Raw genomic sequence first — 72089 nt, forward strand, 5'->3', positions numbered from 1 at the left:
ACACTCGTGCACGCAGAGTCCGCAGCACCAGCAGCTGAAAAGATTCGCCAGCGCCACACGGCCGTTCCCAGTGGCGGTAGAGTAACCCCCACCCCCCCAACCGCGGCATAATCCGGTCTCTGGCCCGCGTTAACCCAACCTAGTACCCGCTGCAGCGCCGGATCCTTCTCCTGCTCGGCAATGAGCTGATCACGGTCCATGTGTGGCACAGGCGGAACGACTACAGGCGATGATTTAGGCGACGCAGTAACTCGGCTGCACGCCGGCTCGGGCGGCTGTTTACCGACGGAGGCTCCGGAGGACTGCGCAGGGAGAATGTTCTGATTCACGGGGGTCGGAGAGTGTTCGATGTCGCAACCACCCTCTCGCTCTTCGACCCGCTCGCAGTGCCGACAACGCTCTTTGCTACACGGCTGGTGGGATAAAGCATCGGCGTTAGCATGCAGTTTTCCCGCTCGGTGCTGAACGGTAAAATCGTAGTCCTGCAACCGCTCGAGCCAGCGCGCTAACTGCCCCTCGGGCTCTTTAAAACTAAGCAGCCACACCAGCGAAGCGTGATCGGTCCGCAGCGAGAAGGATTGCCCGTATAAATACGGCCTAAAATGTTTAAGGGCCGCGACGACCGCTAACAGCTTGCGCCGCGTGACGCAGTAATTTTTTTCTCCGGTCCAGACAACGCGCGGCTGAAGTAGGCTCTTTACCCTCGGAAACCTGAAACAGGACAGCCCCCAGCCCTACATCGCTTGCGTCCGTGTCGAGGATAAACATACGAGACGCGTCAGGATATCCGAGAACGGGCGACGTGACCAGAGCTTCCTGTAACCTAGTGGAAGCACGCACGTGCACCCTGTCCCAGCGAAACGGCTGATTCTTTCTCGTGGCAAAATCCTTCACGAACCGGTGATAGTAAGAGGCTAACCCGAGGAAGGTGCGTAGCTGGGACACATTTAGCGGTTCAGGCCAATTCTGTACTGCCGCAATTTTGGCTGGATCGGTGGCAATCCCTCTAGCACTATTTACATGTCCTAGGAAACTGGTCTCTCGCCGCAACAGCTGACACTTTTTGGGGTTGAGCCGCAAATTCGCCCGCTAGATAGCCAAAAATACTTCCCTGCCGTGCACCAGTAAATCGTCCAGGTAGACGACACAACGGTCGCGAGGAATATCGGCTAACACTTTCTCCATCAACCGTTCGAACGTAGCTGGAGCGTTACACAGGCCGAACGGCATGCGCCGGAATTGCTAAGCCTACCACGCAACGTTCCGTCATCGAGATTCAGTACCGCACCCCACCTTTCCAAAATATCCAACCCCAAGATACAATCATCCTCAATGTCGGCCACAAAGAATGGATGAAAAAGAATGATTGCACCTACTTGTATTCGCACTGTGCAACAGGCCCGTATCTCCAAATAGCTCCCCGACACGGTGCGAATGTTTACGGCTGGGGCCGGCAGCATACAACTGCGCTCGCCTTGTCCTAGTACTCCCCAGCGCAGCAGCGAAACTGTAGAGCCGGTGTCCACGAGCGCCCGTAGCGAAACGTTGTCCAGGCCACAGTTAACGTAGACCCCCGCGCGATTTCCTACACGTCCTGACCGGAGATTGAAACCGGCAGAAAGCGCCGGCGTTAGCGTGTAGGTTTCCCGCTTGGTCTGCTACCGGAAGTTTAGCCCCCTGGGTGTGTGCTACTAACCTGTCCGGCTGTGGTTTGGGTCCTAGCAACCTGGCTACACCGAAGTTACCACGCAGAGTTCCGTTAGCCGAATTCAGCACCGCACCCCATCTCTCCAAAATGTCCAACCCTAAAATGCAGTCATTCTCAATGTCCCCCACAAAGAAGTCATAAGAATAAGTTCGCTTACCCACTTGCGCGTAGTAAGATGCCGTCCAGCACACAGTCGATGTAAATCCCAGCGCGGCTTCCCAAACGTCCCCCCGGCGCTAGTTTAGCAGTTGCTGGAGTACGCTGTCCCTCAGACCTGAGGACGTTGCAGCAGTAGACCTGAGGTCCCGTGCCTCGGCATCGCCGCGAAACCTCGGAGACTTGCTCGTTGCTTAGCCGCAACGGGTAGCCCTGTCACCGGCTAGGTTCACCTACCAAGCGCCACTGAGCTGCGGGCTGTCGCTCGGCTCGGCTACCGTCATTATGGGCTCAGCGCGCTAGGCCTCCGCTAACCTGATGTGCTCGCAGAGCCGCGGCGGGCGAAGTCCTCGGACAAATGCGCGACGACCTAGCTCTTCCCGCTTGTCATGGTCGAATTCCGAATATTCAATTCAATTTCAATTCAATTTCAATTCAATTTTATTTGTATAGCGCTTTTAACGATTTACATCATCACAAAGCAGCTTTACACAATCAAAAGAATTAAGTTTGTATGAAATGTGAATGTGTATGAATCAAAATTATATGATTGTCCCTGATGAGCAAGCCTAGGACGACGGCGACAGTGGCAAGGAAAAACTCCCTAAGATGGTAATAGGAAGAAACCTTGAGAGGAACCAGACTCAACAGGAAACCCATCCTCATCTGGGTGAAAACAGATAGCAGGGATTGATGTGCATAATAATATGCGAGTCTGGAAGTTCAGTATAAGAGGAGATGTGTAAGATTAAAGTCCAGTTTGTTCCTGGAGGCTCAGGTAGACTGTGAAAAATTCCAGTCCTGAACTATTGAGCGACTGAAGTCACAGGTCCTCAGAGAACAGCTGTCTGCATCAGTCGAGGACAGGACCACCTTCATGAAAAAGTGGAACTAACCCCAGTCACCACACGCATTCCAGGCAGACCACACGGGGGCATCCATGTGATGAGATCTCCAACCAAAAGCAGGACTCCAGGATGAGTTAGAGAGGTCCAGTGGGCAGAGGGGGTCTGGATCGCTGGCAGCTCAGGAGCGACATGTATAGCTCGACAGAGAGATAGGTAGAGGAAAAAGGAGAGAGTGGGAGAGAGAGAGGGAGGAGAGAGCAGAAAAGGAGAGAGCAAAGAGATGGAGAAATAAAAGTTAGGTATGGTCACAGTCGAACAATGTAAAAAGTGAATGTATATTTAGTGCAGAGTGCAAGCAGAGACTCCAGCAGGACTAACTATGACAGCATAACTAAATAGGGAGAGCCAGAAGGAAACACAAACATGAGGGCTTCCAGAGATGTAAGGCAACCAATCACCTCACCGTCAACAAACCTGAGTGATCAATGAGAGTGGGGAAGACAGCATCCAAACATACCAGTTCACCTAATACTCTACGTCCATGAGTCCCCCAGATCTGCTCCTTTATTATAGGCTAATCTATTTATAAAAATGCTTGGCTAAATAAATAGGTTTTTAGCTTGGACTTAAACACTGAGACTGTGTCTGAGTCCTGAACACTATTTGGAAGACTAATCCATAACTTTGGGGCTTTGTAAGAAAAAGCTCTGCCCCCTGCTGTAGTTTTAATAATACGCGGTACTGACAAGCAGCCTGCATCCTTTGATCGAAGTAGGCCTGGCGGATTGTAAGACACTAGCTGAACTGCTGCGGCGCGAGACCATTTAATGCTTTATACGTCAAGAGTAGTATTTTAAAATCGATGCGAAATTTCACAGGAAGCCAATGCAATATGGATAAGATAGGGGTGATGTGCTCATATCTTCTGGTTCAAGTGAGGACTCTCGCTGCTGCATTCTGGACTAATTGAAGCTTGTTTAAGCACCTAGTTGAACAACCAGACAGTAAGGCGTTACAATAATCCAACCTAGACATAATAAAAGCATGAACTAGTTTTTCTGCATCGTTTAGTGACAATATATTTCTTATCTTGGCAATATTTCTGAGGTGAAAGAATGCTATCCTGGTAATATTATCTAAATGTGCTTCAAATGAAAGGCTTGAATCTGTAATCACACCGAGGTCTTTTACTGTTGCACTTGATGGAACAGAAAGGCCATTTAAAATCACAGTGTGATCAGAAAGCTTACTTCTAGCTGCTTGTGGTCCTATGACTAGAACTTCTGTCTTATCAGGATTAAGCAGAAGGAAATTAATTACCATCCAATCTCTTATGTCCTGCACACATTGCTCAACTTTAGTAAGCTGGTTTTTCTCATCTGGTTTTGCTGAAACGTATACTTGTGTGTCATCAGATTAACAATGAAAACTAATACTATGTTTACGAATTATGTTGCCTAGAGGAAGCATGTAAAGGGAAAAAAGCAGTGGGCCTAAAACAGAACCCTGTGGAACACCAAACTCAACTTGAGAACATGAGGAATGGTCACCATCTAAATCTACAAACTGATAACGATCAGTCAAATAGGATCTGAGCCATAAGAGGGCCGTTCCCTTAATTCCTACTACATTTTCTAATCTGTGAAGGAGAATAACATGATCAATAGTGTCAAAAGCTGCACTGAGGTCGAGTAACACAAGTATAGTGACCCACCCCTGATCAGAGGCCACTAGGAGGTCATTTACTACTTTAACAAGTGCTGTCTCTGTACTGTGATGAGGCCTAAATCCTGACTGATACAGTTCATGTATGCTATTCCTATGTAGATATGAACATAGCTGTTGTGATACTACCTTTTGGGAATATACTGCCAGCTCCTTGCACGCCGCCTCCTTACGGTCACCCGCGCCGAACTGGAAGTGGAGTGACTCCCGTAGCTTTACCCAGTCCTTCCACTCATCGGTCTGGAGGTCTTCCAGCACCCATAGCGCGTCGCCCTCCAGCGACAGAGCTACCCGGACTGCTGTTTCCACCGGGGACCAGCCCGCGAAGTCGGCGGCTAGCTCTACTTGGGGTTCAATGGCGCCGTTGTAGGAGGGAAGACGCAGCTGCAGGTCGCTTCGCCGACTGACGGCGCACGGAGCTGTAGCTTGCTCCGGCGCTTGCACAGCGTCGGCCTCCGCCCCAAAATCCAGTGCCGGGATTTTCATCCCACCGCTCCGCTTTGGTCACCGTGGTGTGTTCGCGCTAGCGAACACGTTCAACTGTCACACACCCACACACACAACATGGCCGAAGCCACTACCCCAAACACCCTTCCCCCATATATATATATATATATATATATATTTTATTTTTTTTTTTTCCCAATAAAAGAGGGAACACAAAAGACACAGTAAAATGCACTGGGTAAAGCAGCTTTGCAGAGGCTGTCAGTGACAGCAAAGAGTTCTGTTTTCACCCCCAAATGTTCCAATCAACACAACCTCCCAGATCCATCAGTCCCTTTTAAGATTATCAACCCCTGCACTGTCAGACGTCTCCTGTCTTCCACCATGTTGCCCATCAACCCTTCTTTCCATGATTTCCACATTAAACCCCTGGATTCATGTCCACTGATTTCTTTTTGTTCCTCAGATTTGGTCTCTCACCTTTCTCTTGTGGATTAATACCTTTGTCTCTATCTATCCCTGTGCTCAAACTCTGTTGAATCATCTACTTTAAACTATTGGATTTCAGATTTGAACTTTCTAGCTGCTGGATAAACCAGTTATGGCTCTGATTGATAGATTTTGACTTTTTGTATTGGAACAGATATTTCCATTTGTGAATAATGTGGCTATGACCCTGCCTGATTCTTAAACTCTTTTGCTGATGTAATGGAACTACAGTGGAACCTTGGATTGCAAGCATATTTTGTTCCGGAATTACAGTTACTGGGGGTCTGGGTGTCACCTCGGAGCGTGCTGTCGCGTTGTATTTGGAGAATAGACTATATATTCGTTTGTTGCATTTCAGGGGGAGTATGTCTGCAGTTTTATTGAAAAATCTGCTCATATCTCCGCGTGCGTTTATCAGCCTTTTGATCAACGGCACTCACTTTCAGTTTGCAAAAGGCAGGCAATATTGTTTACTGTATATTTAAAGTGTATACACACACTCATTATGAAAGATCTTTTTTTACCTGAAATTTACCTTAAACTCCGTCTCCCCCTGGCATGGTCATTAGGAAGGGGTTGTGATCACAACTAGGCTTGCGGTTTGCTTGTTCTATGCACAGTATACTAGGCTGTTTATAAAGTAGACACAATTTTTTTATTTTGTAATCTTTTTTTGTTTTCCTTGTACTGTACAATGTATATTCATTTTTTTAATGAATTACTGTAAATGAACAACGTATGCAGTTAAATGACCAGAAAGGACTTTTCTGTTTTTTTGTGTGTGCTAAACTAAACTTCAGGGTCAAGTAATAGCAATGATTTATATAGCATGCATATTTATAAATTTCTATCTGCATCTACATTTTCATGTATAGAATTAGTTTCAGCTGGAACTCATGATCAATGGTTTAGGTTAGTGTTAATTAGTTTCAGCCAAATCATTTAAACTAACAATAGACTATGGCACTCTTTTGAGAGGGGATGGGAAGGTGTTATTCATTTACTTATTCTCTACAAGGGCACTAACTGCACACACCAAACTGCTATCTTCTTGTACTGTTATAAAAATTCTAAATATAAACAAACAAAATGCAGCTTTTTTTCTCAGAGGTAAACGGAAAAATTAAGTTGTTCAGGGGTCCGTTCCTCGTACGTCGCGTGACACATCAGAGATGAACTGACACATCTAAGATGAGATCATCGTGCTAATTACGATCTGGCTAAGTTGGTTCTTCGAGCACACCTGTTCTTGATGATAAGTATAGCTGGATTAAGTTGTCTAGGATTATTGCGCGCACGTGTGTTGGTTTAAAAGGCAATATGCATCGACAGTAGAAACACTGATCACAAGCACTTTGATTGGTTGACGAAATGGAAAAAGAGCGGCTCAACTTTTTTTTGTAACACGTGTTATGCGCTGAAATGCCCCCCTGCCATGGATTGCCCCCCCCCACATAATCGTTATCAAATATTATATTAGAAAATAAATTCATATGTTAATGGTTTACAAATTACATGAGACAATAAAATAAAATAATCAATATGAAAATAAATATGTTGTATATGAAAAAATAGAAATATTAATATTTTTTTCAAATACAACATGTATACTTTTATATTGTTTATTTTATAATAAAATTAGTTTCGTCCAATTTATCATTATACAATATTTATTTTTAATAAAGTCGTTTTTTAATCAGTCGTGCTCTTTAAACAATCAGATGTGACCTCGCCATTTCAACCAATCATAACCTGCCAGGAGCGCAGGCTAAATTCTGTTTACATGAAATAAACCTGCTCCCGAGCAGGTTTAAGCTTACGAATATGTTGCTATGACAACAAATGCAAGATGCGCATCGAAGAACAAACCAATCCAAGATCAGGACAAATCCACAACAATTAAATCTAGGTAACTGAGTTAGCAACGTACAAAGAACGGACCCCAGCTGTTCAGTGTCACAATACTGATGTTACACCCAGTGTAGTTACCAAAATCTTTAGTTTAGTTCTCATTGAACTCACCTGCCCTCTTCCCTCTTGGCTCTTGACGAAGGCGGTCGCATCTGCTCTCCCTCCCTTATCTCTCCCCGCTTGCTTCTCTTGTCTGTCTTGTGAATACTATTCAGAGACTCTCCTCGCCTTGCTCTTGAAAATAAAAAGGAATATGGATTTGATCAAGTGGTCTCTGAATGCAATTGACACGATCTTCTCGACGAGAAGTGTGGGTTCTGGGGAACCTACTTGTCCTGCTGGGACGTTTGCTGCTGGATACACGATGGACGGTTGGGAGAAGTGGCGCATTGTGTGCCTGGCCGCACTGTCTCTGGAGGACGTTGAAGATATCTACCTATTCGGAACTCTGATAACTGGGATTCTGCTGATTGGATTAGGTGGGATACTTGGATATCGAAAAATATTAAAAGCAGTCAGTCTCAACCCCAAGAGACTGGCTGGCTGGGAAATAGTGGTGACGAGAGCTGTCAGTAATCAGACTGTGGTTTTGGACCGCAAATTGGATAACATCTTGGTGAGACTAGCAGCTATGCAACGTGATTTGGACAGACCTGAAGACCAGTGATGGACATTAAATATCTGTGAAATTGGCAGATATTGACCGAAACCTGGAAATATGATTTTCTTTTCGGCTGCCCCTTTTCTTTCCAGCTACTGCATTTCAAGGCCGTGGCTGGAGACATAACTAACTCCCCGAAGACCAAGATAACGAGACGCTCTGGAATCTTACTCCCCCCCCTTCAAGGACACCTGGCGCAGACTATTACGGGATGTTACAGGCCTACAAACTGATACGCACGCACTCACGCACACACATAACAGCTACAGATAGACACTCTACCTTCCCCATATCCAACGCCTTCGTGTGCTTATTCCCTTCAGTGTGGGCAGGCGGAATCGGGACCAGCGCTCTCTAGCTGCAGGGACTGGAGCTGTTTGCCTACATTGGACATTTCCTATCCCCTGTACCCTAATCGTTGCAATGTTTATGTCTTGTGTTTACATGTTTTTATGTGCTTGTTGCTGAGGTATTTTTGTACCCCTGATCGCACACTGCCCTTTTCGAAGGACAGTCTGGGAGGGGATTTTTTACCCTCGTATCCTAATGTATCTATTTCTTATCTTCTATGATGGCGCTGTTTAGGCGGCTGCCGTCGCGACTCTGTGGTTGCACAAAATCATTTCACTGCATATTGTACTCTGTATGATTGTGTATGTGAGAAATAAAATTTGAATTTGAATTTGAATTTGAGTGGCCACACATCACTTCCACATTTCCATATTCCTGAATAGGTGCGTGGTCCGTTGCCTAGCAACACTGAATGAAATGAGGCATAATCGTTTGCTTCGTTTATGACATAGCATCGTTGATTATCTGCTGGGGTAGATCTGATTTATTCAAACCTAATAATAAAGCTTTACACCCTCAGGAGAGGTCATTACATTGTTTTAGAATAGATTTGCTCCATCTAAAGCACTGTCACACCAAAAAAAAAACATCTGACAGTACAGAAGCTTTAAATAAAATGAATGAACTAATGAATTTTCTCAAAACGTTATAAAATTATTTATCTTAGAAAAGAGACTTAGTGACTTCCCTTAGAAACTCTGTAGTAGGTTTTCTCAGTTGAGTATAAAAAAAATACATCTAATTTTGAACGTGGGAATAAATGGCGCATTGCCCAAGTGCAAGTTTATTTTGGAGCTAAACTATTTGCTTTGGGTGAAAGCGCCATCTAGCAATCATTGTGTGTCAGCGACAGCTTCCCATTCAAAACAATAGGTGGTCAAATGACCGGTGAACCGCGTTAAAAGTAGGTGACACTGGCGCAGCGTGTTCTAGTGTTCAGAAAGGATTCAACACGCTGGAGACAGCTGTGCCCGCATTGCGATTGAATCCCATGTGACGCCCAAATATGATGTCTTCTGAGCAGAAAAGAGAACTTTTCGTGGCGTTGAGTCTCAATCCTAAAAAATCGAGATAAGCTAGGACGAAGCGCTAGCTCCTGAGACTGAGCCAGAATCAGCCAGTCATGTATGGAATTTAAAATACGGATGCCCTGGAGTCGCAAAGGAGCCAGGACTGCATCCATGTATTTTGTATATGTGCAGGGTGACCAAATGAATTGACCTGATACTGGTAAGCTTCGCCCCCGAAAGCGAACCTCAGGAACTTCCTGTGTTGTGGCAAAATTTTTATATGAAAAAATGCGTCCTTTATGTCAATTGTAACAAACCAATTCTCTAGTTGGATTTAAGAAACAATCATTTTGAAAGTCAACATTTTAAACCTGTATTTTCTGAGATAGTGGTTCAACCCCGGAAGATCTAAAATTGGACGCACCTCCCGGTCTTTTTTGGGAACCAAGAAATACCGACTGTAGTAGCCTGGCTTTCTGTCTGGCAGGAAAACATGTTCTATGGCCCCTTTTTCCAGCAAAGTCTGCAATTTCTGAGTGAAACGATGCGCCTTTTCCGGTTTTACAAAAGTGGAGACCACCCCGTTAAAACACGGAGGACAATGTCCAAACTGAATACTGTAACCTCTCTCTACAGTCCTTCGTATCCAAGAAGATATGCCTGGCAGTAGCTTCCATGCTGCCAGTTTCTTCGAAAGGGGCAGAAGTTTTGACACTTCTGCTAGATAGGGGATATTAAATGTTCGGCATCTTGAAACGTGGCAGTAGGTGAGCGAACACCTAACATTCTGTGGAAACTGGTTTTCCCCGAAAAAAACCCCGAGCCTAAACAGGAAGCAGACATCATCCTTCCTAAAAAGCTAACACTTCCTTTTAAGCTGGGTAGACTTTCATCTTCTCTGGAGGGAATAGATTTTTAGGCAGCAGGTCAGGTTGGTGCTTCATTGCACACCATGACGGTTTTGCAGGCCTACCAGGCTGACCTGCTGAGAGACTTGAGCACTGGCAGGACTCCTGAAGATAGGGCGTTGTGGAATTACGCCGGGCCACAGACTTGTCTCTTCGTGCAACAAAGCAGATGGCTCGTGCTATCGGCCGTTTTATGGCTGCGATGGGCTCCGTGGAGAGGCACTTGTGGCTGAATCTCATGGGCATCAAGGATAAGGATCGTGCATTCCTCCTTGATGCACCTATCTCACCTTCCGGCCTGTTTGGTGACATCGTTAACTCGGTCGCCACTAGGTTTGTGAGGCAAAGTTATGTGAACAAACCTTCGGGAAATTCCTTCCCCGCCGTGCTCAAGAGTCGGGACTGTCAGCCACCGAGTCTCAACCAGGTCTGCCTCTTGCGAGGTGAGAAACACACAAGGAGAGTGTTTTTGAGCATGGCCCCCCCTCGTAAAGATTGGGGTGTGGCACGCCGCGCTTCGTAATCCACCACAAAAAGGTCAGACCGGCATAATGTCTTTTTCACAAAGAAGTCCTGAGGCTCATGCGCCCAGGACCATAGGGGTGGCCCCCCAACGGGTAGACGCATGTAGAATTCCTTTCGAGAATGAAGTGTTCTCCCTGGCACCCCTAGGAGGTCGGTGTTTATGCTCCGCCACCACTGGTGTTTCCCCTGCTTACTAAATAAAATTATTATTTACAGTAAAAACTGCATTATGTATTGAATTGGTATAATAATTTATGTGATACTAAAATTTATTTAATGATCTCAATCATTTAAGTGTGAGAGATATGCAAAAAACATGTTATTTTGGTTACTTAGAACTCTGGATGCCCTTTCAATTACACACATACATACTGAACAGACATACCATTAAAACCACCTGTCTAATATTGTGTTATAAACAAATTGCTTAATATCATGTTGAATTCTCTAAACAGTACCTACTATGCCTAGTAAACAATGCATGACATCATATTTATTAGGCAGTCACTCAAACTCAGAAGACATGATCAATGCATAAACTATAAAAGCACTAGAGCTGTTTAAAACTTAAGTCATTAAATTGTGGTTTTCTTATACAGTAGTTTACAGCTGTACCAGCCAATATACTGTTTAAGGTACTACTTTGAACCCTTTAAATTAAAGAAATGCTTAATTCATGACCTTGATGGAGTTTAACCAGTCTGATCTCTGTGAGCAGTTCTCCTGTCCAGAGAGATCTGTATCTCCTGCAGGTTATATCTTACTGTACATGTGTTCAGCTGCTGTGGTTCTGCTAACAGTTTGTGGAAATCTGCTCGTCATCATTTCAGTTCTCCACTTTAAGCAGCTCCACACACCAAGCAACACACTTGTGCTCTCTCTGGCTGTGTCGGATTTCCTCGTTGGTGCTTTAGTGATGCTACCAGAGTTAATCTGGGCAATTGAGTCATGCTGGATTTTTGGAAGAAATTTCTGCATCAGTTTTTCATTGATTAGTGGTTTTCTCATGGACCAATCCTTCTATAACATCGCTCTGATCGCCATAGATCGGTATTTGGCTCTCTCAAACCCATTTCTCTACACAAACAAAATCACTAGAAGAGCTACATGCACTGTAATTTACTCTAACTGCTGTTTGTGTCTGACTTATATCACAGCAATCTATTATTTTAATGGAGGTTTCATGAGTTTTGCAATGTGCCCTGGAGAGTGTGTTTACTTTCTGAATGAGGCTTGTTCTATAATTGATCTTGTTGTATCATTTATATTTCCACTTTCTGTGATAATCATATTGTATACCCGAGTTTTTGTGATTGCTAAGAAACATGCCACTGCTATCAGAGAGGTTAATAATCACACACGACCTAAAACACAGAAAATCACCTCACACTCGATGAAATCTGAGAGAAAAGCTGCTAAAGTCCTTGGAATTTTAGTGTCTGTGTTTCTGTTGTGTTTACTTCCATATTTTATATATAGTTTATTATTAGGCAATGTTATTGAAGTAAAGGTAGAAACATTTCAAAAAGTTTTGATCATGCTTTATCTTAATTCCACAATTAATCCAATTATTTATGCTCTATTTTACCCGTGGTTTAGGAGGTGCATTAAATTAATTTTAACTCTAAAAATATTCCAAACAGATTCTGCCTTAATTAATGTTCTTTCATGAAAATGCTTTTTCACACTTCTGTGAAAAATGTGATATGCCATCTATCTATCCATCTATCCATCTATACACAAGGTGGTCCAAAAGTTGAAAGGCTTTTGGACATTTAAAAAAATTTTTTTTTTTTTTTTAAACTGGAAGGAAACATTTTTTTTATATTACACACTAAACAAAAGGTAATAATTTAGGTTTAAGCACATTTGTTACATTGGCCATGTTAACTGCTTTGTACGGTGTAAAACATGTTTTCAGACAATATGCAGACAAATTAGATTTAAAATAGATCTTTTCAGCAGCACACTTCTGGAGCAGTCAAAATCTTTATTTTGATTTTTTTGTTGTTGGTGCATTCATTACAAGCAAAAATGCACATTGACTTATATAATTTAATATGGGCTTGGCTCTGTCTCTCAAGCACACTCGCACACTCTAATGCCTCTTATTAGTTTTCCAGCTTTGACCAACTACCTGTCTCATGTTCAGTTCACAGACCAGTGCATATTCAGGCCCTCACTGCCACATACACACCTTCAAACCCTTGCCATTTGCCCCTCTAAGTCACAGGGCTTAAAGGTCAGAAAAGTAATGACAGTACAGAAAGCCCTTAAAGCGCATTCCTACAGGTGATGGCCAGGTATACCCACTTAATGGCTATGAATTTCTTATTGAAAATGCTGTATTACACTTCGGTATGACAAGCTTTTGTCTGGTGTATAGTACCACACCCTTCTTACCCTGGACAAAATCACTTTCAGCCCCATGCACAAAGGCTTGTTATCATAGTCATGTTTAATTGACCAGATCTCTCTTTTTTTTTTTTTTTTTTGCACACTATGTTGAAATATATGTGATGTTTGTGGCCTTTACCCTGAGAGCTGCTTTTGTTATTTAAAATGATGTTTACTTAACCTCCACCAAAAAAAAGAAAGGAAAAAAAAACATATTTACCATTTTATAGCTCTTACTAAGGTCTAGGCTGGAAAATAAGCTTAATTAGTGGCCTTATAAGACTAAACAGAGCAAATTGTGGATGGCTAACCTTCTCATATCCACACAAAAAAGGGAGGTTATCTGTTTTTGGTTAGCTGCTAAAAGCTAGACAAGCCTTCAACTTTTTGAAACATATATACAAGAGATTTTGCTCAAATATAGCCATATTTTAAATTTTATATTACTATAAAGACAAGATGGCAGATGTTTAGGGACATTTTTAATATTCCCCAAACTTGCTCAAGGCCACAAACATCATCCCCATAACAAAGAAACCATCACTGTCCTGTCTCAAGGATCATCTTCCCATTGCATCCACCATAATGAAGTTATGCCCTCCCATACACACTGGAACTCATGCAATTTGCATATCGTTCCAGCTGGGATTCACAAACCTGATTTGGATAAATGTAACAGAGTACTCTCTCTAAAGTATAATAAAACAAACAATAAAAGATTCTTCATCTACTACACTAATGACAAAAACTTCCACAGTCTTATTGAAATATTTTAATATCTTGCTGAGATACTGAATATTTTTTATTATTAATGTCCACTGTGGACATTTGTGGTGCATGTGCAGGGACGTGCTCATCAAGTGCTGATCAACTATAACTAACAATAAACCAAAATGGCTAATAAGAGATTTCAGTTGTGTTTTTATCCAGTTATATTGCACAGGCCTTCTGTCCAAGTTTAGCAGGCCCCATGGAAAGCCTCTGAGAAAGCTTGTAGTGTTTAGTAACTCATAGCAACAGCAGAGAAAAATATCTAAATAACTTTATTTATTACACATTACTATTTTGGGTGAGTTATTTTTGTGATTGTGAATTTCGGTGCTCAGGCTTTATACTTTAACATCCCATGTCCTAAAGGAAGATTCCTGTTAAATCTTTACTGAATAAACTACTTTCTTTTGATAAAGTGTATTTTTCACAGTTCATGACCTAAACTGTTTCCACATAACTATTCCAGCACCCACAACACCCACTTTTGTGTGTCAACACATGCTTAAGCAATGCCTTCATAGTGATGCTAACATGATGTTCCTTTTTCACTAATTAATAATACTTTTAATGCAGACAAATGGGATTAGGCCTTCACCCACTATTCCCATATGGCATTTAAAATGTCTTATTAAACCTGGGTGTGTGTACACTTATATTGACCTCTATATAATGATTATATATATATATATATATATATATATATATATATATATATATATATATATATATATATATTAGAAAACATGCATTTCCATTCCCTCCTAAATTATGCCATAACATGTAAAGAGCAGGGATTACATGTAAAAAAAAAAAAAAAAAAAGTTTTTAAACTGAAAAAATGTTAATTTTTGATGTATTGATTGAACATTATATAAAAAAACCCACACACAAACCTGTTTAAACAAGGCAATGTACATTATTTTTTAGCTGTATTTTGTTTATGTTAAAGTTAAGAATATCCTTAAAGTCAAATTGGGACTTGTAGTTTATGAAGATGTAAAACATTTGAAATTTACAGCAGGCCTCAAGCACAGTAGGGTGAATTGTGGGAACATTTTAAATAAAGTCATGCTTCCGTGGATACAGATCCCTGCTGAGATTTAAGCACATAAATCTATTCTTCACAATGAACCTTAAAATATTGCTACATGGCCATAATTGAGCAAACCATTAAGGGAGTGTCAAAGGCCTTTTCATGAAAGAACACTGATTAATGAAGAATCTGCTTGGAATATTTGCAGAGTTATAATTAATTTAATGCACCTTCTAAACCATGGGTAAAAAAGAGCATAAATAAATGGATTAATGGCAGAGTTAAGATAAACCAAAATCATAAGTTTATGAGCAGTTTCTGCCTGTAGTTCAATAAGATTGCCTGATAAACTATAAATAAAATATGGAAGCACACAGGCCAGAAACACAGAGACTAAAATGCCGAGGACTTTAGCTGCTTTTCTCTCAGATTTCATTGACTGTGAGGTGATTTTCCGTGTTTTAGTCTGTGTGTGATTATTCAGCTCTCTGATAGCAGTGGCATGTTTCTTAGCAATCACAAAAACTAGAGTATAAAATATGATTATGACAGAAAATGGAAAAAGAAATAGATATACAAGGTCTATTAGAGACCAAACCTTGCTTAGAAAGAGCATACACTCTCCAGGACACAGTAAAAAATTCGAGAAGCTCTTAGTGAAATAACAGAAGGTTATGCTATACCCCAGAGTCACACACCAGGTAGAACAAACCACAGTGCACATTACCCATATAGATATTTTGTTTGTGTAAAAAAATGGGCTTGAGAGAGCCAAATACCGATCTACAGAAATCAGAGCAACATTATAGACAGATACGCCTACAATAAAACCACCAATTAACCAAAAGATGGTGCAGAAACTTCTTCCAAAAATCCAACATGACTCAATTGCCCAGAATAACTCTGGTAGCATAACTAAAGCACCAATGAGGAAATCTGATACAGCCAGGGAGAGTACAAGTGTGTTTGTAGATGTGTGAAGTTGCTTAAAGTGAAGAACAGAAATAATGATAAGCATATTTCCACACACTGTTGTCAGAACCGCAGCAGCTGAACAAACATACAGTAAGATATAAACTACAGGAGATACAGATCTCTCTGGACAGGAGAAATGCTCACACCGATCAGACTGGTTATATTCTATAAGATTCATGAATACAGCATATTAAAAAGTCAAGATCTTGCATATTTAAAAAACACACATTTTACTTATTGCCCCCTTTAAAAACAGTAACAGCATAAATTCATAATACTATATATAATAGTAGAGGTCAGCTCTGATATTTTTATAGCTTAATTTTTGACCACACCTCCAAGGCTTAATTGACAGTTGAAGAGAAAAAGAAAATCAAATACTTATTAAATAGATATAACAAAATTTTGCATATGCGTAGAAAGATTTCTAATATGAATTATTGGTTAAAAAATGTCTGTATACCAAACTGGCAAATTATTGTATTGTATAAGTGCAAACCATCCTTTTAAGACATATGATGCCTCTGGTGTTCTCTTAAACAGCAATCTCCTTCCAAAAACCATGCAACTAGTGTAGAACAAATTCTAGTGTAGAATTAGCTGATTTACCATTCAAGGTAACTAAGTGGTCTGTAAAAAAGTAATATTAATTCATGTGTACAGTATATGAACTTTTTTTTGTCACATATACCTTACAGCCCAGTTAATCTTTCTTTACAATATCCCAGTTAAGAAGCTGGGGTCAGAGCACATGGTCAGTCATGATACAGTGGAGTAGTACACTTCTGGAGCAGTGTATTTTTTTTAATTAAATTAAACTTTTTTTGCATTCATTGACAGCACAAATGCACATAGAATTATATACTTCACTCTGGGCTTGGCTCTTTCTTTCAAGCACACTCTGACATCTCTTATCAGTTTTGCAGCTTTGACCATCTACCCTTCTTAGGATCACTTCAAAAATCAGTGCTTGATCAGGCTTCCATTGCCAAATACACCCCCCATTTGCACTGCCAAGTCACAGGGCCGAAAGGTCAGAAGAGTAATGACAGAACACCACACAACACCACAACACCACCCTGGAAAAAAAAAACTACCAGCCCCATGTACAAAAGCTAGTTATTATAATATCATGGACTGGATCTGTTTCTTTATGTAATACACACTACAACCTTGTGCCAAAATATATGTGATGTTTGTGGCACTTTACCCCAGGGTTGCTTTTTTTGTTTAAAATTACATTTACTCCAGCAACCCCAACAAAAACATTCATATTCAGCATCTTTTTTCTTACACAAACCTGTAGCCTGAAGATTACGCTTATTTATTCGCCTATTAACCATACAATGACTTAACAGACCAAATTAAGGATAGCTAGCTGCTTCTGGTTATCTGCTAACCGCTAAATGACTCTACTTAAATTCCTAAAAACATACAGTATGTATAAGAGATTTTGCTCAATATCAGTCATATTTTTGTACTGGGCACACTTTTTTAAAGGATTGTCATGGCATGTTGTTCAGCAGGGCCACAGAAAAAGCCTGTAGTGTTTAACCCTTATAACTCATAGCAACAGCAAAGAAAACAATCTGCCTGGCTTCCCAGCATCCTAAAAAACTATATTCTTCACACATTACTATTTTGGTTGAGTTATTGTTGTGATGGTGAATTTCCTTTAGATTTTATCCTTTTCTGGTACATGAAAGGTTTTGTCCAACAGGTCTAGGTTATGTTGTAGTCCCTGAGTGATGCATAGACATTAATCAATGGTAATGTGCAGTAAATGTTTCTTTGACAAAATGTTGGCAATGTTTCTTGGTTTAGAATGCTCAAATCAAAGTGTGAATAAGTATCATTCTGTGATGACTAAGAAATTTACTGGTTTACTGTAACCAATAAATTTTTTAGCAAACAATGGTTGCAGTGAAACCAGAGTGGAACCATAGATCCCAACTTCTCTTCCAACTGTTCCCAAGCTTCTCTTCAATATTTTTACTATTGCTTATGCCAGACTTGCTAAATGCTCAGCGATTATACTTTCCGATAGTATGATTCATGCTTAATATTTGCCAAATAAACTTAGGTTCATTTGATTGGGTAATTTTTACAGTTCATGACCTGAAATATCACCACAACACTATTCTATTTTTGATGTGTTAATGTATACTTAAGCATTGCCTCCATACTGATGCTGATACAATGTTTTTTCTACCTTTTTACTAATTGATCAAATCTATACTTTTAATGCAGACAAATGTAATGTGTCACTCCTTTACTACCTGCATTTGCCTTTAAAATGCCCCATCAAACATCAGACTGTTTGTTTGTGTACAGCATTGTAGATTTATGAATGTGCAAAGACGACATATTACTTAGCATCCCAACCCTTTTCATATTTCAGAATGAAAATATTAGAAACTAGGCATTTACTCTTCCTTTTTTAATTATGTACTGTAATATAGTAAAACCTCAGATTGCGAATAACACAATTTGCGAGTGTTTCACAAGACAAGCAAGGATTTTTAATAAAATTATGACTTGAAAAAACGAACAACGTCTTGGTTTATGAGTACCGAGTATGATGCAATTTTTTGTTTTGACATGATCACAACTTAGCCAACAGTTTTTCTGTCTATTTCTTATGGGAAAATTCTATTTGTTTTATAAGTGTTTTGGAATACAAGCCCGCTTCAGGAATGAATTATGCTCGTAATACAAGGTTCCACTATAACATGTCAAGAGCAGTAATTACAAAACTGTGGTATGTACAGTATATATACTTACCTAAAAGATTATAAGGAACACCATACTAATACGGTGTTTGACCCCCTTTCGCCTTCAAAACTGCCTTAATTTTACGTGCATTGATTCAACAAAGTGCTGAAAGCATTCTTTAGAAATTTTGGCCCATATTGATAGGATAGCATCTTGCAGTTGATGGAGATTTGTGGGATGCACATCCAGGGCACGAAGGTTGAGATCTGGTGACTGTGGGGGCCATTTTAGTACAGTGAACTCATTGTCATGTTCAAGAAACTAATTTGAAATTATTTGAGCTTTGTGACATGGTGCATTATCCTGCTGGAATTAGCCATCAGAGGATGGGTACATGGTGGTCATAAAGGGATGGACATGGTCAGAAACAATGCTCAGGTAGCCTGTGGCATTTAAACAATGCCCAATTGGCACTAAGGGGCCTAAAGTGTGCCAAGAAAACATCCCCCACCTGAAATAATTCACATTCCCCACCAAATATTTATTATTATTATTTTTTTAAAGAAATGGCTCATTTTAATCCCAACAGTTTTTGTAATAATGTAACAACTAGACCTCAGACAAGATGCCTAAGATTCACTCTTGGACTACTGTGTTGATTATCAAGAGGCTGAAGACCAGATCCACTGATGACGTGGCAGACACCCTTAGTGTGTCTCAGCATCAAGTACAGAGGATAAGAAAAAAGATATAAAGAGACTGGTGATGTTGCTGCAGACCCCTCAAAACAATATATATATATATATATATATATATATATATATTATTTAAACATCTCTGTAAAGTTACTCTTACTAACCTCAGATTGACGAAGGCGTATATGGTCAGCTCCAACATGTACCACTATCTTAGAGAACCTATGCTGCTCTAGAGCCCTAAAATTATCTTATATGTCCAGTGCTCTGGCTCCCAGGATACACTGTCATCAACCACTCACCTTGCTGTGAGGGCGCTAGTGCCGGAGTCGGGGACTGGCTTTCTCCGCCTGCGGCACCCAGACTTTCCGCTGCAGAAATACCACTGCTCTTGTGATCTCTAAAGTCTGGATGCGCTCCTCTAATCCTAATATCTTCTCCATCAGAGTGCTCACTAACACCAACTCACAAAATTGTACACTGTGAACGAGCTTAATGGTAGACCTAATAATGAACCTCTGTGTTGGAGTTTGAATTGTTTGGTGATGGATTTTGCCTGTTCTTCTCAGATGATATGTGCGTTCTCTTAAAAATCCAGTAGTATTAAAATGTAAAACTAGTTAATATTGTTATTTAGCAGTGGATGTGCTTATATTTATGTTTGATTCAAACTACATTATCTATAGTTTGTTTTTCATTAATTTATGTAAAAGTCATATGCTTTTTATACAAATATATTTTTGATGTCTGTGAGGCAAGTAAACAGGATAGATTTTCAGTTCAATTTCAAAAAAGATTTTATTTAATTTGCTGCTCTTAAATTTAGCAAAGCCAATACAGAATAGCATACCGTTTCCTATCATTATTTTACAAAATTATAACATTTCTCCAATTGTAAGTGCACTTAATTAAAAGTTGAGACTTAAAAAGATTATGTAGCTTATATAGTTTTATTATATAATTTTTGTACATTATTCTGACAATAAATGTAGAACCTACTTTTTCCATACCAAAGTCTGTTTTCGGGCTATGCTAGTGTTACACATGATTAAATCTAAAGGCTCACTTAACATTTACTTTGCTTACATTTGATGCAAATAAGAAACACCTACATTAAATTAAAATACTGAATTTGTACTGTAACTTTTTTTTCAATTACGATGATTTATGATGAATTGATGAATATGATTAATTATGATGAATTTGTTTGATTACAATGTTTCACATGAATTTATCTCCTACTACACCCACCTCTAAATGAGCTATGGCTCATTAATTCTTGTGTGAATGAACCAAGTCTATAGTTATTTCACTACTTAACGTAAGGCAAATAAAACACCTCTAATGCTGTTGTCATGAGAGACACGGTGGTAAAACTGTTATTCTGGTTGAGTACCATCTGTATCAGTGCTAAATCTAGACCTGACCAACAAAAGCAACCATAGATCAAAACACTGTGCCCACACTGTGTATCTCAAAGGGGTGGGACAGTCCTACCAAAGTAGCTAACCTGCCAATGCCAGTTTAATCCTCAGCAGCTCCCTGATGCCAATTTATCTCCATTTGGAACATTTAAAAAAGAATGCCTTTGGATGAAAGTTGGGATTTTTTTCCAAGCCTCTATGAGATGACTACATCCACCCTTGTCTTAAAGACATCCATGGCAAATGATTTTAAGGGATCTAGGAATTTCAAAAGAGTTGTAGCAAAGACCACTGGTGCTGAAAACCTCAAAACCATTTGTCATGGACGTCTTTAAGACAGTGTTCACTGGGGCCATCGTGGCATGAAAGCAGTTTTCCCTCTTAAAAATACATGATGCTTAACAAGTAGTAAACACTAAACAGATTTTCAACAAAAGAGTTTATTTTATGATGACTTGGTTAAGCCCTAATAATCAATATAGGAAGGCCTAAGACCCCATCCTTTTTTTCTGAAAAATAAAACCTTGTGAGGCAATGTAATATGAATGAGCACATATAGAGTATCCCCACTTCAATGCTTCAGCAATGGATATGTACAAGCGTTTCTTTTAAAGGGGGGCGGGTAGGCGGTGTTGTAGTTGATTAGGGTTCCAGCCATATGTTTGATTCAACTTGCCTTCAGTGCACTTTCTCTCTCAAAAACTCTCTGGGAAATGTTCTCTTGAGTGCGGGTTTCTATATTGTCAATATGCTAACTACTGCATGATTTTTTTTTCACTAGACATAGGGGTCATGGATGTATAGTCAGGGACAAGTAATTCTGATGGGGTTCCTGGTAACCATGATCTACTTAACTTTAAGAGTTTCAAATATTTATTTTTAATTGAAATGTAACTATGTTTTTTAAGTTTTCATATTACTTGGAGTGGGGCCTACTTTGTTTTATTAAATGTCCTAGTCTCATTTTAAAGTTACATATACTCACATTATCTAGTTAGCAACTAGGCATTTCTTATATATTATAGGTAAAATGATAGTTATGCAATTTTTTACTTTGAAATGCAACCTCATCCAGCACAAAACATGAAATAACACTTTTTATTATGTTCATACACTCCTGAACATCCACAGTTCCTTCAAATTGCACTTGGTCCTGAATCCACAGGTCATCTTCTGCTTGTTAAAACTTTTTGCACACGAGGTGAACAGAATGCGAAGAGTTGTTTCCTATTGCAATGAGGCTTGGGTAAACTTTTAATTTGATATGGGGTTTCCCATGCTTTTTCCATGGGGAGGTTTTATTTAAACAGAGTAAAATGAACAAGATTATTGCTTGTTGTGTGTGTTCACTTAAACATATCGTCAGGGATTACATAAAAAAAATATGTTAAGGAAAAAAATGCACATTGTCTTGTGTGCTTAACAAATGCAGATTAATTTCTAACTTAGATACATTTATGTAAACATACAAACTTGATTATTAATTATTGATTACACAGATTTAATAATGCTACATTTACAACATTTCAGATTTATTTTTTTCAGTGCAGGTAAAAGCCTTGAGAGTTAAATGATTGAGAAACTGAACTAAAATAATTTTTCTTCAGGCAAACCCTCTAACTGTTATGCAGCACTCTAAATATAGGTGATGTTATTGGGCCAATAGTCAATCATATTCATAACTGACCTATCAAGGATTAGGAATTTAATTCAAATGAGACACCACAGCCAATGAGCCTATGCCATTTGCTGTAGGTTTAGTTTTATTTTAGTGTTATGTTTAGTGGTTTAGTGTTATGTTAACTAAAGGAGCATAGAAAAAGCTGGTTTACCTCCAAAGCAAAAGCAGATACAAAAATTATAATTGTTTTAAAGGTATATTTAATATGATTGAGTTGCCCAACATATTTGACAGATGTTAGGCCAGTATTAGGAATAAGAAAAGGTAAAATCAGTGATATATACATTTTGACATAAAACATTGTTCATTGTTGTTAAATCTTTGTTGGTGTAATAACATCTTTAATTTTTCTTACCCCCTTTTTCCCTCATTTTATGTTAAATATGTTGTTATGCAGTCACCCTCGAGGGGTGTGACCAATTTCTAAACTATAAAACCTGAGCTGTTTGACACTCATTTTATTATAACCTGTTACACTATAAGTTCTGTTACACTTAACTGTAGTAACAAATGCAAGATATATAATTTTTTAACAGTTTAGACATTCTAGAAATGCTTTATTTATGAATCTTACAGAGTTCAACCAGTCCGATCACTGTGTCCAATTATTTTGTCCAGAGAGATCTGTATCTTCTGCACTTTATTTCTTATTGTATGTGTGTGCAGCTGCCATGGTTTTTCTTACAGTGTGTGGAAATCTGCTCGTCATCATCTCAGTTTTTCACTTCAAGCAGCTTCACACACCAACGAACACACTTGTGCTCTCTCTGGCTCTGTCAGATTTCCTTGTTGGTGTGTTAGTGATGCCATCAATGTTAATATGGATAATCGAATCATGCTGGATTTTTGGAACAGATTTTTGCATATTTTTTTCATTTATCAGTGGTTTACTCATGAACCTATCAATCTATAATATTTCTATGATCTCTGTTGACAGATATTTGGCTCTTTCAAACCCATTTCTCTACACAAACACAATCTCAAGAAGGACCATGTGCACTGTGGTTTATTCTAACTGGTGTGCATGCCTGACATATATGACAGCGATCTATTATTTTAATGGAGGCTTAATGACTTCTGTGCTCTGTCCCGGAGAGTGTTTTTACTTTCTAAATGAGGTTTGTTCTATAATAGATCTTGTTGTTTCATTTATTTTTCCACTTTCTGTCATAATCATATTGTATACTCGAGTTTTTATAATTGCTAAGAAACATGCCACTGCTATCAGAGAGCTTAATAATCACACACGGCCTAAATCACAGAAGGTCACCTCACACTTGACTAAATCTGAAAGGAAAGCAGCTAAAGTCCTCGGCATTTTAGTGTCTGTGTTTTTGATATGTTTACTTCCATATTTTATTTATAGTTTATTAGGTGAAATTGTTGACCTGCAGTTGCAAATATTTCAGAAAGTTTTGATCATGTCATATCTTAATTCCACAATTAATCCGGTTATTTATGCTTTGTTTTACCCGTGGTTTAGAAAATGTGTTAGATTAATTCTATCTCTGAAAATATTTCATACAGACTCTGCATTAATAAATATTCTTTCATAAGAGGTTTTGGTTTCACTCTTTCGGTGATGTGCAACTGAACATCCCAAACCACTAGTTAAAATGTGTCCATTTTGCATTATTTTCTAATATTATATACTTATAATTGTTATGTACATTCCTTGTCCCTATTTAGCTTAATTGACATTGTGCACTTGAGCTGGACTCCACAAGTTTGTGGAAAATTGTTTCTTTAAACATTACTTAAACAGTATTTTGCCTCCTTTTTTTAAGCTGTTAACATGGTCTGACATTTGCTACCATTTAAATAGGTATGAAAAACAATGTAGAATTTTCAGTGTTAGACATGAACAGATTTTGAACATGTAACTTTGTTTTCAATGCCTTAAATGCAGAATAGCATTTATGTTTGTGTGATCCGAGGGGTGTTCAAGTCAAACCAGGACTTGTGATGCATAACACCAATTGCCATTTATGGAAGACTACAAGCATGGTACGAAAATGAGACCCTTAGCTTCAGTGAAATATTTGAATGGGAAACATTTAAAGTAGGCTGTACATCTGTGAATACAGTTAAGGCCAAGGTGGCTTGAAGCCCACTCCTAATCTTTCAAAATCAAAGAATAACTTCTGTCTGTGGGAATTGTACACATAATCATGGACCAACATCTTGTTGGTATATCAGGGGATTATAAAAAGTAATAAAGGTAGTTTTTACTTTCATATCTATCTTTATCTACTTAAAGGTACACTGATTTCCTCCCATTTCCTACCACAAGCAGATAGGCTAATTGGCATTTTAAACTATCAAGTGTGAGTGTGTTTATTGAGATAGTTTTAGCTTTCTAATGTTATCTTGTGGCCATAAAGGGGTGGACATGCTCAGGTATTGTGTGTCATTTAAACAAAGCTTTATTGGTATGAAGGAGCCCAGCATGTGACAAGAAAATATCCACCACCATCTGCCTGAACCACCAATACAAGAAAAGATAGATCCATACTTTCATGTTTCAACTTCATTCCAAATTCTGATTATACAATTTATATTTAAGAATTCAAGACTCACTGGGCCTGGCACCATCTGGTTTTATTAAACCCATTTAACCGGTCACCTAATTATTATTATTTTTATTCTTAGCTAACAGGAGTGGCACCAGGTGTAATCTTCCAGTATAAAATGTTATTTAAGTAAGTGTTGCTATTCTATCAGCTCAAAAAAGTCTGGACATTCTCCGCTGACCTCTGGAATCAACAAGACATACATAAGCAATTTTTAAAAGACCATACACAACCGGTGCTGTTGACCTACAGGGTGCCAGTGAAATTTAGGCTACTGTTGGTCGAAAAAGAAGAGAAGGAAAGCATGTTCGAAAGCAGAGAGAGAAAAGGAAAGGCAAGAGTTCAGGAGTGATAGTAGGAAATTTGAATGTTGGGACTATGACAGGAAAGGCAAAAGAGTTGGTTGATATGATGCAGAGAAGGAAGGTGGATATACTGTGTGTCCAGGCGACCAGGTGGAAAGAAGGCAAGGCTAGAAGCTTAGGATCAGGGTTCACATTTTTTACCATGGCGTGGATAGGAAAAGAAATGGAGTAGGAGTTATTTTGAAAAAGGAGCTTGTTAGGAATGTACTATCAGATAGGGTGATAGATCTTAAGCTGGAAATTGAAGGGATAAAGTTCAATGTTGTTAGTGGCTATGCCCCACAGGTAGGAAGTGATTTGGAAGCGAAGGAGAAATTCTGGGGTGAGTTAGATGAAGTGATGCAGAGCATCCCCAGAGGTGAGAGAGTGGTGATTGGTGTAGACTCCAATGGACATGTTGGGGAAGGAAACAGAGGTGATGAAAATGTGGAGGGCAGGTTTGGTCTTCAGGACAAGAATGTAGAAGGACAGATGGTGGTGGACTTTGCAAAGAGGATGGAAATGGCAGTAGTAAATACTTTCTTCCAGAAGAGGCAGGAACATAGGGTGACATATAAGAGTAGAGGCAGAAGCACTCAGGTGGACTACATCTTGTGTCGATGTTGTAATCTAAAAGAGATTAGTGACTGCACAAAAAGTGGTGGAAGTTGAAAAAGAAAAAATCTTGTGTAGTCTTCAGTGAGGTGTTGAGACAGGCTATGGGTGGTCAGGGGGTGCTTTTAGTTGACTGGACAACTACAGCCAATGTGATCAGGGAGACAGGAAGGAGGGTACTTGGTGTATCATCAGGAAAGGGCAAAGTGGACAAGGAGACTTTTTGGTGGAACAAGAAAGTACAGGAGTGTATACAGAGAAAGAGGCTAACTAAGAAGAATGGGACACTGAGAGGACTGAAGAAAGTAGACAGGAGTACAGGGAGATGCAGCATAAGGTAAAGGTAGAGGTGGCAAAGGCCAAACAAAGAGCATATGAGGACTTAGATGCTAGATAGAAAGCAGGGAGAGGTGGATCTGTACAGGTTGGGGAGGCAGACAGATAGAGATGGGAAGGATGTGCAGCAGGTTAGAGTGATTAAAAAAAGAGATGGAAATGTACTGACAGATGCAAGGAGAGAGATGGAAAAATGGAAGGAGTACTTTAAAGAGTTGATGAATGAGGAAAATGAAAGAGAACAAAGAGTAGAAAAGGTGACTGTTGTGGAACAGAAAGTAGCAAATATAAGTAAGAGTGAGGTGAGGAGAAGGTAACGATGAGTATGGAAATGAGGTGAAGAGGCATGTGCAGGCAGGTTGGAATAGGTGTCAAGTGTGTTGTGTGATAAAAGAGTATCAGCAAGAATGAAATGAAAGGTGTTCAAGATATTAGTGAAGCCAATGATGCTCTACAGCTTAGAGACAGTGGCACTGAAGAAAAGAGCTAGGGGTAGCAGAGCTGAAGATGTTGAGGTTCTCTTTGGGAGTGACATGGATGGATAGAATCAAGAATGAATTCATCAGAGGCATAACCCATGTTAGATATTTTGGAGAAAAAATCAGAGAGGCCAGATTGAGGTGTTTCGGACATGTTCAGAGGAGAAACTGTGAATATATCAGTAGAAGGATGCTGAGGGTGAAATTGCCAGGTAGGAGGTGTAGAGGAAGACCAAAGAGGAGATTTATAGATGCAGTGAGAGAGAACATGAAGTTAGTTGGTGTGAGAGGAAAGTGTGGAAAATGTTATTGAATTTCAATTATATTTTAGGGATTTGGTACTTTAAGTAAGCCAACGTCCTATTTAAAATAGGTTAATTTCCAATACCTAGAAGGCTTCTGTGAAAAAGCAGCCCTCTGTTCTTCTGTTGCATTAGAGATGAACACAGGCTGTGCAGGCACTCAATTTATGGAAGTTAATAGATACACAGAAAGCAGAGACAAACTCTTCAAACAACTTTAATAGTAGTATTAAAGCCTTATATAATATCTAAACTAACATTATACTAGTAATATTTACTAATCCTATCATTTTTGTATATTATTATACCCATTTTCTAACCTTACTCAAGCAGAAAACTGTAAAAGAACTAAACGGATCATCCTTTGGTTACAAGAGCGTAACACAGAGGAGAAGGACAGAGAAGGGAACTGTGCATCAATGTTCGCTGAAAATATATATATATATATTTCTATTTGCAAGAGAGACTGTGTTAACATCATTTCAATTAAAAAAATCAACAAAATCTGTTTTTTTTTTAATCTAGGGATGCCTATGGGATATCTAGGGATCTTTTTTAATAAGACTGTATAAGCTGTTTATATCAGGTTGTCTGTGTTTTACTTTTTCTACAAACTGTTAAACCATCAATCACTAATGCTAATAAAGATCACCAACCCCCCCCCCCAAAAAAAAGTAATAATAATATTAAAAAAAAAATATATATATATATATATATAGTCAATTAAATAAATGTGCATAATATCTTTTAACCCTTGTTTTCTTTTCAATAAGGCATGACATCATAGATTTCAAATGTCCAATGAACTTTGAGGGTGTGATCTATTTGTAACGTATAAAAAAAAATTTAGATTCTTTGTCATTCATTTTTACATAGAATTTTAAACATTATTGTTTTACATTTCTGATATGTAAGTTGTTGTTTTAAATTCATTTCTAAACACTGCATTCATGAACCTGACCGAGTTTAGAGACTCTGATCACTGTGAATATTTCTCCTGTCCAGAGAGATCTAAATCTCCTGCAGTTTATATCCTACTGTATGTGTGTTCAGCTGCTGTGGTTCTTTTAACCGAGTGTGGCAATCTGCTTGTCATCATCTCTATTTTTCATTTTAGACAGCTCCACACACCAACCAACATGCTTGTGCTTTCTTTGGCGGTGTCAGACTTTCTTGTTGGTGCTTTTCTAATGCCACCAACGTTAAGCTGGATGATCGAGTCATGTTGGATTTTAGGGATGGATTTCTGCATGTGTTTTATGATGACTGGATATTTTCTGACAAGCCTATCCATATATCATGTTGCTCTGATAGCTGTGGATCGGTATTTGGCTCTCTCAAACCCATTTCTTTACACTAACAGAGTCTCTGTGAAAACAATGTGCATTATGGTTTTTTCTCAATGGTTTGTCCTGCTGGTATATAATTTAATGCTCCCCTATGTCAATGGAAACATCAATTTTGTCCTCTGCCCTGGAGAGTGTTTTGTCAAATTAAATTATGTTTTGTCTGTTGTTGATCTTGTAATAACATTTATATTTCCATGTGCTGTCATATTCATATTGTATACTCGGATTTTTATGATTGCTAAGAAACATGCCACTGCTATCAGAGAGCTTAATAATAATACACGGTCTAAAACACAGAAAATCACCTCACACTCAATGAAATCTGAGAGAAAGGCAGCTAAGGTTTTGGGAATTGTAATGTCTGTGTTCATGATATGTTTACTTCCATATTTTATTTATAGTTTACTAGGAAATGTTATTGAGTTTCAGTTAGAATCTTTACTAAAAGTAATGATTGTGCTTTACCTTAATTCCACCATTAATCCATTCATTTATGCCCTGTTTTACCCATGGTTCAGAAAATGTGTTAAATTAATTTTGACTTGCAAAATATTTAAAAAAGATTCTGCATTAAGAAAAGTTTTATAATGTAATTACTTATAATAATCAGCAATTTTTTAATCTTTCTGACCAATTTACTGGAAAAAGTATTAGAAAATATTTTGAGTTTTTTAATGAGCGTTTCCTGGATATATCGTTATACTGTAAAATGTCATAGCTGTGTACTCACAAAAATCTGTTCAGATATCAGGATCATAGTTTTTGAATAATTTATATCTTAAGTGGGCTTGTGTTTTATTTATTTTAATTACCTTAATAGTAGTATACACTATTAAGAAGCTGGGCACACCCATGTTGTATTCTTTGTACATATATATACATATGCATACATACAGGTGAAACTTAAAACATTTAAATATCGCGCAAAAATCATGTACAGTAAGCCATAATAATCTCATTTATGACAAATTATGGCTTGAACTATTTTGCAAGATATTCTTTTTTTTTTTTTAAGTTTTTATATACACAGCTGAAACCTATAAACACAGTAGGTGCAGAAAGAATCAGAGAATCAAGACTCATCCTCTTTGCAGCATGGAACGAAGACAGACACAGTTGTTGTTTTATCTATCCATATATATATGTGTGTGTGTTTTTGTTTATTTCATAGTTGTGGTCACCATAAAATTTTACTCAACTTGAGAGCTGCTAAGAAGAGTGGGGATACGTTGCAAAGTCTAGTTGTGCAAAGCTTAGTATGCCATTAAGTAAGATGAATAGCCTCATCTGAGTTTAAGAGTCAATTTTCATATAAATCTTTTACCCGTGCTTCAAGCTTCATGTTTTACTAACATTTTTTACCACTCCTTCTGCTGTGCCCACATAGTATTATTGTAACACCTGATGAGGATATCTGTCCAGATGCAGGCCACCTTTTCAAATTCCAGCACTTTTCCTTTATCGTCTTGGTTCTTTTGTGTTTGGTAAATATGTAAAACACATTTGTATTAAAACAAGAAGTCCCTTACCTCATAGATAAAGATAAGAACAAGCATTACCATTTACTTTAAAATTGTGTTATTTTTAGGTTTTTGTATTCTTCTTTGATCCTTGTTTACTTGTTTGTTTATTTATTGTCCTGCATTTGGATGTTCCTAAGACCTAAATACCTGTCTGACCAGGGCCTATTTTTAACTACTTTAAAAACTCAATTTCTATTGTCTACACTGATGTATTTCTTTGTATTGACCTAGGCCTGCTATTTTTATTTGAGTTTTAAGTTACAGACTGCTATAAACAACCCTTCTGCAGATTGCACCTCATGCACATTTTTAACTTGTCACTGTGTCCTCCACTTTACTACACACTAATTTACTCCTACTAATACGGTATGGACATACAGTGGGGCAAAAAAAGTATTCAGTTAGCCACCAATTGTGCAAGTTCTCCCGCTTAAAAAGATGAGAGAGGCCTGTAATTTTCATCATAGGTATACCTCAACTATGAGAGACAAAATAAGAAAAACAAATCCAGAAAATCACATTGTAGGAATTTATTTGCAAATTATGAAATTATTATTGAATTTTATTTGCAAATTTTGGTGAAAAATAAGTATTTGGTCAATAACAAAATTTTATCTTAATACTTTGTTATATACCCTTTGTTGGCAATGACAGAGGTCAAACTTTTACTGTAAGTCTTCAGAAGGTTTTCACACACTGTTGCTGGTATTTTGGCCCGTTCCTCCATGCAGATCTCCTCTAGAGCAGTGATGTTTTGGGGCTGTTGCTGGACAACATGGACTTTCAACTCCCTCCAAAGATTTTCTATGGATTTGAGATCTGGAGACTGGCTAGGCCACTCCAGGACCTTGAGATGCTTCTTATGAGGCCACTCCTTTGTTGCCCATTCAAATTAAATTTTATTTGTCACATACACAGTCATACGCAGTACAAATATATATGAATATAGAAATATAGAAGAAAAAAAAGGTGTATGTATATATATATATATATATATATATAATATTTAAAAGTGACAATGGTAATGGTGTGTTTGGGATCATTGTCATGCTAAAAGACCCAGCCACAGTTTTATCTTCAATGCCCTTGCTGATGGAAGGAGGTTTTCACTCAAAGTCTCATGATACATGGCCCCACATTCGTTCCTTTACACGGATCAGTTGTCCTGGTCTCTTTGCAGAAAAAAAAAACAACAACTCCAAAGCATGATGTTTCTACCCACATGCTTCACAGCAGGTATGGTGTTCTTTGGATGCAACTTAGTATTCTTTCTTCTTCAAACATAAAGTTCTATTTTGGTTTCATCTCACTATATAACATTCTTACGGTGGCCCAGAAGGGCAAATCATCTTTCCCGTACGTGTGTGTTTTTTCCCTTGTAAGTGTGTTTTTTTTCCCTTGAAAATGTCCGCTTTTTCCCTTATAAATGTCGTTTTTTTTTTCTTGAAAATGTCCGCTTTTTCCCCTATAAATGTCGTTTTTTCCCTTATAAATGTCGTTTTTTTTCCCTTGAAAATGTCCACTTTTTCCCTTATAAATGTCGTTTTTTCCCTTATAAATGTCGTTTTTTTCCCCTTGAAAATGTCCGCTTTTTCCCTTATAAATGTCGTTTTTTCCCTTATAAATGTTTTTTTTTCCATGAAAATGTCCGCTTTTTCCCTTATAAATGTCGTTTTTTCCCTTATAAATGTGTTTTTTTTTTCATTGAAAATGTCCGTTTTCCCCTTATAAATGTCGTTTTTTCCCTTATAAATGTGTTTTTTTTTCCATTGAAAATGTGCGCTTTTTCCCGTGTAAATGTCTGCTCTTCTTTCCCGTGTGAGAACTCTTTCTCCAGTATTTTGCAAGCTAAAAGCTAATGCGCAAAGGACTATGGGAGTGGGGTCAAAACGCAACTGAACACGGAACCTTTCCGGATATCAGCTCCAGGACTCAACATCATGGAGTATACAGTGAATTATAGCGTGATAAAGTTATAATTTTCACAAAATTTTCAACTGCACACACTTACCAGGTAATGTTTAATATATAAAATTAATCAGATTTTACTGTTTTAGGCACTAATGATAACTTTGTAGCAGTGTTAATACTATTGGAGTGTTTGGGGGAAATGCCGAGCCGAGTGTAAATGGCAGTGATTAAAAGGAATATTATCTCATTTAGACCATTAAACACTGATGTAAACCATCAGCTCCATGGCATCTCTGTAGTATACATCCACATATGGATTTATAAGCAAGCTAATATCACTATGCTAACCGCTAGCGCTTAGCATGGGGAAACTAGCTTGTTTATTAATATATATTAGTTTAATAGTGTATTTGGACACATATACGTGATGTAAACAGTTAGCTCTATTGTTTTTGTAAAATGCCTGTCCAAATATGGATCTATAAGCAAGCTAATATCACTATGCTAACCGCTAACGCTTAGCATGGGGAAACTAGCTTGTTTATTAATATAGATTAGTTTAATAGTGTATTTGGACACATATACGTGATGTAAACAGTTAGCTCTATTGTTTTTGTAAAATGCCTGTCCAAATATGGATCTGTAAGCAAGCTAATATCACTATGCTAACCGCTAACGCTTAGCATGGGGAAACTAGCTTGTTTATTAATATATATTAGTTTAATAGTGTATTTGGACACATATACGTGATGTAAACAGTTAGCTCTATTGTTTTTGTAAAATGCCTGTCCAAATATGAATCTATAAGCAAGCTAATATAATTATGCTAAGCGCTAGCTTACTAAAAGAGCTAAGATAGCAGCAACTATTGCTAATTATCCCTGAGCTGCTCCTGTTATGTGCTAAATGTTACAGATGGTTAACGAATTGTTGTATGTAGTTTATTGGAGCTCCTGAGTGCCATATAATGTATACTGCTGTATAATGTAGTGGTTTTATCATAGCTAGAGATCTTCTGAATAGTTAGTTATGTGCTTACACAATGTATGTAACAGTCAAGAAAAGGGGCTTTTGTTCAGGTTCTATCTATTCTAGTCATTAAAGTCATTAAATATATGTTTATACTCCTTATAATATGTATAATTGTGTGTTTTTCTTCTCACAGTGAACTGTGTGTAAATCATCAACTGCCTGTGTATCAGCTGATTTCTACACCAGCTTTACATCCTGAGCAGAAGGTGAGTGCTCTGAAGTATTTACCTCTCTTTTCAAGAACACCACTGAGCACATCTTAATCAGGGGACAGGGACACATTTCTCTTCATGAACATGTGTGTGTTAATGAATGGTGGAGATGGGGCCAAATTTTGCAGCAATCCTTAATAGCAAAACCAAATAATTGGTTTTAATACACAGCATTACTAAAAGCTTGCATTCTATGAAATTTTGTGTGCGTATCTGCCTGCATGTGTCAAACTGATGTCATATGATGTCAAACATCATGAAGTGATATTAACTTGCTTATAAACCCATATGTGGATGTATATTACAGAGATGCCATGGAGCTGCATAGTAACACCATGAAGTCTTTTTACTAGACACTTATAATAACATGTCTTTATTTCTCCCCTGTTGTAGATTGTCGTGGAGAGGACGGACCCTTGATGCTCTGCCTTTTTGCACCAACAATACATACATGTATTTTATTAATTTGTAAATAAAGTCTTTAATATAATTTTATAGTTGAGTATTTATTTCTAGTTTGCTTATTATTTAGCAAAACAGTTAAAGTGCATGTAAAGCATTGCTGCAAATGACACTGAATAGAATCAGATGTTACTCCACTCTGTGTGAGGGTACAGGCTTATATACAGTATGTGATTTTAGCATCAATAATGTTTTTCTACTAACTAAAGCATGCTGCCTTGGAGATATTAGTGACATCTCTGTTTCAGTTCGAACAACATATTCCATAATATTTATGAATACATTAATCCCATATGTTTAGCAGTAAAAACAGAGGTTCTTAAACATTTTACAGCGAAGGACTCCTTCAACTGTAAAACAAACGCCTCTGCATACATTTACTTATAGTGCATTTCCAAAATTACATTTTTATGTTATTCAAAAAGTAAAACCTTTTGTTTTCATTTAAATGATTAATGATTAAATGATCCATGAAAATCAAAAATCTAGTATGTCAAAATATTAGAATATTTCACTTCGATCATGGGGAAGACTGCTGACCTAACAAGTTGTCCAGAAGATGATCATCTACACCTTCCAGAAGGAGTGTAGGCCCTCAAGGTCAAACTTTACCACCAACTATTTCACTGACCATGTTGTTGCTTGATTTGCCAGCCATCTCACCTGACCTTAGGTTTCATGGGAAAGATGAGCTGAAATCTGAGATAAATTTCAAGCTGAATGCTTCAAGTGTGATCTGCAAACATAACCAGGGTGTCATGTTTAACAGCTTAATGCAATGGGTTACATAAAAACACCAACTATTTGAAAATATGTAGGCTTATGAATAGTGGCAACGTATATCTACTGTATGTACAGTGAATGTATGTTCAAGAATAAAAGTATCATAAATTGACCAATAATTAAAATACACATGTAAACAATGAGTCTGTCATTTGAAATGCCGTTTATCTAAAAAAATTAGAATATTGTGCAAAAGTGTTTAAGTTTTAAAATTATTGGGGGGGAAACACATTCACAGGCATTTTACAAAGACAATAGAGCTAACTGTTTACATCACGTATATGTGTCCAAATACACTATTAAACTAATATATATTAATAAACAAGCTAGTTTCCCCATGCTAAGCGCTAGCGGTTAGCATAGTGATATTAGCTTGCTTATAAATCCATATGTGGATGTATATTACAGAGATGCCATGGAGCTGATGGTTTACATCAGTGTTTAATGGTCTAAATGAGATAATATTCCTTTTAATCACTGCCATTTACACTCGGCTCGGCATTTCCCCCAAACACTCCAATAGTATTAACACTGCTACAAAGTTATCATTAGTGCCTAAAACAGTAAAATCTGATTAATTTTATATATTAAACATTACCTGGTAAGTGTGTGCAGTTGAAAATTTTGTGAAAATTATAACTTTATCACGCTATAATTCACTGTATACTCCATGATGTTGAGTCCTGGAGCTGATATCCGGAAAGGTTCCGTGTTCAGTTGCGTTTTGACCCCACTCCCATAGTCCTTTGCGCATTAGCTTTAGCTTTTAGCTTGCAAAATACTGGAGAAAGAGTTCTCACACGGGAAAGAAGTAGTTGCGCACAAACGGAAAAGAGCAGACAGTTACACGGGAAAAAGCGCACAGTTACACGGGAAAAAGCGCACATTTTCAATGGAAAAAAAACACATTTATAAGGGAAAAAACGACATTTATAAGGGGAAAACGGACATTTTCAATGAAAAAAAAAACACATTTATAAGGGAAAAAAACGGACATTTTCAAGGAAAAAAAAAACACATTTATAAGGGAAAAAACAACATTTTCAAGGGAAAAAAACGACATTTATAAGGGAAAAAGCGGACATTTTCAAGGGAAAAAAAAACACACTTACAAGGGAAAAAACACACACATATACGGGAAAGATGATTTGCCCTTCTGGGCCACCGTACATTCTCCCAATGGCCCCACAATCTGTAAAAAATGATTAGCAGGATTCACTGAGCAGAGTTAAGATTTCTAGCTACACTTGTTATGTTACTATAGACAACAACAAATGCATTATGTTTGTGGTTGTGTTTTTGTATGAGAGTCAGATTATGATTGTAAATAACTGTGATGCCTCCTCGTCTATCAGTTAGAAGAGGCTGATATATGCAGCTGTATCCAGGAGGAATAGCTTCATTTAAAGCTACATATTTATTCTGTTAAACCCAGGTTTCTGTTAAACACAGTATATAAAACTCCTGATTTGTGATAGTTTTGTTAACCCTGAGTGATATGAGAGATCTAATATTTAACAGTCCTAGCTTCAGATCAGGGGTGCTGGCTGTGAATTTTCGGTTTCTATATTAACTAAATTACTAAAAAAGACTTTCTGGGTCTTTCTAAAAAGATTTTTAGCCTGGGGAATGGACGCAATCAGGTGAAACCTGACTGATGAGTCTATGCAGCTAGCAGATGATTGGGTTAACATGTATGTCTGCTCCCTGGCCTAGCAGCACATTCCCAAGTGGGATGGACCCTGTCCTACCCTAACAGGCCAGCTTTTACTTTAAAGTACTCCAATTGTCTATAAGGCTTATACTATTTTCGGAGCACAACCTGGACCTGGTAACTATGTTGCCATGTCACATTGGGATGGAACCAGAGCATACTACTGCATCAGACATCATCTTCGCTAATTTAAACACATTTGTAAAGTTGCACTCACTAACCTCTAACCTCTAAGAACCTGTGCTGTCCTAAAGCACTAAGATTAGCTGCTATGTCTTTTTTATGGGTCTTCTAGTCTTAGTCGTTATGCAAGAGATTCAAAAAAATAAACGGCTCAGACTAGAAAACTCATGAGAACCGCCTAATTTTGTTTTTCCTGTGTAATGCATTGCATAGCGTTCATGAGAGTCACGTGACAAAAGAAAAAAATTATTCAGTTTAGAAGATAATAGAGGTGAGCTGTCCTTAGCTGTGTTCTATTATTTTCTTTACTGGAAATTATTATTTTTTAATATAGTCAATTTGTGTTTGTAGATGAGTTGGGGGTCTGTTTCCTAAAAATATTTTATTTTCACATTTTAATAATTTTATTTTTAAATAAATATAATGTCTATTATTTTTTTGCACACCACACAGTATTACAAAAAGGCATGACATCATATATTCAATTACCTTTAAGGGAGTGGTATATCTATTTCTGTACTATATAAAACCCCAGATACTTAGCAGAAACTTGTTTTCAACATTCAATTTAATCAGTAATATTTTACATCTACAGTGGCAGATATGTAGGTTGTTTTTTTTGGCGTTTTACATTTCTAAACACTGTATTCATGAACCTGACAGAGTTTAACCAGTCTGACCGTTGTATGCATTTAGCCTGTCCTAAGAGATCTGCATCTTCTGCACTTTATATCTCATTGTACATGTGCTCAGCTGCTGTGGTTCTTCTAACGCTTTGTGGAAATCTGCTCATTATCATTTCTATTTTCCATTTCAAGCAGCTTCACACACCAACCAATGTACTTGTGTTCTCTCTGGCTGTGTCTGATTTACTCATTGGTGCTTTAGTGTTGTCACCCATGTTAAGTTGGACGATAGAGTCATGTTGGATTTTAGGCAAGGATTTATGCATGTTTGTAATGATGACTGGATATTTTCTGACAAGCCTATCCATATACCACATTGTTCTGATAGCTGTGGATCGGTATTTGGCCCTCTCAAATCCATTTGTTTATGCAAACACAGTCTCTGTGAACAAAATGTGCGTTGTGGTTTTTTCTCACTGGTTTGTCTTGCTGGTATATAATTTAATGCTCCCCTATGTCAACGGAAATCTTAATCTTGTCCTCTGCCCTGGAGAGTGTTTTGTCAATTTAAATGATGTTTTGTCTGCTGTTGATCTTGTAATAACATTTATATTTCCATTTGCTGTCATATTCATATTGTATAGTCGGATTGTTATGATTGCTAAGAAACATGCTACTGCTATCAGAGAGCTTAATAATAATGCACGGTCTAAAACACAGAAAATCACCTCACACTCAATGAAATCTGAGAGAAAAGCAGCTAAAGTCTTAGGAATTTTAGTGTCTGTTTTTATGATGTGTTTACTTCCATATTTTATTTATAGTTTACTAGGAAATGTTATTAAGTTTCAGTTAGAATATTTACTAAAAGTAATGATTGTGCTTTACCTAAATTCCACTATTAATCCATTCATTTATGCCCTGTTCTACCCATGGTTCAGAAAATGTGTTAAATTAATTTTAACTCGCAAAATATTTAAAACAGATTCTGCATTTAGAAACATTTTGTAATGACTTTTAAGGTAGGAGGGTTGGATTTTTTTACATTTTCAAAAAAATAGTCCATCAAAGTATTAGGATGTAAGGATATTTAAAGTTTTTTAAAGAAGATTTGCCAGCATATTTATATATGCCATGTGTGTATCCCTGCTAAGATCAATTGAAATATCAGGACAACAGTTTCTAAACTTATTTATGTCATCAATATTGTGCTACCTAAAAGAACTGCAAATGAATTAATTATTCATCTAATCTAAAATCTATTTATTTATTCATTTATTTATTTGCTTGTTTGTTTGCTTGTTTAAACATGTTATTCACTCTCAGAAAAAAAATACACTTAGTGTAGATCTGTTGTAACCTTTAAAATGATTTAAGGTGTATAACAAGTTCAGTTTTATTATTGTTTATATTCATTCTTTATATATACTATAACATATATTTAAATATATATATATATATATATATATATATATATATATTTCTTAAAAGATAAAAAAAACAAAAATGGGGAAAACGTCCTAAAGTATTATTTAATACCACATTTGCAAATCTAAATAGAAATTATTATAATGTTTAGTAGTTTTTTTTTTAAGTGTTACAATTAATATCTATTATTATTATTATTATTAACATTTTATAGCATTTTCATAATTAATTACACCATTTGTTTATACTGTTTTACCCATGGTTCAGCACATGCTTGAGTCATGTCTGAAACAGCTGCATGTTGAACAAGCTCAAGCATTCTAAATTTGTTGTGAGGCTTTTAAAACCTGAAACAGGATGTACTGGAATAACACTTCACCTCACAGCAAGTTGTGGACAACAGGATGGACAGTTCAGTCTGTGTCCTGAACATTGGGCAATGGATTTACATCTGCCATTTTTGTGGTAGTTATTTACAGGATCGGGTTGCCTGCTTGATGCAGGATTGTATCTGGACACTTGGAGGTAAACCAGGGACCTCCTTGGCAGCAGTCCAACACAACCATTTATCCACCCCTGCCCCATACTATTAACCTATAAGGACCACTAACACAAGGTGGGGTCTTAGAGCAAAAGAGATCATTTTATTTAGAAACAACAGGAAAGAAGAAGGGTTAACGGTGTAGCCCAAGATGCGCTGACGTTAATGCATGCTGTAACAAATGTTTTCAAAGCAACTTGAAAATAATGTAATTAGTAATCTGATTACTTTTTACGTGTAATAATCAGTAATGACGCATGCGCGTACAGACACAAAGAGCAGGCTGAACCTTAAGCAAAGAGAGAAAATAGATTTTTATCGTAATCCATTTGCACACATGCATACAGACACGAAACAAAATATGTTTTACACACACACACACACACACACATGGTCACAGTGTTATAGTAAACATTACACGCATGCGCGCATGTTGATTATACCAGTAAGAGACGCTAACTAAGACCCAGCAGAGGAGGCAATTACCCACAATTACGAGCGCAAGAGAGAGTAAAAACGTTGGCTCAGTTGTAATCACGTGGCACTTGACGTCAAAACAAGAAGTGTATGCGTGAAACAGATGTGGCATTTAAAAACAGGGGTGTTTTTTTTCTGCGGCATGACGCAATTGTTCCCGCTGACTGCCGCGCTATTCTGCGAGTGCGCACCTTGCAATTTTCATCCAAGTGTTGTACTTCACAGAATTCCCACTAGGTGGCACATGGAAGAGCACATTATATGTATAATCATTCAAAGTCTGCAATGTATAGTATAGTCTATATGCACATGCAACTTAGTAATTGTGTGAAAACAGCTACAATAAATTCAGAACAAATAGAAACGGATCTTATATATTTGTCTATTTGTTCAGAATTTTACACCAAGTTTCTTCTTTTGGGCAGGAAGCGGAGCCATGCAGGTTTTATGTGATGGACTGATGTGAAATAAATAAAATATCCATATATAATAATATTGTTGTCGTTGTTGTAACAGTGTTTTCAAAAATACACACTACATTAATGTTGGCAAACAGCGTTTAATCTCATCTCTGCAGTAAACAGTTGTGTGATGAAACGTGAATTCATGCATTATAATGACTTTAAACGACTAAAACGACTTTAATGACTAAAACGTTTTTGCCCTAACTCTTCTTCCTAATATGCATATGTATGGTATGTTTAATTACATATAAATAGTGTCATGTCGATGTTTGCTACAGTACAGTATTAAATTATTTTTAAACACAACAAACAATTTTTTTGTATTTAAAGAAAGTTTCTGTATTCAGTTTCTGTATAGGCCTATTTGCTTTTCTATTAGCTTTTATTCCCATGTTTAGCACATATTAACGCCCAATACTAATACCATTAGATTCTATTCACACTAAGTACAAATGGTTTTAATACAATGACTTTGATAACTACAGTACAAGGATAATTACAAATTGCAAAAAAGTGCAAATAGTGATACTGTAGTTGTCCTAACTACTTCACAGTCATTCGAGCTGGTGATTTGGGTTTTCTTTTTCGTAAATGCAGTTCATACCAAAACATTTACACTATCTTTAGGAGGGGGGGTCCTATAATATAAAATGCTCTATTAAACTAGCCTAACTACAGTGTATGCATTTTCAGTTCGCGTAAAATTGGTATTACACATTTCTTGCTGAATTTAATCTTACAACAGGCATGGAGGCAATGACATTTTATAAGAAAGTCACAGTTTGCACTAGCAAAAAGCAAGGGGTAAAAATCCATTTTTATTTACACCATTTCTTATTAAGTTCATGTTGTCCTTCTGTTTTATCCTCAAAATCGCTCTACAGAAATCTGGAAAGGAGAACAAGCCATGCCCAGGCCGCAACTCGGCTTGTAAAAAAGAAATCAGTATGTACAGTAATTGTTTTTTATTATAACACTGATAAATAGCCATGTACTGTACATGTCCATGTTGTAATAAGGGTAATAAATTACTCCTAAAATTGGTTTGTTCAGACTGCACTGATTAAAAACTAGTGTCCCAGCGTAGTGAATGTTTCGAAGCAGGAGTTAACAACTTTGACAAGAAAGCTTTTGAATTTGGAGGCAAGGGTTGGATGGTTGGAGGAGCGTTTGAAAGAAAAAGCACACCAGTCTCGACAATAGATAGGAGCACCTCTACAGACAGCTTTCCCGCATTGATGTCAACCCTTTTGGAGACTCCCACTCTAGAGTCTGATGAAAATGAACCGTTTCTTCATTATTCTGCATTAGAAGAGAAAACAACCTGAGCCACCCCTCTACACCCCTCGTTGACCGCACTTTCAGACAGCAAACTCTATCGGAACACATTTCGTCAGTGGACTCGCAATCAAACGCAGAACATTCAAACCATCGTCTAACAAATATGTCGACGTTTAGTTGCACACCAGTCTCTCATACAGGGAGTAAACCAACCTGACATAACTTTAAATCATTTTCCCCTGGAGACAGAGCAAAAATGTATCTGGATTCAACAGGTCCAGATGGCAAACTAAGAGCAGATCATTTTGCTGTTCATCTGTTAATTCCTCTTCGCGTTTATCAGGACTGGGTAGGATTGGTACATTTTGATGGTTCCAGGGAAAAAAACGCTTTGCCCCACAACGTGCGTCAAGCAATTTCTGATTTCACGCCACAGCCCAGGACTGGAAGCAAATAAAAGATGGAATTAACGAACTACTCAGAAAGAAACTATTAAGTTTTTCCCTGTTTTAAGGTGTTGTGCAACAAGCTCTATTTAATTTATTTACTGTTTATTATCCTATAAATAAATACTTGCTTTAAATTTTATACTGTCTTGTGATTATGTGAACAAACTGACAGGACATACAGGGCATACACAGTTTCTATCAAAAAACAGATGATAATGTTTAAACATTATAATTGTGTCACGGTGAAACATCAGAAGGCCAGGGGTAGCTCAGTGGTTAAGGCATTGGACTACGGTTCGGAAGATCCTAGGTTCAAACCCCACAACCACCAAGTTGCCACTGTTGGGCCCTTGAGCAAGGCCCTTAACCCTCAACTGCTCAGATGTATAATAAGATAAAAATGTAAGTCGCTCTGGATAGGAGCGTCTGCCAAATGCCTAAATGTAAATGTAAACGTAGAAGGCGCCATGCTCCCGGACTCCTTTTTGTTTTCTTTTGTGTTTCCTGTGTTTCCTTTGTTTTTCATTTGAACTTTAGTTCCCAGAGTGCACCTTGGTCAGGTGATAGAAGCACACCTGAACCGAGGTTAGCTAATTACGTTTGTTATAAATAGTCTGCCTAAGTTGAGTTTTATTGTCTGCCATCTGTTTAGTTAAGTGGGTGGTTAAGGTTCCTTGTTCTTGGTGTCATGCCATTTCCCCTAGCTCCTGGTTTGTCCTGTCTTAGGTTTAGTTCTTGTTCTGTTTTATATCCTAGTCTTGTTTATATCTTAGCTTTGTTCATCCCCTAACCTGGCATAGGTCCTAGTCCTATTTAGCTCTGTTAAGTTTAGCATGTGTAGCTCTTGTCTAGCATAGCTTGTGTAGCTCTTGTTTAGTCTAGCTTGAGTAGCTTAGCCCTTGTTTATCTCTGTTCTTGTTTGATTTAACTTCTTATGTTATTGTTGGTGTTTCAGCCTTTTGTCTTCCTTATTAAAAGTAGTTCATCTCCGCGTATATACCTTTTCTAAAAACCCACACACAGCACACCTGTTACAAATTGATATTTAACTAGTTTTTCCAGAAAAAGTCAAACAAAATAAAAGTAGACAAAGAAGCAACACTGAGTGAAAATTTGTAAACTCGGCCCAAAAACCACATAAAAATAAACAACTATACTCAATTTATTGCAAATGTTTTATTTAAAATATATTATATTAAAATGGATAAATTTTAACTACAGATGGAGTACTTTTTAATCTAAAAAAAATAAGCTAAACTATAGTTTGCAACTATTTAAAGTATGTAAAACCCACTTTGTGGGTGTAGCACTTTTTATAGTGTCTGTACTAAGCTTTATGTATGTAGCACTTGTTAATATATCACACATATTTAAAATATCACCAAACCCATTGTCATATGATTCACACCCCCAGTGACATCATAAAATCTTAAGGATAAATGCATTGCACCCACATGGACTATAACAGCATTTTAAAATGACAAAGATCAGCAAGATTCATTCCCGAGACATCAGAACAATGAGATCTGCAGGATGTTCCACTCGATAGGTACATCGCCATCTGAATTCTATTGGTGTTCACGCAGCCCTCTGCACAATCATAAGACATTACAAAGAAAAGACAGCACGCACAAAGTAATTTTGCAAGGATTACGTTTAAGTTATTTAACTTAGCGCTATCACAAATGATACAACAGTAGTATTTTTTGTAGTTTTTTTTTTTGCCTAACGTGTCAAATATTTAATATCTTTCTCTTGTTTTAGGGACATTGTCTCAGCCACAGAGAACATCACTGATCAAAACAATGAAATGGCTGCAAGATTGGTGAAAAAGCAACTATTGCGTGATATTTGAAGGGATAATAGATCTGTATTTCTTTGAGGAATTTATCATAAAAGAAACCGCTGCCCCATACATCAGGGAAACATTTGGAGTTCACCACCATTTTTTCCAGGACAATGACTCAAAGCACACTGCTGCAAGAAAAGTCATTGCTGTAGAGGGCATTAACTGGGCCAAGACTCCAGCTAAATCACCTGATATGAATTCCATTGAGATGGTATGGCATGCAATGAAAGACTCTATTAGAAAAACAGCAAAACCAACTACAAAGACCGATTTAAATGCTGCCATAGAAAAGTTCTGGTTTGAATAACTAAAAGATACTATATGTAACAACTACATAAATAGACTGTTTAAAGTTCTTCCAGTCGTGGTTATGAATCAGGGTGGACATATGGGAATGTAGTAGATGTACAAAACAGCAAGTTCGCATCTTTCCTCCAGACGTTGTAGTATCTGGCTTGTTTGGCTTTACGTTCTTTTACTCTTTGTTTTACCTTCTCCGTGATGGTTCTTTTTCTGTCCAGTAGTGTGTAAGCTGTGTGATCAGGTGTTGGTGGGTTGTTGATAAGCGTTTTGAGTGGTCCTTTCAGTTGTCCGCCAAGTGTGAGCTCTACTGGTGTTTTTCCTGTTGTCTCCTGTTGGGCTGTGTTGATGGCAAAGCGGAGTTCTGGTAACCATTGGTCCCCGTTTTGGTGATACGGTACATACGTCCCCAATGTATGATGATATCATAGTTTTTAGAGTTCTGTTAACTCGTTCCGTTAGGTTAGTTTGTGGGTGATAGCTTATGGTCTGCTTCTGAACGCTCCCCCAGATTTGGCAGAGTTGGGCCAACAGCTGTGAACTGGGGTCCTTGGTCGGAAACTAGGTATTTGGGGATGCCCCATCTAGTGAAGATTTCCTCTCGTAAAATTTTCACCAGTTTTTGTGTCTTTACATCCCTTGGGGGAAAATCTCCACCTATTTTGAATAATAATCTACCACCAGCAGCAGGTAAGCATTTCGCCTTTAACTAAGGGGGAAACGTCGGCCACCACGCCACATCTAGCAACCTTAACAAGGTTTTTAGTTGCCCCAGGTGTCCACCTAAGGGATTTTCATGATTATAGTGGAAACCTGCTGAAATTTTTCTCTGTGTCTCACTGGTATCCGGCGATATAACACCCCTTGGTGGTGTTTGAAGGAGATCCCTTGATCTTGTCCACTTCTTGGTTGGTCTTTACAGAGCAGCCTGGTGATCGTAGGGTCCTTCTGTTGGGCTTGAGTTATCTCACACAGGTCGGAGGAACATTTAGTGGTCATTTAGTGGCCATTGGCTAGAAATGGGGCGGCGCCCACTTTCAGCGCAGGGGGTGCTCCGGCAAGGGCATCCGGACCCAGGTTTAAACAACCCTTTCGATGATAACCAGTAAAGACGAAGTGCTGTAGTCCACCATGTAAGGCGAGAGCTGGTTTTCGGGCACTTGAAGGCCCAGGACAGGGCAGCGTGGTCAGTAAAGACCTCAAAAGCCCTGCCACAGCTAAACACTCTTTTTCTCAGGTGGAATAATTCAGCTCCGCTCCTCTCAACATTCGTGAAGCGTAGGCTACTGCTCGTTCTCCTTCGGTTGATTTCAAAGTGAGGTTAGCTCCTAGGCCCGCGTTGCTGGCGTCCGTGTGCAGTTGGAATGACAGGTTTAGGTCAGGTTGTACTAGTACAGGGGGATTCTGAAGGGCTTGCTTTATGGCATTCATGCTGTTCTGGCACTTTTCTGTCCACTCTAATTTTACTCCTTTCCTTTTCAAATTATTTAGAAGAGCAGTTATATCAGCAAAATGCGGAATGAATTTATGGTACCATCCGGCAAGACCCAGGAAACATTGTAAAGGTTTTATGTCTTACAGGGGAGGATATTCTGCCACTGTCTTTTCCGGGTCCAGTTGCACGCTTTCTTCAGAGACTATGTGACCCAGAAACTTGAGCTGTCTTTTGAAGAAATGGGACTTATATTGAGGGAGAGGTTGGCTTGGGTGAGTCTTGTGTGGTTGATTTTTTTTATGCTCCCCACACCAAAGTTGCCCTAATTTAAAATATTAAACAAATAATGTAACTTTAGTCAAAGAAATTAAAAAACAAGAAGGTTCTATGATGTGGTCCCTAAGCATCTGGTCAACTTGATCTTAAATCATTTTTTTCTTTAAAGGTGATACTCGATATGCTTGTGATCGGAATGGTGTGCCATCTAATAAGGTGATTTTGTGTCTTTCTAATGCAGTTTTTCCCAGAATGTGAGAGGTGATGCGGGGCCATGCAGCCATTAGTTTCAGGAGTTCCTCTTCATTATCGGTGTCCCAGGTTGTCATGCCTTCAGTGGTTTCATCTGTACGTAGTAGAAGATCTGGTGTTATGGGTAAGGCATAGTTGGCTGTAGCAGGGAGGTGAGCGCGGCTCCTGACAGCTGCCGTAGAAGGAAAAGTGTTTCATTAGGGAGCTATGAAAGGGTGACACCTTCTTATGTTTTCAGACCATAGTATTTTCCCAAAGCGATTTCCAAGATGGCTCCCGTGGCTCCAACCCCGCAATCAGAGGGAAAGACAGATGAGAGTTGCTCATGCTGTAGGTGTTCAGCTCACGTTCGGCACTGTGCCAGTTGTAATCAAGCGTTCTTTGTGTTTGAGCTTAATGTATTTTTCCATCACCCATGACACACTTGGCCCCTTGTTCGCCGAGCTGTCTCCATAGATGTTCCCTCATAAGCGTTGTTACGACCCCTTAGTCTAGGTTTCAGGGCCGCAACAAAGAAGAAAATAAAAAAAGAGAAATCCTTTACCACAGGATAGTGTGCGTGGTCTTTTATTTACACACACACACACACACACATACACATACAGGAAGCTCTAGGCTTCAGGGTTGGGCCAAGGCCAAAACAATAAACAAAAACTTCCCCCTATCTCCTCCCACCAGCTAACTAACTTACCATAAAAGAAACTATAAACAAAATACATAAACTAACCTAACTTCCTAACTAACACAGAAAAACAGGAGAAAATGGGTTTTAAAGGAAATGGCACCCAACCCCTACTGCTTCCAACAAAAAAATTATATACAAACAAACTGAAAACTATTTATAATATTTACAACGAAAACAAAATCTTATTTTGACTAAAAGAAAATTCACGCTCTCGACAGTGCATCCGCTAAAATATTTTCTACCCCTTTCTTGTGGCGTATTTCCAGATTAAAACCCTGAATGATTAATGACCACCGCATTAACCGCTGGTTCAAATTGGCCATTCGTGATAGGAAGATTAAGGGGTTATGATCTGTGTATACCACCACCGGCGCAGCGCTACCACCAACATACACTTCAAAGTGTTGAAGAGCAAGGAGCAAGGCTAGAGCTTCTTTTTCAATTGTGCTATAATTCTGTTGCGTTTTCGAAAATTTCTTTGAAAAATAGCACACCGGGTGGTCAATTTCCGACTCGCTTTGCTGCAATAAAACTGCACCTGCGCCCAATGCGCTTGCATCCACCTCTAATTTAAAAGGCTTTGAGAAATCAGGGGCGGAGAGAACCGGCGCACAACATAAAAGATCTTTTGCAGCGTTAAAAGCATTATTACATTCACTGGTCCAGGCAAACATTTTGGACATACTTAATAGGTCCGTTAAAGGACATACCACGGAGGACATATACCCAATCATGCCTAAGCCTAAACACATAAAGTATAAACACATGAGTATAAGGTGGTGACCTGCCTTTGCACATGATGGAAATACTGTAGGCAAGTTGGAACCAACATTATCATCCGTCACTGGTTTTTCTGTTACAATAGGGCGAGGGAAAACAACACCACCTGCCAGATCGTTTCCTAAAATTAACTGAACTCCTTCAACAGGGAGTTCGGTACAAATACCAACAGATACTACACCAGTCACTATTTCTGTTTCAAGATGTACCTGATGAAGTGGAACTGTGATACCGCCTGCTCCGATTCCACGTAAAATAACATCAGTGCCCGTATAGGTTGTCTGAGACAGTGGAAGTGTACCAGCTAGCATTAGCGTCTGCGCTGCGGCTGTATCTCGCAGGATGGACACTGCTCTGCGCACGCCTTCAGGGCTTTCTGCCACCCACCCCTGTAACATGAAAGGCTTATACGCTGCCACCGTTTGTTCAGGTAAAATCTGATTTGTTTGTTTTTTAATAAAAACCACAGACTTTGACTTTACTGATGTGTTTTTCTTCTTCCAGGCCTCACAGTCTGAAATCAGATGATCAGGAGCCAAACAATAAAAACAGACCCTACCTCCTCCTGAACGATTTTGAGAACTTCTAAAAACACCCCCTCTTGCAGGTTTCACACTGCCTGCTGAAGGGTTCACCTGCCCTTTAACCCCACGGGCAGCGAATTTATCAGTTCTTATAACAGGAGAGAATACAGTACGGTGTGTTAACACAAACTCATCAGCCAAAACAGCGGCTGCCGACAAAGAAGTGACTTTTTGCTCATTTAGGTGCAATACAACATTTTCAAACACACAATTTTTAAAATCCTCCAACAAGATTAATTCTTTAAGAGCCTCAAAAGTGGTAGTTTTTGTTGCAGCACACTACTTCTCAAACAATGTTTGTTTCTCACGGGCAAATTCAACAAAGGTTTGTCTATCTGCCTTCCTATGGGACCTAAATTTTTGTCTATAAGCCTCAGGCACTAACTCATAGGCACGTAGGACCGTTTGTTTGACCGTGTCGTAATCCAAACTTTGCTCAATAGGCAACGCAGAGCACACATCCTGCGCTTTACCAGTCAGCTTACACTGTAACAAGAGAGCCCACATTGCTCTAGGCCACTGTAACGTAGCCGCCACACGCTCAAAAGCTATAAAATAGCTATCCACTTCGGTCTCTCTAAAAGGAGGTACTAAAACAATATGCTTGCTTACATCAAACTGGGGTGGGGAGGTAGTAACTGGGGCAGAAACGAGAGAAGAAGAGCCCGGCGCAGCTGCTGCAGGTAACTGAGCGAACGATGGAGAGGCAGGGGAACTCTCCGGCGCGCTCTCAGCCCGGTGTAACCGGCTGAAATCTCGCCGAAAATGTTCCCGCTCCATCTCAAGCTCCAGCTCCCGCAACCGAAGTCTTTGAGTCTCCGTTTCCTCTCGTTTTATTTCCAGCTCTACCTCCCTCGTTTTCAGAACCAACAGTTGTTCTGATCTGTCAATCGGTGTTACTGTGGGTGATTTCATTACCTTATGCTTGGGGGGCGTGGAGGGTGACTGTGGCGCAACCGACGGCTTACCGTCGACCTCCGTCAGCGTTGAAGCGTCCTCGTCCTCAGTGTACTCTCCCGCCACCTGAGGTAAAATCTGTTGCTCAATTAATGTGCTAAGCAATATTTTTTTAATCTCCTTTTTCAGACCCTTACGTGGCACGTCAATTTCAAAAAATTCAGCAATGCTGAACAAGTCATCTTTACGACACCGGTCAAATTCCTCCAAGGTAGGAGATAGCGTGAAGGCTATCAAATTAAATGCCATTGTTTTATAACTACTTTCCAACCTAAGAAGGCAGCCAAACAAACCAATGCCGAGTATGCTCTGAAATGGACAGTCCCCACTTGTTACACCCGGGCAATGGACGAGCCCCCACTTGTTACGCCCGGGCAACGGACGAGCCCCCACTTGTTACTGGGGAAATGGACGAGCCCCCCACTTTGTTACGCCCGGGCAATGGACGAGCCCCCACTTGTTACGACCCCTTAGTCTAGGTTTCAGGGCCGCAACAAAGAAGAAAATAAAAAAAGAGAAATCCTTTACCACAGGATAGTGTGCGTGGTCTTTTATTTACACACACACACACATACACATACAGGAAGCTCTAGGCTTCAGGGTTGGGCCAAGGCCAAAACAATAAACAAAAACTTCCCCCTATCTCCTCCCACCAGCTAACTAACCTACCATAAAAGAAACTATAAACAAAATACATAAACTAACCTAACTTCCTAACTAACACAGAAAAACAAGAGAAAATGGGTTTTAAAGGAAATGGCACCCAACCCCTACTGCTTCCAACAAAAAAAGTATATACAAACAAACTGAAAACTATTTATAATATTTACAACGAAAACAGAATCAAGAAAGCAACAAAAGAAAAAAAAGAAACCAACACTGTACAACCCACAAAATATCGGCGCGACTCAACAGCTTTACATTCAATATTCAACACAATCTCCAACACAACACACATCTCCACATCCAACAACGCGCACTTCCGGCTTTCACCAGCCAGGTTAAAAGGACGCGCTTCTTCACGGCCAGCCAATCCCGTCGCACGTCACAGCATGCTCAATCAGGGCGGGACTTCCTGCAGCAGGGAGAGCGAGAGAGAGAGAGAAAGGCAGGGAGAGAGAGAGCGCAGCACCAGCAGCCACGCACCCGCACATACGTGCACTACAGCCGCACGTAAATAGATGTTCCCTCATTAGCGTGTAGGAGCTCCCTGTATCCAATACAGCATTTAGTTTTTTTCCCCCTGCACTGTAACTGTAACCAAGAAAATACATGGAGCTGCAAAAGGTTGTGCCATGGAGAGTCTCACTACATGTTTCGGAGAAGCCCGATCAGCTGCTTTCTTAGGGCTCTTCTCCTTATTGTGCTGAGACCCCACCTTCTGCCAGCAGTCTTTGGTGCCCTTACAGTCGTTTTCCACCATGGAACCTATCTTCACCAGCTGTTCAACGTAGTTCACTTTTCCTCTGAGACATCCTGCCACTTTAGGGTTCATGTTATTCAGGATTTGACCCACCAGCTCTTCCTTAGAGATGTCAGGCTTCCACTTTAAACAGCGGGCCCAGTAGTCGTATGTGAAATCTCTAAGGTATTGTCCAGGCTGTTGTACCAGCGTGTTAACCTGTCTTCTACCTCTGTCAAGTAGACATCAGGTAAGAATGCAGCCATAAATGACTGTTTGAAAAATTTCCAGTCCTTCACCTTGCCTTTCTCTGCCTTCCAGCATCTCAAAGCGGGTCCTCGTAGAACTGAGGGTTCCTACCAGCTCTGCGTTGAGCAGTGGTCTGATCTCCAAATAATTTTCTCACTGCTCGATGTAGTTGAGCACATCTGCTGTCTCAGAAGCATCGCCAAATGCTGTAAACTTCAAGGGGATGGGCGGTCGAGAATAAAAGAAAAAAGAAGAGTGTGAAACTGAAGAGGTAAGCTGAGCAGATGAGTGTGCTGGAACACAAGTAGGAACATTGTATGTTACATGACTGCTTCTTTGCTGTACCTTTTCCGTAGAGGCTGTGATTGGTGTACCAGGAGAATATAAAGCAGGAGATTGGGGTGATGCAAGAGTGTAAGCCTGTAACCTGTGGATGGTGGGTGTACTTGTGAGATGCAGCTTCTTCATCTGACTTTCTCAGATAATGTCATGCCACAAAAAAACTGAGCAGCTCAGAGTCAGTTACAGCTCTCTCCAGTTTCTCCAGAGCCTCTTGGCAGTAGCGCTCCAGCCCTGCTAAGCTAGTGGCCACTGCTTCACGAAAACTGGTTTCTCCGTTGATACTGCTGTTAATAGATTCTCTGAAATTGTGCTCTAACGTGCTCACTTTATCTAAAAGAGCCACCTTACATTGATTTAGTTCAGTTTGCAGTGTGTGTACAACATCAATATCAGACACATAAGCAACAATACCATCATCATCATGATAATTTTTTTTTCTAATTTCTTATCAAAATATTAACCCATTATAGTTACACTTTCTTTGCTAACGTTGTTATCTTTTCACTTGTTTCGTTCAACTTAAAAATATTGGGGTGGCGCTTACTCTGCAGACTCAAAGCAAGCTAAGAAAGTGTTCAGCTCATTTTCCAGGGTCACGTCCACATTCGTCATACCGACTGTTGGTGCTTTATAGTCAGTTATTGTCCTTAGTCCCTGCCACAGCCTCTTTTAGTCACGCTGTTGGAGCTATGACTCTAATTTCCTCCCATAGTGCTGCTTAGCATCCTTCACTGCTCTGCAAACATTGTATGATGCAACTTTGTACAAGTCCATGTAACTCGATTCAAGTCCCATGTTGTAGGCAGCAGTGTAAGATCTCAAAGCATCCACCCACCTTCTGACTGGGAAACATTCTGATAGTATTTTTTTCAGTACCTGATGGTCAGTTTCCCGATGAATCCCAAAATCACTTTCGTAAACATGTTGATGTTATCAGAGCTGCACCAGAACATTTCTCAGTCTGCGTCATCGGGTGTGTCCTGTAGAGCGGCCACCTATGGGCGTCCTGTTTAAGCCTTTGTTTATTTTTGGCATAAGTAAGGCGAGGGACCTAGCTAGGACTTTTTCTCACTCTCTGGCTGTCCAAACGCTGCCTCTACATCAGATGTCACAGATAGAGTGGACCAGTCACAGTCATAATTTACACATTAACATTTCAATTAAACTGCACCAGAGTTTATTTGGAAATGGCCTAAGACCCACTTTTTTATGCGGCCTCAGTTGCTTTTTGCACACCGTGGTTTGAATGGAAACATTTATATTTGTTTAAGTGAACCGGAATAACAGAGCAACCTCATCTAAGTTTATCTAACCAAACATGCCAACACACCTATAGATTGACATTTGTTGTTGCTGGTATGACATGAATGACATACTTGTCTTTCATGTCATACCAGCAACAACACAATGTCATACCAGCAACAACACCATGTATAAAATAGTCTTGAAAGAAGTCTTGGTGTGCATTCACAAATCTGAATGTTGCAAACATGATGTTCAAGGATTTTCCATAGAATTCACTATACTGTAAGATTTAAGGTACTCTTTTCAAGGGAGTGTACATGGCCAAAAATGATAATTGGCATGAATAATACATGTGATTGTTACACACATTAGCTTAGACATTCTTTATCTTTGAAGGTGGCCTGTGATGTTTAAATCTCCTCGACTCCTATATTAATTATTGTCTAGGTGATATTTAGTTAATGATGCTTATTAACAATAAACATACTGTATCCTTAATGTGTAAAAATATGACTTAACATTGTAGTTTGTAAAAATTTTTTATAACCCTTTCCACACACATTCTTCATCCATACAACAGGCTTTTCCCAGGGTAACTATTTTAAGTTATTAAAATAAATTTACATTGGAAGTAATTAGTTTGTTATACAAAAACTTTTAATAATACTACTATAAATTACCCTGCCAGTAATCACTAGGCATTTGGTTTCAACATCACCACATTATGCAATCACTAGGGCATGTTCTAAACTATAAGAACACCAGGGATATTTGACCCATAGGTCATTCGATTATGATTTATTACAGTTGATGTCTTGATGTCTACAATGGGAGCATGCCATATATGAGGTGTTTCTTTTAATATTGTATAACCTGAGGAATAGATTTTTTCATGAATGTGACAGAATTTATCAATTTTGACCGCTGTGTGCATTCCTCATGTCCAAAGAGATCTCTACCCGCTGCAGTTTATATCTTATTATATGTGTGTTCAGCTGCTGTGGTTCTTCTAACAGTTTGTGGAAACCTGCTCGTCATTGTCTCTGTTTTTCACTTTAAGCAGCTTCATACACCAAACAACATGCTTGTGGTCTCGCTGGCTGTGTCAGATTTTCTCATTGGCACATTGGTGATGCCGCTTCTGTTAATTTGGATGATTGAGTCATGCTGGATTTTTGGAAGAGTTATTTGCATCCAATTCATTTTGATTTCTGGTGTTCTCATGATTTGGTCTTTCTATATCATTGCACTGATCTCTGTAGATCGGTGTTTGGCACTTTCAAACCCATTCGTCTACACAAACAAAATTTCTAAAAGGACTATCTGCATTGTGACTTATTTTAACTGGTGTGTTTGTCTGGCATATAATATAATATTCTATTATTTCAATGGACTTTTTACTGATTATGTAATGTGTCCTGGAGAATGTTTTTTCATTTTGACTGAGGTTTGGTCTGTAATTGACCTTATATACTCATTTATATTTCCACTTTCTGTCATAATTATATTGTATATTTTAGTTTTTATGATTGCTAAGAAACATGCTACTGCTATCAGAGAGCTTAATAATCACACACGGCCTAAGGCACAGAAAATCACCTCACACTCAATGAAATCTGAGAGAAAAGCAGCTAAAGTCCTCGGCATTTTAGTGACTGTGTTTCTTGTGTGTTTATTTCCATATTTTATTTGTAGTGTTTTGGGTAATTTTATTAAACTACCAGCAGAAACATTGAAGAAAATTCTAATATTTGGTTATCTCAATTCCACCATTAATCCATTTATTTATGCTCTGTTTTATCAGTGGTTTAGGAGGTGCTTTAAATTAATTATAACTCTGCAAATATTCCGAACAGACTCTGCATTAATCAACGTTCTTTCATAAATACTTTTATTCCTCATGATAATGCATAATTCTTGCAATTATATTGTAAAATGTAAAAAAAAAAATATAGATATTGAATTCCTGTTATCAGTATATATCAATATAAAAATAAAAGGTAGTTGGTAGTATTCAAAATTCTGTAAGTATTATGCTATTATATGCTATTATGCAGTTATACAGTTGGCTTTCTACAATTTGTCAAAATAAAAATAACAGCCTCTACTGTTAAGGAAACCCTTACACAAAGAAAATAAATTTCTCTATATATTACTTGTCAATATATATGATTAATGATTTAGTGTTCTGATCTAAATATATATTCACAATATACTGAATAATGAATTGTATTAATATATTACAATATATTGAAAAATGCATAAGGGATTGATGCTTTTCATATATTGAAAAATATATTTAAATACATTTTAACAATATACTTCATAATATATTGAATTTTATTCAATATATCCATTTTTTTATATCTTTTTACACTATGCTTATGCAAATGAGCCACATACAAGACCATAAATGAGATGCATAAAACACAAAAAAGAATTATTATAGTTTTATTGAATATATAAAAAATCTTCAATTAACAGGATTCAGTGTCCATACTGACCTCTATCCACCACAACATTAAAACCAGCAGGTTAATAATTATAAAAAAAAATATTACATTTTACTAATACAACTAATTTTTAAATCGAGCTCATGTGTAAAAATAAATACATAAATTAAATTAACTTAAATGTGCAAAATACAATATGCAGTTTTTATTGTGTAATGAATTTACAATTCACACACACTATAACAGACACCAGCAACATCTGGCAAATAAAGACACTAAATGATACAAATGTCACGCAACCTGACAAAGTTATTTAGTGTCACACTGCTCAACTCAAGTATGATTTATACAGGAGTTACACAAGGTCAACAGCATTGTGACAATCGTCCAGTGAAAACAATTAGTCAAAAAGAAAATGAAAATTTTTAAAGGGAAAATTGGTTGTTTGCTGTATGTAAGGGCTACAGGAACAGGGCAGGAATATTTTCTTACCGGCTACATCAGTCTTCTCTTGTGGTGGATGTCCAACAAGTTTGTTCAAAGTCTGCAACTTCTGAGGCTGCTTAGTATTAAATGGGATAAAAACTAAATGTATTAGGTAAAATATATACAGTATAATTACCAAAATAACCTTTCCACAAACAAATATATTGGTCTTTATTTATAGAATATAATTAACTGATGTTAACCTTCCGCAGGCGATAAGGTCTCTCAACCACAACCACACCACTATGCAGAACTAACACAATCTTTTCATAATTGATCAATCAATCAATCTTTTGATCCATCCATGGACACTATGGACAATTACACGCACACCTTCCTTCATATCTACACTACATGTTGTACGTTTACATCCTGGACCATTGCACAAAGACACTTTAATAACTTTGCACACCTACCTTCACAACTACACTACATGTTTACGTTTACATCCTGGACCAGTGCACAAAGACACTTTGTTCTATACATATTTGCAAACCCAGTACAGTATATTTCTATTTTTATGTACATCATATTTCTATTTTTAGTTCTATTTTTCCTAGTTTAATTTATTTTTTCTATTTAATTTTTCTATCGTATTTCTTTTATTCATATTTATTTCTTATTGTAAACTTTAATTCTCTTTTAGGGTCAATGGCAGCCGTATAAGCATTTCACTACATTTCGTACTGTGTATGACTGTGTATGTGACAAATAAAATTTGAATTAGATTTTTGTCTCTAAAGTTACATGTTCTGGTAACTACTGTTAAACACTGAACACTACATAATAAAACTACTGGTTTGCAAAAACTGATCATACAGTAACATTAACTTACTATTAAAAAAAAAAAAAAAAGGAAGTTAATGTCACCAGCCTAATAATAATACCGTAACCAGCTGATTGTTTAATTTTACTTTTAAACAAACAAACGAAACAAAACAACTTTCAACCTCACAAGTGTTAGCTACCTAGGCATGCTAATCCACATGCTAAACCACCCACAGGTAGCATTTGAATTACTTTTACAATTTAAGAACAAACATAAGCGGTGTAATTTTCAGCTAAAATATACTACATATTTTTAACATTCTATCGAGTTTTTTTTTTTTTTTACATTCTGACTCCATGTCAACAATAACTGAGCACTTAATTTTAAAATCAGCGCAAAAAAATAAAACACACCTTCAGTTTTCTTTGTCTTCTCGGTCTTCTTCTTCATTTTTATCTGCGGCAGATAAAGTAGGTGGTGTGCCACCTAAAGGTCTGGATGAATAATGCTTGGTAAATTGTTTTTTTTGCTGACGTGAAATGAGGCCCGGCGATGTCCCGCACATTTCTCTAACGCATTGGACACTTAAACATGTGCAGCCCACATTAATTGCACGGCTCTACGCCATCCCACCCACCTTCCACCCCCTAGTGACGGGAAGGGAACTGGACACGACTAGATTGGGGAGAAAATCGGGGGAAAAGAATCGGACAGGACCAAATTTATTTAAAAAATAAAAATAGGTTTGGCGTTAAATGCTAGACAGAAATCACTGAACACAAACATCAACTAATTGCTTCACTTCTTGATAAAAAGAAATTCTGTATATTGTATTTTAGTTCTTTATTGGAAATTACATTTATACAGAATGTAAAATAAGTTGGCTATCTGCCACTTTAATTTCAATAAATTCAATATTGTGTAATAAACATTTGTAAAAGGTTAGCCATGTTGAACAACTAGGGACACCTGGGTGTACTGTATAATAATATAACTGGTGGTTGGATTTTTTAAAAATAAAGGTAGATTTCAAAATAAAACATTTATCTATTACAAAGTAATATTGTAATGTAATAGTAATAGTCGTTACAAACCCTTATCTACACATCTTCATTGAACACACAATGTATTAAAAGAGAAACTTCTCTGGATACTTTATTTTTGCAATTCTAAAGCAGAAGTTCAAATAATTTGCTCATTGGAGTGTCTCCCACAGGCGTAAAATATACCTGCAGTGGGAGCCAGCGGCCCAGCTCCACATTACATCCAGCACAAAAGTGGTCTACTACACAACTTTGTTTAATAATTTCACATTTCAGAGATCCAACCATTCATTCATAGCGAAATTCCTAAGCATCCTGGAGGGCAGTCTGAAGTCTCTCAAGCGTTTAAGGTGGTAGAGATGCTGCCGGGTCTTTTTTACCACAGTTTTGATGTGACAGGACCATGATAGGTCCTGTGTGATGTGAACACAGAGGTATCTGAAGCTGTCCACCCTTTTCACTGGGCTCCTGTTGATGGGGGTCTGGTAGTTCCTCCCCTGCTTTGTACTAAAGTTCCCAATCAGCTCCTTTGTCTTGCTGAAATTCAGGAGAAGATTGTTCCTCTGGCACCATTTCTCCAGATTTCCGATCTATCTCCTCTAGGTAGGCCAGCTATTGATAGCATTTCATCACAGAGGTGAGGGCTAGAGCGGGATAGTCATTAAGGGAAGCAGGATGGGGTTTCTTTGGAACAGGAACAATGATTGACTCCTTAAAGCATGTGGGAATTACCAACTGGGATAAGGAAAGGTTGAATATCCCAGTGAACAAAAGGTGCTAGCTGGTCTGCGCAGGCTCTGAGGACTTGACCTGAGATGCCATCTGGTCCTGCTGCTTTCCTCACACTCCTAAAGGCTCTCCGCAGATGCTCGGAGATGATGAACTTGTTTCCAGTGCTGGCATTGTCTTCCTGTCTGCAGCCGTTGGCGCTGCTAGCATTAGCATTGCTAGCATCTTTAGCTGCAGCCTCAAAGCGAGCATAGAATGTGTTCAGCTTGTCTGCCAGAGTCACGTTCACATTCGTTATACCGGATGTTGGTGCTTTGTGGTCCGTTATTGTCCTTAGTCCCTGCCACAGAGAATCACTCTGTTGCTCGCACTTTCACCGCCTTATGCCTATGACGCAGCCTTGTACGAGTTCATGTCTCTCTTTTCTCCAAAATCAGCCTTAATCATTGATGAAATGCATTCCACGAGATGCTAAAACATTTGAGATTGTTTTTTTTGTTGACATGACTGAAGCATGCAATTCTTAAATGAGTGATTCAAATTAATATGTGTGTCACGAACGGGGTGTTGTGGCAGGTGTTGAACGCCGTGGGCGGAAGGAGCAGGCATAGAGGCAGAGGGGTTGTGTAATCAAAAAGAGTCTTTTAATGATGGTTAAACACAAAGTATAAATAAAGACAAACAAAGGAACAAACAAACTTAAATACTCAACTCTGTGCTAACAGGGGCTCTCTGGCAAGACACAGACTGGAGGACAAACGTCCTGTGGCGAGACACAGGCAGGGGGAGGACAAACAACAGGACACACAAACTATGCATGGAGCTGAAACCGGACACTAGAGGGAGACACATAGAGACTAGAAACGGGACGAGGCCTAAAGACATGGCAATCAGCTAGGCATGGCTTTTAGCTAAACATGCACCAAGCTACACTCACCTAATAGCTTAACACACACTAGGGAATGGGGGCACAGAAACACAGACAGAGGATACCCAGTGGCTAGGCAAGGCGGCCCTCTAAGGCTAAGCGAGGCGCACTAACAAGCTAGTCGGTACTCCAAAGCTTGGAGGAGCGGCACTCTAAAGCTAGGCGCACTGGGACACTAGGGGGATAGGAAACACAGAACAGCTAGAGACACAAAGGGGCTATGGCTAGAAGCATGCTAGTTAGCTCAGCATAGATTTTAGCTAAACACACTCCTAGCAAAACACACACCTAACTACTTACCTGACTCTAGCTAAACACATAAGAACACAGGAAGGACAAAGACCACCATACTCACATACATTTAGGACAGGACTGAATCAGCTCCACAAACACAGACACAAAACATACACAGAAACATTGCCAATAAGAGAGCCCAAGTCAACACAACTAAAATCAAAGTACAAACTAAACAAAGAACAAAACAAAACGCCCACACAAGTGACAGCAATGATACCAAAAATGCTCGACCCAGTTTTCCAGTCTAAACAGCTATTTATAGATGGATTGATGGCTACCTCGTTTCAGGTGTGCACTCGCATCACCTGACCGAGGTGCCTGCTGGGAAACTGAGTCAGCCAACAAAAACTACAAAATGAAAAACAGTGACCTCTAGTGGTGGACCCTTACACTAGGCTCAATTTAAAATGTTCTAATGCAGCCCTTTCCACTAATGTGGAATGTGGGCCCATTCATTCCATCTACTGTGACCAGCAGTGTTATTAGCCATCACATTTTTTTCAGGTGTTCATCTACCAATTAGGCATAAAATGACAAGACATATTATGCCCAGGCTAATTAATACAAGGCTTTTTTTTTTAGCAATGGATGGATAGATAGATAGATAGATAGATAGATAGATAGATAGATAGATATTATTTAAATCATTATTCTTAAAAAAATATGTACCACACTTTCATACCTATTAACCTGAACAGTCTATCTGAAGTAGACATGTGCTTTGTAAAAAGAATACTAAAATGTGCACTTATGTTAAATTGTTTACTGGTTATTCAATCATAAATTGGGAGAAAGAATGCAACAGGTTATGGCATCGTGTGTATCATACTGTCACTCAAACATGGGGGGTGTGGTCAGTTTCTACACTACAAAAGCCACAGAGCTAGTTGAGCAATTATTTGATTGTACATTAGAGATATTCTATTTATGAACCTGACAGAGTTTAACCAGTCTGATCTCTGTGTGCATTTTTCCTGTCCAAAGAGATCTGTATTTCCTGCATTTCATGTCTTACTGTATGTGTGTTCAGCTGCTGTGGTTCTGCTAACAGTGTGTGGAAATCTGCTTATCATAATTTCTGTTTTTCACTTCAAACAGCTTCACACACCAAGTAACATGCTGGTGCTATCTCTGGCTGTGTCAGATTTCCTCGTTGGCGCTTTTCTAATGCCTCCAATGTTTAGCTGGACAATCGAGTCATGCTGGATATTTGGAACTCTTTTCTGCACAATATTTTGGTTAATTGATGGTTTCCTTACAATCTTATCCATTTATAACATTGCTCTGATTGCTGTGGATCGGTATTTGGCTCTCTCAAACCCATTCCTTTACACAAACACAGTCAGTAGGATTAATATGTGCATTGTGATTAATTCTAACTTGATTGTGTGTGTGGTGTATAACACAGTATTTTATTATTTCAATGGAACGTTCAAAAGTTCTGCAATGTGTCCCGGAGAGTGTTCTTTCTTTCTGAATGAAGGCTGGTCTGTAATTGATCTTACGTATGCATTTATATTTCCACTTTCTGTCATAATAACATTGTATACTCAAGTTTTTGTCATTGCTAAGAAACATGCCACTGCTATCCGAGAACTTAATAATAATACACGGTCTAAAACACAGAAAATCACCTCACACTCAATGAAATCTGAGAGAAAAGCAGCCAAAGTTCTTGGAATCTTAGTCTCTGTGTTTCTGTTGTGTTTATTTCCGTATTTTATTTTCAGTTTATTAGGAGATAATATTGAAGTACAGACAGAAACTACTCAAAAAGTGTTAATTATATTGTACCTTAATTCGATGATTAACCCAATTATTTATGCTCTGTTTTACCCATGGTTTAGGAGGTGCTTTAAATTAATTTTAACTCTGCGAATATTACAATCTGACTCTGAATTAATCAATGTTCTTTTATAAATAGTTTTTTACTCTGTTTGATGATGTGGCCAAATTTGATTATTTTATTATAAATTCTAAAGAGTCAAAATCTCATTATCAATATATTACAATATAAAAGCAATAATAATTGAAATCACCCATAACTATCTATTAGTATAACAATGATTTTTGTATTGTATTAATTATTGAACTAATTTTTGATTTAGTTTAGATTTTCTTGAACATTTAATATTTAATCAGAACCATAAACAATAACACTTCATGGCCAAATTTATGTGATCACTTGCCCATCATTTACTTATGAGCCGTTTTTAAAACCAAGATGTCTCTCATTACCTGTGAAGTCTGATGTAGAATCATTTATAAAACAATAAATAAGCAATAGTAGAAATTATCTTTTTTTAATGCTAAATTATTTAAAATGAATAGCTTTTATATCAAGAGATAGCAACAAGATAAAGTAAAGCCAAAATAAAACAAGAAAAAGTGCATGTGCAAATGTGCAAAAAAAGCGACACCATGACAAACAGCATGATACAATCCAATACTTTGGTAAAGGGGTAATGAGTTGAGGTACTGAGATAAGTAAATAGTAACCATTTCTTTTAACTAGTAGGGAAGATGTGTTTGCGCATGTGTGTTTAAGTGCTATTTGTTCCCTTTCAATAGCTACACTCGATACTGCATGAAAACGCTATGGGAACATCTTTCTGTGTTGCTGGTTGTGATCAAACACGCCAAATCTTGGCAGATATAACCTTGGTCAGGTGACGTCATCTGATGAAACGCACCTGTAGGTTATAAATAGGAGTGAACCGGAAACATTCCTCAGATCTTTTTGTCTTCAGGACCGTATTGTGTGTGATGTGTGCAAGCGAATTTAAAAGTATTAACTCACCGATACGGTGGGGTTTGTTTGGAGATCCGTACCCCCGCTTGATAGATCTCTTTCGGAGTGCGATCTCCACACCTTTGTTTTGAGCCATTCACGTGCGGCTCGCATTCTTAAAGAGAACCGTGAGTTGCGGCGCATTCCTGTGGTTAAACAATGGAATCTGGCAGGCACGCATGAGACAGGTTTCCCCCTTTCTCTTGCGCTCTCGCCGGAAGTTTTCCATTCACTTCTCAAGCGGCATCGACGCTTTTTGTAAATGAATAGGAAAGACATACTCTCGCTTACTACTATGTCCTAGTGCGGGTGGACAACAGTAGGGTAGTCTCGTACATAAAACGCCAGGGCGGACTGTGCTCGTGCCACTGAAATAAGCTAGCGCACCAGGTTCTGCTTGGGGCACAGGACGAGGTCTAGATTCATTCTAGATAAAGTCCAGGAGATTTACTCAAGGGCCAATTCCTGGAGACAAATACGGGTTACGCGCCAGGTTCGTACCCTTTTTTTGTGGTTCAGACCCCGGTTTCTGACTTTGGGTTTCACTCTAGGTGCGTTTTTGTCGTCGCGAGAGGCGAACGACAGACTCTTACCTCACGGGCTGGGGTGCGGACTCAGATGGTTGTCCAGCCCATGGGAGCTGGAAAGGCCATCTTCTCGCGTGGCACATTGTCATGCACACTCAATCAGCGACCGGCACTAGGACCCGGAAGTAATGCGGTCGCGAACCAGGAAGTATAAGAGGAGTAAACAAACCACAGCACATCACTAAGTCATTGAGTTCGCCCATGCCACCTTAAATGCATTTACCGAATTGTGAGTACTCACTTACTTGGTTTTGCTTTCGTATTAAATGTGTGTTTTATAGGACACGGGTTAGATTGTGTCTTTCCCTTGCTTCCCATTTGTGAGAGTCCTTAGACTAAATAGCGTGATTATCCTGCCTATTTGTGTCACTCCGCATTTGGGTTTACCATTCATGCTACAAAGGGCTAACCGCTAAAGCTACGTCTTCTGGTCTTCTCAGGTTAGTTCTTGACACACATCAATTTCCCCGAAATTATGGCTTTATTTTGGCCTTGAAACACCTCCAGCAGTGGAGGCTACCATGTCCTAGTGCGGGTGGACAACACTACGGTAGTCTCATACTTAATCGTCAGGGCAGACTGTGCCCGCGCCGCTTGAATAAGCTAGCGTACCAGATTCTGCTTCGGGCACAGAAAGAGTTCCTGTCCCTCAAGGCGATTTACATTCCAGGGCATATGAAGTTGGGAGCCCTGGAACCTTTACGCACTAGAAGAACTTATTCCCTCAAGGTGAGGATATTTGAAATTGTTGCATGGCTAAACATGTAGACCCAGTCCACTGCCGAATTGTTTCAGTGCTGGAGTTTCTAAAAGAAAAGTTTTCCTCTGGCTTGTGCTCTAGTACCCTCAGAATGTACGTAGCCGCTTTTTCGGCGTGTCATGTTCTGACTGATGGGGTCTGGTTGACACCAGAGAGAAAATCACAAGAGAATTGGAGATCTGCAGGCTTCCTGTCCTTCCTAGACTTTGCCCCTGGGCTAGTCAGAGCTATTCTGCATCCTCACCTGAACCATTTTTATTCTTGACCATGTACCCAATCTTCCTCAAAGCCTTCTGTCCTTCGCCTTTTACACCTCCAGAGCAGGAAAGTCTCACTTTCTTTGTTCAGTACACACGTCCATCGCACTAGCCAGTGGCGTAAGTCAGAGCAGCCTTTTTTCATCACATCAGTGAGAGATGCTATTGCCCTAGCCTACGAGGTGCGTGGCGCTTATGGGTCCTCGAGTCAGCCTCTCAGAGCTAGCTGACCCTGTGGGTCCAGACACTTGCAGTGCGATGGCATTGGTATTCTCGTTCCCATAGCGTTTTACGCAGCATCAAGTGTAGCTTTTGAAAGGGAACGTCTTGGGTTACTTTGCTGTAACCCTGTTCCCTAAAAAAGCGGGAACGAGATGCTGCGCTCCAATGCCGCACTGCTTGTGTCAAAGTTGCTTCACTGGACGTCCTTTTAGACAAAATTGATTTGAGGAATGTTTTCGGTTTACTCCTATTTATAACCTGCAGGTGTGCTTCATCAGATAACGTCACCTGACCGAGGTTATATATGCCAAGATTTGGCGTGTTTGATACACACATGATTCACAACTGGCAACACAGAAAGATCTTCCCATAGCGTTTTTACATAGCATTTTACATAGTCTGGATGTGAGAGCCTTAATGCTTCATTACCCTATTCCAGATGACAGGAAGTGAGTGGAACTACAGGACATCATCACCTGTTTGTGATAGGTACAGTATGTCAGATCAGCCATATGCAGCGTTTGGTGTAAATGTCTTCGATAAAGGGAAGAGAGTTGAGCTGTCTAGTGAGAGTGTCACTGTCCAATGACAAGCCATTCAAAGCACTTCATGGTAATGGTTGTAAGTGCAACAGGAAGGTATTTATTGAGACAGGACACCGAATACTTCTTTGACACAGGGAAGAGAGTGGTGGTCTTGAAGGATGTCGGAATGATAGCGCTGCTCAGAGAGTTGTTAAAGATGATGGTAAGAACTGGTAAGTTTGTTAGTTTGGATTTAACTTTGATTCTGTTGACCTTTCTTTTGTGTAGTTTATTTGATTTGAACTTTAAGTTAATGTTCACTTTTTGATTTATTAAAATTATAATTTGGGTGAAAGCCTAATGTCCCCCTATTTCTGGGCAGCAAGGTCCCCCACAGGCCTCTTAATATAGATTGACTCTGTATAGAGTTTTTCCTCACATCAGCTGTGGTGAGATACGGCACCTGGTCATTTGGACGAGGGGTGGTCTGCCGCACTGTCACGTCATTCTGTGGTAGAATTGAGCGTAGAAGCTGTTTAGTGCATCTAGAAGGTAGCCGTCACTGTCACACGCAGGTGATAATGTCCTGTAGTTGGTGATGGCTTGTATGCTATGCCACATGTCACTACTGTCTATGAAATGGTTTTGGATTTTCTGGGTGTTTGCGCTCTTTGTCTTTTTGATATCCTGGGGAAGTTTTCTTTCCTGGGGGGCATTTGCTGTTTATCACCTTGTTCCCCACCCTGAAAGCAGAGTCTCAGGTATTCAGTAGTACAAACACCTCCACAATAATCCACACTTCTGGTTGGAGGGTAAAATGATATTCTTGGAGAGAGTGACCTCATAGCTGCGCTTGTTGATGTAGCTGGTTTTAAGGATATGTACTCCTCCAAAGTTGGTGAAGTCGACATACATGTTCCAGCCAGCATACTTAAAGCAGTCCTGAAGATCAGAGATGGCTCCTGCTTGACAGGTTTTTGCCTGCTTCAGACTTGATGAGTGTACTAAGTAGCCCAGGTAGGGGTGGGGCTCTGCGCAATATGTGCCAGGGATGTTTATGTAAACAAGATCCAGCATGTTTTCCCCTCTCATTGCAAAGTCTATATACTAATGGAATTTAAAAGGCACTAACTTTAGATTTGCATGATTGAAATCTCCAGAGACTGTCGGATAGGGGTCCCCCCCCCTTTTTTTTGCAAAGACTCCTGTCTCTTTGCCATGCATCTGCTTTCTTACACACTGCTTTCACTGCTTCTCCTCCTCTGCCCACCGGCATCAACAATGGTAAGGGCTGGAGGCCTGGTCCCTGAAGCAAGCTGAGGTTGTGTAGCTTTTCCCACAGCTCATCCTGTATGTTTATGGAGTTCATCTGAGTTGTAAAAGAGTCCAGCAATGGTGAGTGGAACTGACACTGGTTAATTCGATGTCCACTGCCCATGTAAAGACGGGCTACAACATAAAATAAACTATTTTTTTAGACATTTTTATGAAGACATCAAAATAAGTGTCATATAATATTTAAACTAATCCATTGTAAGCACTTTTGGTGTGTACAGGTACCAGCATGGGTACTCATGGGTATCCCATGGGTATAAAGAGTTATTTATTCTAAATTATTTGTGTGTCTGATAAATTGCCTTGCTTCTTTATTATTTCAGTGAAATATTTATGTTATTTAATGTGTGCTCCTCACTCTAAGTCAGGTTTCATCTGAAATTGATCTTATATATTCATTTATTTTTTTCACTTTGTCATATATCTAATCAAACAGACCCCAAAGATGTCAAAATTTATGTTATAGTTTTGTAATTGCTTCAAAACATGTCACCTTTATTAGAGAGCTTAATAATTACACATGACATAAAACACTGAAAGTCTTTTATAGGCTGAATCAACTAAGCATATTTTTTTCAGTGCTACAAAAAAATATTTTTATTTTATTTTTTAACATGTCCCCACTATACGTGGAAAAATATCTTTGTCCAGTACAAGGGTTTAAATTTCAAAATAACTTAAAAAAGATTCAAATACTGTATATGAAATATATTTATTTAAAAAAATATTTATTAATAAAAAGACTTATGGTGTGCTAAGTAAAATAAGTACATTTTAATTGATTAATAAATTCTAAAAATTAATTCTTTATCCCTGTCAAAAAAAAAAAAAAAAAAAACAGGCTTCCCTTAATGACTATTGACTAAGTGCTTTGAGTAGCTGGTCAGAGACTTCATAATCTCTTTACTACCTGACGTCCTGCATCCACTACAGTTTGCTTACCATTTGAACTGATCAACAGATGCCATCGTCAACCTCTTTTACACATCACTCACTCTCACCTGGACACTAGGAACCGGAATTATGTCAAAAATGATGTTTGTCGACTACAGTTCAGTGTTTAGAAATATAAATCCCTTCATCAAATCGGAGCACCTAGTACTCCTCTGTCAGTGGATCTCCAATTGCTCCAAAAGTGGATTTCCAATTGTACACATATAACTTCATGCCATCCCAACTCCTCTACCATCATCAAGTTTGCTGATGTTATTTATTCTAAATAGGCTTGCTCTTTTACAACATTGAAATGGCCAGATGAAATTATAAATCTGAAGAACTGGTGCCAGGAGAGGAACTACCAGACCCCCATCATCAATAAAAGACCAGTGGAGAGACTGGACATCCTCATATACCTCAGTGGTCACATCACGCAGGACCTGTCACAGTCCTGTCACATTAACACGATGGTGAAAAACTCTGCAGAATCTCTACAACCTTGAGAGACTTTGAACTGCCCTCAAAGGTGCTTAGGGACTTTTACTCCTGCATCATACTAGTATCCTGATGGAATACATCATGGACTTCTAACAGCACCATGCAGGACAGACAAGCTCTGCATAGGGTGGTGCGATCAGCTGAGTGCATCAACCGTACTGAGCTTTCTGACTGGTACCCACCCTTCAGAAAGCAGTGCTGGACCAAGGCCAAGAAGAGTGTGAAGGACCTCAGCCATCCCAACAATGAAATGTTCTTCTCTGTTGTGGTCGGAAAAAAGCTTCCACTCCCTGAAGGCCAACAGAGAGAGACTGAGGCAAAACATCCTTCTGCAGGTCATACGGGCTCTCAACCAGAACATCACATAGGACTCAACTGATTGAACTGGATATGTAACCTTTACACATATATGTTGCACATAATTTGTTATTATTATGCACTTTAACCCTTAGGGTTTTACGGCTTTGTTGACAAGGCCAAATCACTTTTTTTCTAGAAATCCAGATAAAAAAAATATGTACACAAACTGTAGATTTTTTAAAAGTTTATTAACAAATAAATGTTTGTTATTAAATTTTGTTAAAAATAAAACATAGACGTATGTTAGATTCTTGTTCCACATGCGTTGGAAACCCGGCCCCCGTGCTAAACACTTTATTTACATTTAAGATTTTTGTACACAACTCTATTCAAATGTAAGTAAATGCTAATTGCTGTGTTGTTTATAGGGGTTAGATGTGCTGATGTATGCCCATGTTCAACATAACAGGAAGACAAAAGAAATGTTCAATATTGTCATGTAAATATTTTTATATGCACGTAAGAATCTTTCCCAGAGAAATTGACTTATCACATGAATTCACACAGGGCGCGTCAACCTACCAACATTACAAATGTTACAAATTTCTGCAAATACAAACCTACCGCGGTTTTGTGTATATCCATAGATGTGAACAATTCATGAAAGTAGCTTATATGTATTATACAAAGAATGTGTATGCATGTTTGTCGAGTTATCTGGGAATTTGCACATCAGCCTCTGCTTCAAACTCAAAAAAGCCATAGTCAACTACAGGGGACATGGGAATCAACTCTGGAATCTCTTTTAATTCTTGTGTCTGACAGCTTTGCGGGTTACACAACAATTGTTCAAAGTGGATTCACATAAGTGAGGGAGATAGAGCAAGGTCGATAACCTTAAATGAAAACCAGAAAAAGGGTACATCACTATTCCTGATAAATAACAGTTAAATCATTACTTCTAAAACACAAGAGTTAAAAAAAATTAAACAAATACACCAACAAAATTATTGAACTGAGCTTCTAACGTAACTAACACATACTACTCTATTAATCCTTTAAAGGACATGTAATTCACAACAAATATTACGTACAAAATAAACAAAAATTAACAAATAAAGTTTTTGTAGTAAATACATTAAAAAACTTAAACAACAATCACAGCATACCATAAGTTACTCTTTTTCTTGTAATTAGCACTATAGTGAATTAATTAAATATCAAGTAACTCAATCAAGATTCAAGTGATCAGTCCCTGTATAAGTAAAGAGTGGTATTATTATACCATCAGTGTCCCTGAGATGACCAGCAGCCGATGCGCTTCCCTGTCTCGCATGTTACTGACTGCAGTCTCTTACACACAAGTTTTTATACACAGACCCTATACTGTTACATCATAGTTACATTATAGTAGATACTGTGAAGTGGCGATTCTCTGTCACAGATGGTGCTTGTATGTTGTGTCTTTCACTTATTTAACTTTACATACATGGTGAATCCAAGCATCACCAAGAACAGACTGACTTGACCCTTGCTCTATTAGTGACTGTGAGGTGATGCAAACTGTGGTGTCATACTCTAATCGTGTCACAGTGTTCCCTGTCGAGTGACTCCAGCTCCACCATTTCACTTATTTAACTTTACAATGTGAAGGTCAGAAGAAATTAATCAGCCTCTCCAGTTTCATTAAATTAGTCTGGGAGCATGAAGATAGAAAAACACTGTCCTGTAAAGCCGTCTTGATGGTGAATAATCCTAATTTCAGAAATTCCTTAACAAAACAATAGAATTTTTCAATTAGTTTAATTTAATCAATATATCATTTTTCCAATTGTCATTGTGTCAAAGCAGCTTTATCAAAACTAAAAGAAAATTATGTTAATGTGTAAGATTGGGCAAAATGTGTATAGATTATATAATGAGTAGATAGTCCATAATGAGCAAGCCAAGAAAAAACTTACTTAGGGGGCAATAGAAAGAAACCTTGAGAAGAACCAGACTAAACAGGGAACCCTTCCTCATTTGGGTGATAATGAATATATTTGAAATTTGCACAAATTTACAGTAGGAAGAGTGCTAAATCACTGCAGGTCATCAGAAATACCTCAGACCCCCAAGGGTTTAAACACACACACCTACAGTGGGAGCCATGTCAAACAGCCGCCTGGAGCATGGCAGGTCCATGGCAGAACCATGACAAGTCCATGCACGCTCCGTGCACGGACTGTGATCCCCCGTGATGTTGCAGTTAGCAATGCTCCACCCCATAAACGCCCCCATGCGCTTTCTAAAAAGATGGTTGCAATGCTGTATAATTCCGCCAAGTGGAGCATTGACTGCTTCCGGCAGCATTATACACTATGTTTACCTTATACACTATAGTTTCATAAATAGATGATGTAGTGAGAAAAACAAAAAACAAAAAAACGATTAATAAAACAGACTTTTTAAATCACTAAATACACAACCCATGATGCTTATGCTATTTTAAATAAATAAATACATTAATTAATAAAACTACATACTGCAATATTTTTCAAGACATCCTTAATAATCCTAAAAGACACAGTAACATTTGTAATTTATCTATACCGATAGTTACCGGTAGGTACGGAATACAAATGCGGGCTATTTTACATTATGGTGTATTTTTATCTATTTCCGTTTAATACACTGGTAAAAAATATTTGCTGCAAAGTAAAGCTTAAAATTTAACTTCTGCTTGGGTTTGTTTTCATTTATTTTTAATGCTTTTGCTGCTGTTTTTTTTTCGCTGATAGTCAAAAATTGGCATAAAAAACGATTAATGGCACATAATCTCTGTAACAAATATCTTCCAATATAAAAGATCATCTCGGGTTACTTTGCTGTAACCCTGTTCCCTGAAAAAGCGGGAACAAGATGCTGCATGACAACTTTATGGGAACGCTCCCCACGTGACCGGTTGTTAAAGCATGTGTGTCAAACACGCCAAAGATTTTGGCATATATAACCTCGGTCAGGTGACATCATTTGATTTGGTGAACCTAGAGGTTATAAATAGGCATAAACCGGAAACATCCTTAGGTCAATTTTGTCTAAAAGGACGCCCAGTCACGCCCGCAGTGCGGCATTGGAGCACAGCATCTCGTTCCCACTTTTTCAGTGAACAGGGTTACAACAAAGTAACCCAAGACGTTCCCTTTCAAAAGCTACACTCAATGCTGCATGAAAACGCTATGGGAACAAGAAAACCAACGCCGCCACACTGCAAGGACCCCCTGGGTTGTGCAGTGTGCGCACAGTTCCCCAATAGGTCTCAGACATAAGTCTGGGATGCTAGCATTGCATGGACATCCAACTATAAAATCTGAGGAATGTGCGCAGAGAGGACCAACCTGCCGCATCACACACTTGCTGCAAGGATATGCCTCTTGCAGAGCAATTAATGAGGCAAGCCCCCTGGTCGAATGGGCCCTAATTACTAGGGGCGAAGTCTTCGACGTGGCTCATAGGCTAGGGTAATAGCATCTCTCACCCAGTGTGACAGCATTTATCCAGTGGCGGACGCCCTTCTGCTGCGGTCCCCACAATGTATAAAAACCTGCTCTGATTTACGTCACTGGCTAGTGCGGTGGATGTACTGTAAATCTGAAGAGCACGAAGTGGAGACACTGAGTGACGTCTTTCGTGCTCTGGAGCTGTAAAGGTGAAGGACAGAGGCTTCGAGAACAACTGGGTGCATAGTCGAGAATGGAACCTTCGGAGGATGATTGGGGTGAGGATGGAAAATAGCTTTGACCAGCCCAGGGGCAAAGACATGACAAGCCAAAATAGAGGCTACGTACGTTCTGAGAATACTAGGGCATGAGCCCGAGGTAAATTTTTTTGTAAAAAACTCTCAGCACTGAAACAATTTGGCAGTGGACTGGTTCTACATCTTTTGCTGTGCACCAATTTTATAATACATTCCATTTGAGGGCATTTGTTCTTCTAGAGGACTGACTACTTTGGGGTGGGGTTTTCAAAACCCGTGTGTCACAGCTTGCCTGGACAGCAAGTCTGCTCCCATATTCATCTGCCCTGGAATGTAAATCGTCCTGAGGGACAGGAACTTGTGCTGTGTCCCAAAGCAGAATCTGGTGCACTAGCTTACGATTGCTTACGAGACTACCGTAGTGTTGACAACCCGCACTAGGACATGGTAGCATCTCAACTGCTGGAGGGAGTATTTCAGGGCCAGAAATAGAGTCATCGTTTGGAGGCAATTAATATGCCATGCGAGAAGATGACCATCTAAGACCGCATCCCAGCCTGTGAGGAAAGCGTCTGTCGTTAGCAGCTTGCGACGACAACAAGGACCTAGAGTCAAGGACGAGGGTCTGAACCACATAGAAAAGGTACGAAGCCCTGGCGCGTAACCCCTTATTGCCTTTGAGGATTAGCCCTTGGATAAAATCCCTTGGCTTTTAGCCACAACTTAAGCAATCTCATGTGCAGAAGGTCCAAGGGTATCACTGTGGAAACAGCTGCCATGAGCCCTAACACTCTCTTAAAGTAGTAAATTTTACTTTCTAGCCTAGCTTGATCTAGGGTATTAAGAATGGGTTCGATACGCTGTGACAGCTGTGCCTGCATTGCAGCCAAATCTCATATGACACCCATAATATGTCGTAATTTAGCAGGAAAGAGCACGCTTTCCTTGGCGTTGAATCTTAATCCTAAGAATTGAAGAAAGCATGGCACAGAAAAGAAAGCATGACATCTCAATGTTGAAGTCCTAGCTGCTAAGACTGAGCCAGAATCAGCCAGTCGTAATTTAGGATACGGATGCCCTGCACTCAAAAAAATTAACATGGCTACCTGTAACATGTACTAAAATGTAATATGTGTTTTGTACATAATAATTTTATTAAATTTCCAAGTTTCCAAGATGAACATGAATAAATTATGTTGTATTTGCATGAAATTCAACATGTATTAGATTCAATCATGTTGAGATAAACCAAAGCGTATACATTTCCTCCAATAGCTCTGCTCCCAGTCGTCCTGACGAGGGTCCGTCAACAGCGTTTGTGCCTCTTATTGATAGCGCCCTGTTGGCCGACCAGAGTGTGGTTCTCGGACCTAATATATTTCCTCGACGGTTCACCATAGATGATTCCAGTGAGAAGGGATCTTCTGTCTCAGGCGCAGGGGACAATATTTCATCCCCGGCCCGAGCTTTGGAACCTTCATGTTTGGCCCGTGTACTAAGACCAACTAAGTCAAGCTGGTCTTTCAGCCATCGTAATTGACATTATTCTAAATGCTAGGGCTCCCTCC

General features: G+C 38.8%; 6 protein-coding genes and 1 long non-coding RNA gene across 7 annotated transcripts; 6 read left to right on the top strand and 1 right to left on the bottom strand.

Moving 5' to 3' along the window:
• The first annotated feature begins 11415 nt into the window (after positions 1-11415).
• On the top strand, positions 11416-12411 carry LOC128513106 (trace amine-associated receptor 13c-like). Its single transcript, XM_053486754.1, has one exon. It carries the CDS (start codon positions 11416-11418, stop codon positions 12409-12411), a length of 996 nt encoding a protein of 331 aa, XP_053342729.1.
• A 2689-nt stretch (positions 12412-15100) lies between these two features.
• On the bottom strand, positions 15101-16093 carry LOC128543434 (trace amine-associated receptor 13c-like). The gene has a single exon (XM_053513862.1). The coding sequence runs from the start codon at positions 16091-16093 to the stop codon at positions 15101-15103; it is 993 nt and encodes a 330-aa protein (XP_053369837.1).
• A 6900-nt stretch (positions 16094-22993) lies between these two features.
• LOC128517162 (trace amine-associated receptor 13c-like) lies at positions 22994-23986 on the top strand. The gene has a single exon (XM_053490966.1). The coding sequence runs from the start codon at positions 22994-22996 to the stop codon at positions 23984-23986; it is 993 nt and encodes a 330-aa protein (XP_053346941.1).
• Positions 23987-28029: 4043 nt separating this feature from the next.
• On the top strand, positions 28030-29016 carry LOC128515258 (trace amine-associated receptor 13c-like). The gene has a single exon (XM_053489367.1). It carries the CDS (start codon positions 28030-28032, stop codon positions 29014-29016), a length of 987 nt encoding a protein of 328 aa, XP_053345342.1.
• Positions 29017-31821: 2805 nt separating this feature from the next.
• LOC128514953 (uncharacterized) lies at positions 31822-33601 on the top strand. The gene is made up of 3 exons (XR_008356578.1): positions 31822-31965; positions 33028-33100; positions 33500-33601. It is a non-coding gene; the product is annotated as an uncharacterized LOC128514953 (long non-coding RNA).
• A 19161-nt stretch (positions 33602-52762) lies between these two features.
• LOC128545705 (trace amine-associated receptor 1-like) lies at positions 52763-53755 on the top strand. Its single transcript, XM_053516239.1, has one exon. It carries the CDS (start codon positions 52763-52765, stop codon positions 53753-53755), a length of 993 nt encoding a protein of 330 aa, XP_053372214.1.
• Positions 53756-59502: 5747 nt separating this feature from the next.
• Positions 59503-60495, top strand: LOC128541401 (trace amine-associated receptor 13c-like). Its single transcript, XM_053511805.1, has one exon. The coding sequence runs from the start codon at positions 59503-59505 to the stop codon at positions 60493-60495; it is 993 nt and encodes a 330-aa protein (XP_053367780.1).
• The last annotated feature ends 11594 nt before the right edge of the window (positions 60496-72089 follow it).

Source organism: Clarias gariepinus, chromosome 2 (genome assembly GCF_024256425.1).
Source record: "Clarias gariepinus isolate MV-2021 ecotype Netherlands chromosome 2, CGAR_prim_01v2, whole genome shotgun sequence".
Classification (NCBI taxonomy): domain Eukaryota; kingdom Metazoa; phylum Chordata; class Actinopteri; order Siluriformes; family Clariidae; genus Clarias; species Clarias gariepinus.

Coding starts and splice junctions, on each gene's coding strand:
- LOC128513106 (XM_053486754.1), top strand. CDS start 11,416: ATGACCTTGATGGAGTTTAACCAGTCTGATCTCTGTGAGCAGTTCTCC.
- LOC128543434 (XM_053513862.1), bottom strand. CDS start 16,093: ATGAATCTTATAGAATATAACCAGTCTGATCGGTGTGAGCATTTCTCC.
- LOC128517162 (XM_053490966.1), top strand. CDS start 22,994: ATGAATCTTACAGAGTTCAACCAGTCCGATCACTGTGTCCAATTATTT.
- LOC128515258 (XM_053489367.1), top strand. CDS start 28,030: ATGAACCTGACCGAGTTTAGAGACTCTGATCACTGTGAATATTTCTCC.
- LOC128545705 (XM_053516239.1), top strand. CDS start 52,763: ATGAATGTGACAGAATTTATCAATTTTGACCGCTGTGTGCATTCCTCA.
- LOC128541401 (XM_053511805.1), top strand. CDS start 59,503: ATGAACCTGACAGAGTTTAACCAGTCTGATCTCTGTGTGCATTTTTCC.